Source organism: Amblyomma maculatum, chromosome 1, assembly GCF_055883805.1.
Source record: "Amblyomma maculatum isolate TAMU_Amacu chromosome 1, ASM5588380v1, whole genome shotgun sequence".
Taxonomy (NCBI): Eukaryota; Metazoa; Arthropoda; class Arachnida; order Ixodida; family Ixodidae; genus Amblyomma; species Amblyomma maculatum.
This window is the reverse complement of record NC_139344.1, coordinates 58254934-58327022: the sequence shown is the minus strand read 5'-3', so window position 1 is coordinate 58327022 and position 72089 is coordinate 58254934. Positions and strand designations below refer to the sequence as shown.

The window sequence follows — 72089 nt, the reverse complement described above, 5'->3', positions numbered from 1 at the left end:
AGGAAGGAAGGAAGGAAGGAAGGAAGGAAGGAAGGAACTTAACAGGGTGAGGGTCCGGGCTATGGGTGTGCGTTATGTTCCATAGCGTAGCTAAAACACAAGCTGTCTCTTGCGTTTTAGCTGCGCTATGGAACAAGAAAGAAAGAAAGAAAGAAAGAAAGGAAGAAAGAAAGAAAGAAAGAAAGAAAGAAAGAAAGAAAGGAAAGAAAGAAAGAAAGAAAGAAAGAAAGAAAGAAAGAAAGAAAGAAAGAAAGAAAGAAAGAAAGAAAGAAAGAAAGAAAGAAACGTTACGAATCTGGCAGGAGAATGTTTATAGTGACAATATGTAAGAAAGAAAGAAAGAAGGAAAGAAAGAAATGTTACGTATCTGGCAGGCAGGAGAATTTTTATAGTGACAACGTGTGCCCTCGATACAAAGAAGCTGTACGACGGCGAAAGCACTTGCTTATTTCAGTAGAAAGCATCAGAATAGTCGTAGCCTTGTGTAGCGCTTTATTTAAACTTTATTTATTGTAAGATGGTGCCCACCTGACACTTTCCGCAAGATTTCTGAGAAAGAGAGCTGTAAACAAGCAATCGGTTCTCGTTTAATGACTATTTTATTGTCGACACAGCCACCAACAAACCTTCGGCTGATTTCCAGGCCCCTTGGTTTGCGGGCGGCGCAGATGACGAATCGAAGGTCACTGCGCGTTCCAGCATTTGCAGAGGCTTGCACGAGAAGAGCCCCGGGGTTGTTTGGGAAAGCTCGACTGATTCTCGACAGATGCAGGCTTCGTGCACGCCCACTGAGCTCAGGTTGGGGTATTCCTGCGGACGTCCTCCGCTGGCAAAGCTGGAACGGTTAAGCGGGTAGAGGGAATCGTTGAAGGAAGCGAGATGCCGTGGCGAACGCTAAAACGTGCCTACGCAGCTGTGCGAGATCTCGATGCGAGGTGGTGGGTGGCCCCCGCTGCTGGAGATTCCCGCTGCCCGGTTTGCTTCCGGGACGGGCGCGCCAGGCCCGGCATCCCCTCCGAATCATCGAGGAAGCTTACAGTTTCTGGGAAAGGGCAAGCGCTTGCCGACATACAGCTCCTTCAAGGATACACGGTGGTGCCATCTGAAGGAACTCTATGGCTTCGCTTCTTCAGCGCTCCTCCGCTTGGAGAGGCCAAGTTTCGGAACATGTCGGTTACCCTGTACTTTTGCTGTCCATCGCAATTTTCGAAGCCCCGCCTGTCAGGCAAGTCTATAGGCCAATGCCACGCGGCGCAGAACAATTGTGAGAAGCCGCAAAAAAAGAGACGGAGTTGGAGAAAACGGGAAGGTTTCAATGTAGGGGAAGGCTGCTTACATAGCAGGAAGTTTCTTGTGAATACAGTTCGCTCTTGCTGGCATCGCTGTCTGCTGCTTACTCCATGGTAAAACGGCGCACATACAAACGAAGACACGCAGAAGAGAATAACACGGACAGGCACACACAAAATAGAACAACACGGACAAGGCGCTCCTGTCCGTATTGTTCTCTTCTGTGTGTGTTCGTTTGTATGTGCTCCGTTTTAACATGGAGCATTACCCACTTGCTCAGCTTTCTATTTTGCTATTTTGCTGCTGCTTGCTCTACGGGTTGCTTCGCCTTCAGCGGAAAATGACGTCAGTAGGCAGTTCATGGACAGCGCGCGATAAACTGCAGTTTGCGTAACTATTCTGTGTAATCGCGTATCCTCAACAACTTTTTGAATAAACGATTCAGTAGCATTGTTTGTGTGTCTGACTTTTAGTGTCAAAGCGCGCACAGCCAGGAAGCCTAGCGAAGCAAATGCATACTGCTTGCACGAGGAAACGCGCGTCGCGTGCACGTGGACTACTCGCCACGCCGCATTCACGATTCGGCTGGAAGCGCAAGACCGCCGGCAAACATTTGAGATCGAAGACGCAAGCATACTCAGCCAAAGTAATGAGCCCTGCCTATTTAGATAAAACATGCAATAGTATTATCGCTAGTACGGAATATTTAGTTATAGACGATGCTGTACACATGGGGCACTTTGGGCTCAAAAATATCCTGCTTGAGAGTTAGACTTGCTCCGTGGCGTTAGATGAACGGTCCGAGAGTCTTGCCTGTATCCACATAATTTTTTTTTTTTTGTCTGTCACCAACTTCCCCGAAGTGCTGACGCCAAAGCTAAGGCGGCAGACTTACCGTCTATTCCGCGTTGCCACATTGAGCAAAGACTCGCTTTATTGAGGTTACACTGGCGGCTATAGCAGCAACACCGCTTGCACTAAAAACGAAATAATCAATTTATCGATTTATCCAGATATATGCAGCTTCATCGCCTTAAAGTTAGCTGAGCTGATAACAGCGCAAGAACAAATAATAATCCGCATCTTATCAGGCAAAGCCGGAGGTTAGTACAATCATCGTTTATTGCACTAATTCATTCTCGTATTGATACGCCAAGTTTTCCCGTCTACGTCCGCTCTGGAGATAATTATCTCGGATAAAAATACAAATTCAAGTCCATCTGCCTTCAGGCTATAAATATGCGCTCACTGTAAATATGGCCATGCCCAGTCGTGGAGGTAGGAGAAAGAGTTATCCATTCATGCCATATATTCAGATGAGTATGGCAGAAAATGAAGAGGAACAAGAGGAAGACGAAGCAGAGCAGTAGAAAAAGAAGAAAATATCGACAGAATACAGGAGCTTCTGTTGGCAAACTCCACCAAGTCGTTTTTGTTTCCTTTGACGTCCACCTACCTTCGCTCTCGCCTCCTTTGAATTAGGCAGCTGCTGTGTCTTCCTGACTGCTTTCGCGGCGTACCCACCATCCTTCGCTGCTTTAAGTGCGCCGTGTTCAGCTGCTTTTCTTTTCGTATGTGCGCAAGCATCGCATTCAGCATCCTTCAATATATCCGCTGTCTGACATGTCAGAGCCCTCACCGTTATTTTTGTTTTCTTCGCTTAGCGACTCTTCGGCCTCCTTCTAACATTTATGTGCCATTACACAATAGAGGCCTCACTGACGTAATGAGGTCCCAATCCGCTCCGGCGTGAAACCCACGTTGCGTGCCCTACCTAGAAGACTATTATTACCTCTTGGCTAATCTGGCTCCATTATATAGCGGAGAACTAGTGCCGCTGGTTAACCGTAAGTGGAGAGAGCTAACGGATAAACGATGATGATGGTGTCGCCAATGACGAGGTTGCAGCGGAGCACAAAATAAGCGGCATCGCTTTGAGACGCCGGTGGGGGCTACGGGCGCTTGTTGTTTCCCTTTCATATATTTCCAAACAAGTTTTTGTATGTGACGTGTTGTATGATGCATGATTAGCATGACCGGAACGCATTTCTGTAAATATTGCAGTCTATGTTTCTACACATTACGCAGGATCGTTTTGTACCTCCAGATGAGGACCTAAGTATCAATTTCTATAGCAGAGCCTTCTATAGCCTTAACAATTCTATAGCCTTAACAGCTGCCATTTACATAATTAACAGTAAGGCGCGGACACGTGGGCCGTCGGCTGCTTAACCAGAGCGGAAAACGATAATTGAATACGACGGCGTCGTACTTTTTTGATGACTGTGCCATTACTTGGTCGTACCTGTCAATGAAATAGTAACCTTTTATGAAAAGTAGCTCCGCGGACGATTTTGTCTTCACTTGTCACCTGTGAGCACGGCCCTAAGCAGGTGTTTAAAATGCGGGCTATTTAAAGAGCGCTGTGGGACATATGTTCGCAGTGAATAAGTCAAGGTTTCATTTTATTCTTGAAAAAAAAAGAAAACCCTTCTCAATCAAAGTTATTCGAAAAAAATAATACGGTGTGGCGACTAAGCCCATTCCCGCGGTCCCACAGAATCTTGGAAAGCAACTGTGAAACCTACCTCAAAGTGAATTTTTGGGAGTAGATTTCTACGTTAATTTCATTGCCGAAAGTATATATTTAACAAGTTTCAATGAGCTAATTAAAGACAAAATATTGCACTAAATTGTCAGTTGAAAGCGGACATACGTTTCCGTTAAGGTCTCCAATTTTGATTACCAGTGATGAAGGAGTAAATAATCAACGGTGTAAAGTTCCCAATGTTTCTTATTCATTATCCTGAAGGAGAGCTCGGAAAAGAATTTCACAACTATTCCTCTGCCCGCGCTATTTCGCAACAGGGTCGAGTCATCGAGTAAGGAGGATTTGCATTGTTGCTGGGTTTTTTTTTTTTTTTTTTTCTAAAGAAGATGAAGAATGTCTCTTTCAGGAGTTGTTTTTTTTTTTCCCTACTTCGCTCAATGCTGCATTTATGTGGCAAATCTGCATTTCTAAACACCATGCAGCGCTGTCGAAGCTATAGGACTGTAGAAACCAGAAGGAAATAGCTTAGCTAGTATATTGTAAATAGAATTGCTATTACTTTCCATCGCCCAAGCGCTGGCCCCGGCTGACACATCTGCTGTAGGCGATAACTAAGCAGTTTTACTTTTCTGCTTTTGTGTTTCGAAAGATCGCTTGTTGACTGGTTTCTGGTTTCCTTCAGAATGAACGTTCCAGGTTGTTGTTGTTTTTTTTATTGAATACTTCTTGTTACTTATAAATTTCCGTTGTTTTTTTTCTGCCGAACTATATATTCATGTGAGGTCAAATATAGTCTGTAAACTATTTCTTGTCGTTTTTTTAAAGCAGGAGCTGCCTATGAACATAATTAAAATAACACAAGAAACAATTCCCATGTTTAACGATCAGCCGTAAACCAACAACATACAAGGAAGATTACTTCTGAAAGTTCGATTGTCATGCTGCTGAAGTTTAGTTCGAAAATCGACTGTTATTATCTCCTTACAAGCTGCGCTGAAAGGACGATATGAGCGCGTATAATATGGTCCGCGCGCTGACCGTTTCGAGGCAACTGCTTCTTAAGAATTTTGAAGCAAAAACGTGACACTTCAGTGGCGCTCATAAATGGCTTCGCGTTTACAATTGCTTGTTGCGGTTCCAAAAATGGCCAGTGTCCTAACATGCGGCAAGTAAAAAAAAAAAAAAAAAATAGAGGGTCTCTTAGATGTCTCTGAAGAGGAGAGCGCTAAAAGCCTAAACTCGAGTCGTTGTTTGACAGATTGGTCGTTTTTAGTCATGATGAACCATGTCTAGTCATTGTAAACATTATCACCCATCGCTAAGCATTTTTACTCGTTTCCAATCATTTGCTGTCATTCAAGTCGTCATTTTACATTGGTCTTTTCATAATCACGCTGAGCCATGCTTAGTCATGCCTAGTCATTGTTGTGATTGCCACTTATAGCTAAGCATATTTACTCATTTCCAGTCAGTTGCGGCCATTACAAATCGTCATTTGACAAACTGGTCGTTTCGTAGTCATGTTCAGTTATGCTGAGTCATGCCTAGTCATTTTAGTCATTACCACTCATAGTTAAGCATGTTTACTCATTTACAGCCTGTTACAGCCATTACAAGACGTCGTTTTACATATTGGTCATTCCGTAGTCATGCTGAGTCATGCCTAGTCCTTGCAGTCATTACCACTCATAGCTAAGCATATTTACTCATTTCCAGTCAATTGCGGCCATTACAGATCGTTGTTTGAAATGCTGGTCGTTCCGTAGTCATGATCAGTCATGCTGAGTGATGCCTAGTCATTGTAGTCATTATTTCGCCATTACAACTCGCTAGTCATATTGAGTCATTCCTGGTCATTACCACTCATACATAAACATATTTACTAATGTCCAGTCAGTTTCGGCTATTACAAGTGGTCGTTTGATATACTTGTCGTTCCGTAGTCATCTTCAGTCATTTTATGACGTTATTAGTCATTATCATTATTCATTAACTGTATCAATATCTATCGCATAACTTTTATTCACTACCAATCACCATCAATCATTTTCATTCCTAATTTCCCTCTTGATACATCCGTTATTACCAAGTGACACGTCAGCGCACAGATCCGATGCACAGATCACATGCACAGATCCGATGCACACATCCCGCGCACAACTACCGAGCACAGCTTTAGCGCACAGATCCAGCACTTGGTTAATTTTCATTCATGACCTACTGCAACTGGCAGTGGGTAGCTATCTACAGTAGGGGCATGCATGCCGCAACACTGACTTTATTCATTTATAACAGAATTAAAAAGAAAAAAAAAATTAATTTCGCACTTTTATCAGTGTGCCAAACATCAATAAGCCAGCAGCTAGTAAATGTTGTTCGGCGTCCCATCAGCAAAATCTTTGTTTAGCTTTAGGCTCCAGATTGTTTATAATAAAAACAAATTCAATTTCATTGTTATATGTGAACGGCTTTGGTGAATGCGGCCCCAAGTGATGAGAGCTTGCACAATGGTACGCGGTCTTAGTCGGCAGAAAAGAACTACAGTCGCGAACTATCGCATAGGGAACGGGACAGTGAAAGCGGCCTTGAACCGGCTGCCATCGGAATACAGAAACAAACAAAAAAAAAACTGTGAAAATAAGAACGGCTATACGCTGTTACGCTAAAAAAGCTGCTGACAACCACGTTTATATACACGATGTGAGTCAATTCAAAAAGCCCATGAAACTCCCGCGACTCTCATTCTCGATATTTAATTAATGCTGCATTACTGGGACGGGCAGCATTTCGACATCGGTGCCTGAAGGAGGCGGAGAAGGATAAAGGGGCGCTAACGGTTCAGAAGTTAGTTCCCTTTCGTTTGACCGGCCTAACCTTACCGGCATTGCGGCTGCATTCGTCGCTAGCCCATCCTGCGTGCCGAGCAAAAGCGCCCGGGGCAAGAAGCGATACGTGATGCTGGCCGCCGACGCGTACGCGCCGTGTTTCACGTTCGCAAGACGACCAGACTCGCGTGGGAGAGTCGTTGCGTATGTTCGCTTTAGCGAGGGGTTGTAGGGAAAAGGAAACCTGTGAGGAGGCCTTATGTGCGGCCTTGGCGACCGGGCGATGCACCCTCGCAGCGGCCGCGTTTCCCACTGCTTGCAGCCTCTCTCGCTCTCCGTGCTTATTCTCATAATCGAACGGGTTTCGACACAGCAGCCGTAACGCAGGTAGCCCTGCAGCAGAGGAACCGATGAAATCTACGGGGTGGCTTCAAGACCCGGTTATGCAGATCTCGTGTTAAGGCAGGACAATGAGCAAAACGATGAGTGAATTAATGAACAGACTAATATACGAATGGAACAACTACCTAAGGAATGAACAAAGCGAAGAATGAATGAATGAATGAATGAATGAATGAATGAGATGTAAATTTTTAATAAACGGTCGGAAAGCGGCACGACGATTGAAAGCAATAAATCCGAAAGTAAGCTGTACCAAAAAGCTTGTATGGACGCCCTTCTAAATACATGATTATTTTTGCGTAGTTTATTTACTTCAAATACTTTATATCCCATCAGGTTTTTTACAGAATGAGCATATGAATTGAGGGCACAAATTATACCAAGAAAATGGCTAAATTTCTGGTGCAATGCTGGTTACGGTTACGTGACAATGGAGGAGCAAATATGGCGCAAAGTTATAAACGTTATTGTGATAAGTACCTAAAGGCTAAACTAAACTTTTCGACGGGAAAGTGTGGGATTGTATGATGATATCTGTGTGCATGCAGGCGAGATTTTTATTGATATTTTGTTTGCTTTCCACTCATTAAAGGGCATTTAATGAGTCGTTTGAGTCGTAAGGTATGAAGTGTATTGTGCCACTCACTCTTGATGCAGCTTTAAATGCATTATTATCACCATTACCAACTTCGCAAAATGTGACCAATGAATATTTTAAAGCCTGGTGTGGATTTGGAAAGGATCAAGACCACTTCATAACGCACGACCACGAGGGCGCTTGAACGTGCAAGCTCGAGTTCGAACGCGGGGTCTGTATGAAGCGTCAAGGTAAAAGTAGACAGAGGAATCCCAAAAGATGCAAATAAAAGAAAAGATGCATTGTGGCTGTCTCACTTCGCGGTGGATATACCTTGCTCGCTCGGTCCAGATGAGAAAAATGGAGTATAGGGACACTAGTACAGTTATGGGCAAAACTATGCGTCATAGTCTTTGTGTTGAATGATCAATGGCAGCTTCAACCTGCGCTTACAGGCAAGCAACAGCTGATGGATCCTGCTCATTGGGGCCTGGCACGTTCTTGTGAGTGATTTATGCAAGGACCATTGAAATGATTTACCGCTGAGCTCGCATGGAGTTAGATTTTTAACTAGAGCTAGTTAAAATGGTTGACCTCTTTATTTAGTTATGCTCGTCGGCCTCCATCGTATATGGCGCTCCGGAATGGCTGGCTATCACTGTGATATGGGCGCGCGGCCCGAGGCAATGTATTTTTGCGAAAGCATCAATAAGCTTATTGAGGGGCTGAAATCACAAGCATGTGCCCCTGACTGGGTGCCAAGGGTAGTACTTCGAGAAGTTTAGCGGGACAAGGAAGGCCCTTCTCGTTTCTGTTGTCGACTTTACGATGTTTATCTGCAACGTTTTTGAAATTCTGTCGAAGCCTGATAATTTAAAAAAGCCCTTTGTCGCCTTTTGCGTGCCTGCCTGTCATACAGAGCGCCTGAGTTCAAGCGCTAGTGACGGCAAATTTATTTTACTGACCTTCGTATTTTTTCCGACGCGTTTTTCTCGATTCTTGGTTATGGCGACGCGCTTTCGGCTGACCGATAGGTAACGCTACCATGTAGACGTAATTAACACAAATTTTGCCATAAATATATAACCTACCGCGGCAGTTTTAATGCACGGCAATCCTTTAGGGCAACAAAGTTTCTAGCGTGCTGAAATTTACAGCGCCTGGCCAACACTGAATTCGGCACCAAAGATTGCACAACGCTCGTACATAATCCGTAGTGTAGCATATGCATGTGCACGTGCAGGGTTTGTCAGTAGTCCCAAGAACGGCATGCGGGTGCCTTTCGACAGTATAGGTATTCGCGCACTTGAGGCGCAGCAGCTTCCAATGTCCTCAGGGAAGAGGACCTGATTTGTCCTCACAGTGAGAGGCTTCGCAAAGCGAAATATCCAGCAACTTGATATTCTGAGAAAGAGATTAGGTTACGAGGAATCCCTTGACCCAATAGGTAATCCGACACTCAGGGCGAAACACCATGAGAACAAAAAGCCCAACCATGGCTGCCATCAGTGCGCCCAAGCGTTGCAGGAATGTCAGAGGCCCACGAATTGTTCCGGTCGGTTTCATGTATCATCTTTATACCTTGCTTCATCCATGTGCCCGCAGTGCGACGCGCTGTCCACCAGTAAACCACGTCATGCCACTTTTAGTGACGACAGTGAATACGAATGTGCGCCGAGTTTACCCGAACACCAACCACGTGGGGCGGTGAACAGCGTTGGTAAACTTCAACATTAGCAAGCTTGTGCGGGGCGCGTGCACGTCTTTAGCAACAGCTCCCACTCCTCTGTCGCCAATTTTCCGCATCTCTGAGCACGCAGCTCGTGCCAGACTTGCGAATACATTGTGCGAGCTTCGCTAGGGTCTGTAGCTACCGCCCGTGATTCGCTCGCGGCTAAATATAGGCAGTGCACCGCTACAGCGAGGCATCGGCGCGCAGCCGTCCGGAGACAGTTAGTGCGTCGCAAAGCTCGGAATAGATGCCGGCCTCCGATGCGCGCGAAGGTCGTGATGAGCTGTCCGTTTCCGCCTGCTCGCAAAATGACCTAGAATAAACCCATTGTACGAAAGGGAAACAGTACAGCTCCGAGAAATTAATCGATGCGGAAAGAGCCAGGCTCCCGCTGATATTTTTCAGCTAATGACTATGCAGCGCTGTTATGACGGGGACAGATGAGTGAGGTTTGGGGCGGCTCTCTTGAAGCGGGTATTTACCAGGGCCTATTGTGACGCTCTTCAAGGAGAGATGGTGAAACATAGGTACGTTATAGCCGAAATGTAAATGCAGAACGTCTTGCGTGGGCGATTGAACGGACGTCTGTTTCTGAGCAAGTTTAGGGTGTCTTGGTTCGGAGCCTTATCTGTAGTTGATTGTGCACCCTCAGAATGATGGCGGCATCTCGTCGCTGCCATTCCACGAAACGCAGTCGCAGACAGCTTAACGGCGATATGGGACGTGCCTGCCAATGATGAGAGTTACAAAGATAGTTATGTTCGTAATTTTCATACATAAATTACCCAGTCAGTGCATAAATTTCATCCATAAATTCCATCCATTTCCATCAATTTCATCTATTTCCATCCATTCTTTTATTCACCTCCCCCCCCCCCCAACTTATGTGCGGTAGCAGGACCAGGAATTAAATTCCTACAAGCAACAGCCGACATTATTGCATTTACCATTGTTATACATATGGAGTGAATTGTTTTGATAATTAAGAACTTCGTAACCTCGGATAAAACCAGAAGTTAGAACGCAAGCGCACCTCAAAAAGGGCACAGTGACGTAATCCTGAAGTTATTACTGTTAAATGAGTCTTCTCGCTTTGCGGGTGAACAGCACGTACCGAGATCGAAAGCAGTCTGCTAGCCCCAGCAGCGACTGAAGCTGCCACCCGTCAACGCGTGGGCAGCCTTTGCACAAACCGGTTCCCTATTCCTTTGGGAACGTGAGTACGAAGAGAGTGTCTTAATTTTGAGGCCGCGCTCCAGATTAGCGCCAACTCAACCCTCTCTCCTTCTCACTCCCCTACTTTCGTCGTTACTATTGCTTTTCTTAACCGTTTTAGTTTCTTTTTTCTGCCATATAAAATTCTAGCTTAAAGCTGCCCCTTTTCTCATATTATACTTCGTTTAGGCACATCAGTATGAAGTAGCATGGATATGGCTGCTTAATTTTCGATTATCTTTGATAAATTCAACCATAGCCAAATTAAACGCTTCACCCAGCCGTGGTTGTGGGCTGCCGACTGAAAACCGTCAGTACTGCACGGCAGTAGTTGCTGGGTACGAAAGGCTCGATGATTAAACTTCAATCAGTTAAAAAGCGGAGGAGATAAAAAATTAACAGACTCCGTTCTCACCGGACTAGGATACACTACGAAAGCTAATGCGATATATAAGAACTGGTTTGAGATGTACAGGTACGTTTTAGCTCATATGTTCTTTTTGCAACATAAAATTCGCGAAGTCAGTATAGAGTTTCCCGCTAACTACAAACCGAGACTTCCTCTCCAGCTTTCTGAGAGCATCCTACATATATTTATAATCTTGCCGTTCAATGCACTAGCCGGTAAAACCTTCAACAGACTTCACAGGGCCGTCCACGGTAACGGTTGTTTCGTTGCACCTGTTCCGGTCTCTTCGTGCACCCAGTTCGTGTTCATGCCACTACCATTTCTTACGCGATTCGACACGCGGCTTTGAAATTAGCTTGCGAAGTAGCGACGTACATAGTTACATACAAGCTAAAGATATTGTGATTGTTAACATGTTTCTCCACGTCGGCTGCAAGAAGAAAACTGCAAAGGTACGACTAGGGTTCGGTTTTATTTTTAGGGATTAACGCCCGAAGTGACTCTGGCTATGAGGAACGCCGTAGAAGAGGGCTTCGAAAATTTCGTCCACCTGGGGTTGTTTTACATGAACTGACATCCCACAGCTCACGGGCACATCGGTGCTTTTTGCCTCCATCGGAATCCCGGCCGTCGCTGCCGGGATTCCATTCAACTTTTTTTGGGTTCAGTAGTCGGGTACCGTAGCCACTAAGACACCGCGTTGGGGCTTGGTTCATTATCCTTGAACTAGCGTAAGCCATCGAACGCCACCCCACACAGCTATAGAAGCAGACGCAGCACAGTAGGCATCAACAGCACTTCAAATTGGTTTACAGTAAAGAAAATACACAGTATCTGTAACAATTCTCCGCGGACACCTTACCGAGCCGTAAAGAAAAGGAGTAATGTGGGAGGGAAAAAAGAGAAAGAGAGGTGCAGTAGTGGAGGGCTTCAGACCACTGCAACAGATGCTTTCGCCTCATCGTACTTTAGCAGCCCAAAGTGCCCCTTAGAATTTTATAAACGCCATTTACTGCTCCAAGGAATGAAGGGACAGTAGTTTCCTCATCGAACGCTGCCTCCTTTTGTCATGCCGCCTTGTGGATTCGCCCTACACCATAGGCTCGCCAACCTTGCCCGCACTCGCCCAGATGGCGCAGTGCATGGCTTATTTACCTAGTTCAACCTTGTTAAATGAAAAAGCGTAGCTGATGAAAAGTCATGAAGGCGACGATGTTTGCTCCACAGATCGAGACTGTGTTGCAAGTTTACACGAGGGGTGATTGGCTGTGGTGATAGCATGTGAGCTTTCAGATAAGATCTATTGTTAAACAAGAATGTCCGCTATCTTGTCTATAGTGCCTCACTTATAGCCCCACTGTGCTCTTCTATAGAACACAACGAAGCTCTATTCCAGGGACGATTAGACAGGCATATGGAAAGTGCCGTGAAAAATGTTTTACTCGAGCGCCGCAGTAAAAAAGATGGAGGGGAAAAATTTTTCTTATTTCGTCCAACAAAGCTGGTATACATAGTGAATGCTATTCCAGCTGTTACTCATTGTGCCTCTGATTGTGCTGCCCCATTTACGAATCAAGGACTTTGAAGTTGGGCTCAAATGACGGGTTGCAAACGGAGCAGCTCAGCTAGGTGCTCCCCCTCAAGGGTGAGACATATAGGACAAGGGTGGGGTTCAAATGCCAGATAGTCGCAAGCCGCAGTTCTAGTCGTGCTTTGTATGGTATCGCTTTTGTCACCTATACTATTAATTAATGGTGTCTTCGACTGATCGCTCTGATTCTATGGCTTAGGGCCCACATATCTGGGCGAGCTCCTAAGACGACCCAGGGGAGAAGCCGTATATCCGAATATGCGATGCGCTCTGTGAGCTGTCACGGGACGAAGAAAATGTGATAGCTTTTCGCTTGTGTCTGACTAATACCAACGTTTGGGTGATTTTCTTTATTCCGCACAGTACCTTTCCGTTTGAGCACATTTATGTTTTATCCTCACAGTGCTCACTGAAAAAGAGGTATACACGATGTGCTCCGCAACATTGGTTTCGGGCTTGGTCAGCGCCGTCATCAAAATCGGTCTACCAGCGGACAATAAAAACATGGCGCTTTCGCTGTACACGCATATTTAAAGCACTGTACACACCAGTGTGACTGCATCTGCAGTCGCACTGGCTCCATTATTATGACTGCATTTGCAGTCGCAATAATGGAGCCATAAGATGTGCCCTGAAAAATGCAGGCGCAAAGACGCCACAGGAGGCCCATTGCGACAATCCTTTTCCCCACTTGCAAACGCCGCTGGGACCGTCGCCGACGCACGCGGTGTTCGAAGCTGCTACACACAACGAATATACGTTCCGAGACACCGGTTCATACTGATTGACTTCGTTGGTAAGAACCTTGAGTAGAAATCGGCTGCAAGGACATCAAAAGGCTCTCGGCAGCCGCTTCGCTACCCACCGCGGCCGATCTCGCTAGACCACGACGCCGCGCCTGTCCACGTGGCGGTGGTGCCAGCGCTATGCTAGAATTGTGGGAGCAGCCTTGTTACTCCTCTCAGAAAAGAAGTCGGAGCGCCTGGAAACGCTCTGAGGGAGATGCGAGCGCTCGTAAAGAACTAGCCTAATATAGAGGCAAAGCGTTCGATTTAGACCAGCCGAATGTGCGGTCGCCCGTCAGTTCGCTTGCGACCATTCGAAGAGTGTCTACAAACGTTTTCTGCTTTGAGGAACGGGGCACGTGTGAACGGCCTCGGGCCAAACCGCTTCCACTCTGCGCTTCAGCGACAAGCGCTGACGATTTTGGATCCCTTCCAAGTTAACCGAAGCTTTGCCTTCCTCTCACATATTTCGCGTTTAGTCTTTTCCTCTGGCGCTGACACAGCCATATGGAGATCCGTACACAAATTACACCACCCTTATTCATAGCCTTCCTTGTTTAGAACGCACAAAGACGGAAAGTATGCATATCGTCCATCGTCGATTGATACTGTGCTCTTTTTCTCGCCTCTCACAATGGATCCCACTACACCCGGTTTTTCATGTCATGGAAGAAAGACCTCATTGCGAGAGCACTTTACGTGCTCGAAAATTTATCCCACGGTACAGCTTCTGGATGACGTGACTGCCCTTGTATCGATATGCCTTTTCTTTGATTGTTTCAAACGCTTTGTTGTTCATTTTCTTTGGCAATTTTACCCATTAAGATTGCGCCTGCGCAGTTCTTGCTTCTGCACTTAGTTTTCGATCTTTGGTTTTTGACAAGTTGCTTGCTTGAAGCATCTTTGCGTTCTTTTTTTAAATTTTAACACGCTCTAGAGCCCATCGATTTGAGTGTAAGCAAAGTTGTTCGACAAAATTAAAGGAATTAGCAAGTTCAAACTTTATATTAGTATAATCTCATTATTCTGTATAGTTCTGAGTCTGAATCAAGTTCCTACATAGATAAGATATGATAGTCATCGCCTTGGGCATGTCATATTAAAGTACTAATGGTAACATTGCCAAAACCTGGTTACGGCTTTTTGGCTGGCTTGAATGGCTGAGGATATGTGATGCCTAGTTGGAGCACACCAGCTTAGCCCGTAGCTAGGTTCGCCCACCCTGAAAACGAGCACGTAAACCGCATCATGGGGGAAAGACCTCGTAATATATATCGTAATTTTGTTATTGTAATTGTTATTATTCAGGTGAAAGCCTCACTTTCCTCATGGATGTCGTAAGCAAAAAGTGTTAGCAGGAATTGATATAAAAAAGGGCTCCTGATTTCATTTTCAAATTCCAATGCAGCCGTCCTTTGTGCAGCCATCAGAGTGATGTACCGTTTCGCTACCCAATCAAGTTGGAAGCTTGTTTGCGAAAGGGGTTAAAACCGACAACATAAGTGCAGTCTTTGTCGAACGAGCCCAGGGGTTCTACTTCTAAGCCACGCCGTGGATCTCCTTTGGCGCTCTCCCGTTGGAGAAGGCAGGACAAAACAATTCATACCTTCAGGCGATCTGGAACGTTGAGAATTACGAGGCATACGATGTGGCTTAGAAGTAAATCCCCGGCTCTAAACTTTTGACAAAGCCTGCCCCTCTAGATGTGTACCGTTAATTGTAAGAGGTGTCCACCTAGAAGTGACAGACAATGCGCCTTTCGTTTCGTCAAGGCCAATCAATCTTCATTTTAGTGAAAGCACGCTTTTCCAAACTTTGTGCCAATATTTCAATGCTAAACCGCTAAGCGAACTCATGCTAAACCATGCGAAACCTTGTTTTCACACGTCTTAATTGATTACAGGAGTATAGACACGTACATTTTCTGTTCCGGTATTTTTGCTTTAATCGGTCCACAGTGGTCCAAAACAGAGGGACTGCGACCAAAAAGCCCCAGCACAGATCAATGAATTTGTTATCAGTGCATTTATCAGGGCCAGTTTCGGTTTCGATCTCTCCGGACACGAGCGCGAGATGACGTCAAAGATACGAGAACGCCACACGAGCGCCCCCTACTGGCAAAGTTGGTGATCGCGTAAACACAAAATCTGATGACGCATTCGGGTCGCGTTTTTCGTCTGCTTGCTGTCGCACGTGCACGAAAATATCGTAGTCGAGCAGCGCTTCAGCGTAGCATAATTAGTACTGCGACGTTGTTTCGCCCAATAGCGTGGATGTTGCTAACATTGCCGGGCACTTTAATCCCGACCCGCTCACCTGCGACTCAAGCGACGAAGCAGGAATCAGCAGCAGCCACGAAAGCTTGGTGGGTTGACACGCAGGAAATGTCAACTGGTAGGAATGTTGAACAAAGGAACCGTAAAGATGCTGCTTTATCAGTCCGGTTGGCCAACGCTGTGAGCCAAGCTGTTCTAAAAAAAATGTTTTAGTAATGACGCGATCAGCCACCGTAACCCGTAAGCTCTCCCGATGGCTCCCGTGCTCACGCCTGTTCACGCGCTGATTGGTCCCGACGCGGCAGGCCTGCGTGCCGCCGTCCAAGCCTGTGGCGCCATCTGGCGCAGTCAAGGCAATCATCTGGGTGCGTAAAGCCGTGGCCGCCGCGATCGACTCTCAAGTCATAGCTGCCTCAGCATCCGCTATCGGCAATCTAGCTATCGCAGATCGCTGTTCATTCGCTTACATAGCTATTTGTACAAAGGACTATCAGTCACGATTAAATCACGAGGATTATTCGGCCAATACGGAGGTCCTGTAGAAATAACTATAGTGATACAAACGAACTTTTTTTTTTTTTTCCGACAGCTGCTGCCCGGCGCCACGCACCTGATGTCAGCTAGCTCCGCTGCTGAAGGCGTCGCGCAAAGCAAGAAATTATTTTAAGAGATGGGCTTGCCTGTAAAGCGGCGCTAAACTCCGACGTTTTTTACAGCGTTAGCTCGTTCTGAAGCGCCTTTCGCTGGCGCTTCGATGTGAAACCAGTTAGGGCTAGCGACGTCTAGCGTAGGCGGGGAGCGGCGCAGTATGTTCCCGGCGCGCCATCGACAGGCACCGTTGCCGTAGCCCTACACTTGTGCAGGCATGCTATTGGGGCCTGAGTTTAGCAGGCAGTCTCCATACGTATACACCGCTGAGGTAATTGTAACATGCACCAACGAAGAAGCCATCGAGTAAAGCGAGCATAAGCGGATTTCTTTCTCAGGGCACGGCCGGAAGCGGTGGCGGCGCTGTTCGAGTCCGGCCATGTGTCGTCCCTGCTCTTTGCTTTGCCGACTCCACGTCAGAGTTGTTTGATGACGTCATGTTGTTTACCTATGCACACGTTTCGTCACAGAGATGTCGATGCCAATGGGTTTTGAAAAACGGAGTACTTGCTTGCTTGTTTGTAAAATCAAAATAAAATATCTTCGCGGAAACGTGCGAGGTTGGGATTGCTTGGGGAGCATCTCTGTATAACCAGGAAAGCAATCGTATTCCTTCCGACGCTTCAAAAAATGGTGTCTATACTCCTTTAAGGCGAAATGAGACCCCGGCAAAAAAAAAAATGTGGTACACTTTCAAGTCCTCACGGTTGCAACTTCTGAAGTTAAAATTAATTAATTGATTGATTAATTGATTGACCATTTTTTATATTTGTTGCCAAATTTTAGCAATAATCGGGATCGTCGAAACTGGCAAGCCTCAGCGGCTCGCTCTGATAGTGTAAGTGCTGCCTTGCCATTCTTCCATCATGTGCTCTGGTTCTACTTCGCAAAAGCTGTCTGTGCACACACATTTTTCCTCTCAGCTGAAGTCCCCGTGACATTCCGGGGGACCCAAGCCCGGCACGGCCTGGCTGTAGCCAGAAGGGGAAAGTGTACTCTCGCTGAGCCGAAAGTGACACAAGCGCCAGTATATGCTGAGGTCCTAGTTCGTCTGGTAGACACTCCACGTTGCGGAAGCCTTGGTGACGATGACGAGAAAGTGGCAGCTGAAGGTTGTAGTAGCCGTTGGTGCACGGAAATGCGCTGAATGAACGACGCCGCAAAACGTGTGTTGCAATGAGTAGGTGCTGTGTCCGAAGTCCACTGTAGGCCTACATTAGGAGCACATGGAGTTCGAAGCGTATAAACAAGCTCTCGGTCCTTTATTAGAGAATAAACTAACCGTGGTACCTGGCTGCAGAATGCGTCCACAGTCTCTAAGAATACGATTGGGTTTAGAGCATAGCGAGGAAGAGTGTTTCCCATTCTTGGCTCGGCACAAATAACCGTCCAATGCACGATAAAGCATGCAGTGCTGCCTCTGCGGTTAATAGAGGAAACTGGTTGGAGCCTTTTGGGAACAGGCTTCTTTTGAGCGCTACGAATCCGTGATGAAGAAATGAACCAGTTTCTCTCGACACTAGAATTTGAGATTTTCGCCGGGCTTCCAGATGCATTTAAAGAAGACGTCAAAGTTACAGGGAGTTCCCGTTCACATTTAGTTCGAAGATGGAGCACTGGTTTAATTATATAAGGCCCGTCTAGATCATTTTGCTCGGCGAGGCACCTTACTAAGGGATGTCGCTTGTCTGGAGTGTAAAAAATTCCTCGAACCAATGCAGCCATCTGAGTGTGGAACACTTCTGTGCCCGTGACAAAGTGCCCAAGCTGAATTGTCGGTATATTAGGGCGATAGCCTTAAAGAAAAAAGTCGACAAAAGGTTGTCAGTAGAAGATTGTCAACAGAGGTGTCAAGTTTCCGAGAGCGAGTGAAATAAATTAATAACTTTCTCTCCTCCGAGAATCGAGCCTCTATACCTTGGATCCCCAGCCCAGCGCTTTACCAACTGCGCTACGCACCGGATCGTGGAACGCGCTCTTCATAATTCCCCTTGTCTACCGTGAATATGATAGCGGGATTCCGCGCGTGACAGATACTGCGTCTTCCCTTTCCTGTAAACTAATTATAGAACGCCGGCGAACTTTGATGCGTTCACTGAAATGCTGGTTGTGTTCGACAAGGTGCGCGCGATGTACCGTCACGACAGGTCATGACGTCACCAGGCGATTCAGGCATGTATGAAGCTGAGCGCGCCTTTTATTTTACCGCTTCCTCGAACGCCGCACCACACAGCAAACAGAAGCAGACCCAGATGTCTAGGAGGCGTTAGTACAGAAGGCATCAGCGACATTACAAACTGATTTACAAGATAGAAAAGGCACAGTATCTGTCGCAATTCTCCGCGGACACATGTATCACGCCGTAAAGGAAGGGAGGAAGGTGTGAGTGAAATAGGTAGGGCGATAGAGATGCCGTAGTGGAGGGCTACGATCCACCACCCTATATATAATGGCTTTCGCCTTGTGGTCCAAAGTGCCCTTCAGATTTTTTATTCGTAGGACCGCTTTCAACGCATCCAGTGACGTCTGGCAGTTTTTCATTCTCTAATCTGCATGCCACCTAGGCACGTCGCTCATGTATATACGCAACCAATATTTACTAATATTACTACTGAATTTCAATCGATGCGTTTCGATTGTCCAAATAATTCGGATTTTCATGCAACCTGCTCAAATGTTTCGTCTGTAGACTTTTACATCATTCCTGTACTGAGTTTTACATAATAATTATTCCACTAGGCTTGATATATTTATCTGGTAACTTCAATATATTTTAGCGTCAGACCTTAATGCGGCTTCACGTTTTGGTCATTATTATGCGGAAGTGTGTCAGCACCAATACCAACGGGTGGACCTTGTCACATGGAGCACACGATTGATTGATTGACTCACTGACTGACTTTCTATTATAGCAATGGACGAGCATTGAGACTTTTTGCTAGGGCACTTTTCGTTTAGTACTTATGCTAAAAATATAATTTGTACTTTGTGTTGACAACTCAATCTCTTTCAGACATAAGAGGCACATATATGCCTGATGCACCATTTTCTTCTTATCACAGGCTTTGAACGATAGATGCAAAAAAAAATTTCTCGAGGGTCTGATTTTCGCTGATGCAAGAATATGGCAAGACGAGTGCAAGCTAGGACTTCATTGCATTGTTTTAAACAAGCAGCAGCCTCCAAAAAGAGGTCCGACCACGGCTCTCTTTCTGTGTGTGTGTGTGCGTGCGTGTGTGTGTGCGTATGTGTATGTGTGTGTGTGTGTGCGTGCGTGCGTGTGTGCGTGTGTGTGTGTACGTGTGTGTATGTGTGTGTGTGTGTGTGTGCGTGTGTGTGTGCGTGTGTGTGCGTGTGTGTGTGTGCGTGCGTGTGTGTGTGTGTGTGTGCGTGCGTGTGTGTGTGTGTGTGTGTGCGTGTGTGTGTGTGTGTGCGTGTGTGTGTGTGTGTGCGTGCGTGTGTGTGTGCGTGTGTGTGTGTGTGCGTGTGTGTGTGTGTGTGCGTGCGTGTGTGTGTGTGTGCGTGTGTGTGTGCGTGTATGCGTGTGTGTGTATGTGTGTGTGTATGTGTGCGTGTGTGTATGTGTGTGTGTGTGCGTGTGTGTGCGTGTGTGTGTGCGTGTGTGTGCGTGCGTGTGTGTGTGTGTGCGTGTGTGTGTGTGTGCTTCTGTGTGTGTGCCGTGTGTGCGTGTGTGTGCGTGTGTGTGTGCGTGTGTGTGTGTGCGTGTGTGTGCGTGTGTGTGCGCGCGCGCGCGTGTGTGTGTGTGTGTGTGTGTGTGTGTGTGTGTGTGTGTGTGTGTGTGTGTGTGTGTGTGTGTGTGTGTGTGTGTGTGTGTGTGTGTGTGTGTGTGTGTGTGTGTGTGTGTGTGTGTGTGTGTGTGTGTGTGTGTGTGTGTGTGTGTGTGCATGCGCGCGCGCGCGTGGTGTTACTGCCAGTGGTTACGGCACTCGGCTGCTGTACCCAAGGACGTGGGATCAAGTCTCGGCCAGGTGGCCACGTTTCGATGGAGGCGAAAGGCATGGCTTCTGTATACTGTGCGATGCCAGTGCACATTAAAGAACCCTAGAGGATCGAAATTTCCGGAACCCTACACTTCGGCGTTCCTTATAGCCTCAGCCGCTTTTCGACGTTAAAACCTATCAACCGAACAAAACCTATCCTTCGACTGCAGCTCATTCAGTACTAATCAGTTAGGCTAAAGCCACCATCATAGTCAAGAAATTACCCTATCATGATGGCAACAGTGAACGCGTAATGAGAGCGGAAAAACTTGCCTGCCAAACAAATAACTGCTCTTGGTTCTTTAATATTTACGAAATTCAATTACGCTGCTAAGTGTTAGAGTAAGGGGCACGTAAGGATTTCAACAGTACCGCTGTAGAAGCCGCATAACACAGCTACTGTGGCCATTGATTGGAACACCCCAAGGTAAACAGCGTAACCTAGTTTTTTATTCTTCCTTTCGCTGCGTTGCACCTGAAGCGAGCAGAAAGGGAGTGTAAGAACATTGATTCTTATTTTTTTTTATATTGTTACTGAAATAACGCACTCTAATTTATATCCGAACTCTACTTACTTTCCGATGAGATTAGCTTACGTTCCGTGGGGGTGACAAAAATAAAGCTTTGACTTCAATGCTTTTGTATCGTTCTTGTACGTTTTTACAGGCGAGGGTTTATAAATGCAAATAACCAAAACATGTATCAGGGAAATTTGTTATGTAACATTACGTGGTATGCTGAGCAAGGGTGTTTTTCCTTTTTTTTTTTCCTTCGGTTGGTGCAAGCTGATCAGACCGCATCAAAAAGCACCCGGGTAAACTTAAAACTGTTCATGGTTCTATCGTCTTCGCAAGCTCGGTGCACGGTAAACTGAGCGTCGTGATATCAAGCCTGACGGCTTATCATAATCATGATAAATGAACTGATAACTGGACGTTATTTTTGAAGGCGGGTGAAGTCTGTGTATTTACCCAATAAACTACTACGAGTTAGAGTTTAACTGCGTCACCCTGTCTATTGTTTGATCGACTTTCATACGTGCTATATTATGCCTCATGAATATTTTCGAACTCCTGTACTTGACACAGACAGTTGTACGGTCTGCATTTTTGGGATTTATCGTCGGGGTTGTCCACGCCAGACAGCAGCGCATGGTCGGCTATACGTAAATAACCATTGTAGAGGGGGTTGACGAAAAGGAGAAGGCAGGTTGCGCCCCACGGGTATTTTACGCCAGCAGAGATCGCAGCTCTCCCAAGTGATCGCCTCGCAAACTACCAAACGAGAAAAGGCTCTGGGCTTCCTGTGACGGTAACACCATCCTGCTGCGTTAAGCGCACTCCATTTGGAGCACAATGTCCTGATTGGGCGAGTGAAAGCTGAATACCAAAATCGCTCAAATTATTTATTTTTTTCCAGAAATGTGAATTACGAGGCGTCTCCACTTTCATAAATCATTCGCTCAATGGAAATTCTAATGCCTCGCGGAGAAACCAAAGCTGATTTAGACAAACCGAGTAATTACGCCAATCCTTAGGGGAAAACAAAAACGCATTATCCATTTCTAGTATTCATCCCTTTGCAGTGTTGCGGTTATTGTGTGTTTGGCATGTATCGTCTTTGCCAAATGTAACCAGGCTGAGCGGTTTGCTCTTTAGCCCTGTATTGCGTCGTTTATGGAACATCTCAAATTCTCAATCCCATGTACGGGAAGAAAACCACTCCCGCTTATCTGTGAAGACCATTTTTGCCTTTGGGATAGATCAAGGGCTCTAAACACACCTGAGAAACAAACCTTGCAGCCTGGTTACTGATATAAAATAAGGGCTGATATAAAATATGGCTCCAATAAGAAAAGAATGTTTATGCTGATATAAAATATGCAAAGGCTCCTTGCCTTTTCTTACTGAGCTCTTGCTTAGTTATCGCTTAGTTTGCTGATATGACAGCCGAGGCTTGAATGGGTTTATTTTCATCTTTTTATTTGTGAATTTGACCATGTGATGTCGGAACAGTTGTATATACTGATGCTTCACACTAGCTTCCGTCACCTATACAGGTCGCCTGCGAGCACTGCGTTCCCAATGGATGATGTGAAGAAGCCAGTGCAAAATACGGACGAAGGACGATAGGGAGGACATGTTCACGAGCGCTCGTGAATGTGCCTTATGTCCTCCTTCTTGTCCTTCGCCCGTATTTTGCGCTGGCTTCTTGACATCATGCAACAAGAACTAACCCTGTAGAAAGCTCTCCTGTATCCCAGTCGAACTGCTCTTGAGTTTAACCGGCGTTGAAATGCGGCTGCTGCGGCCAGCGTTGAGCCAGCGACGAAGTGTTTGGTAACAGGAGGCCAGCTAGGACCACTCAGTGAAAACGTAGGCTTTTCAGTGAGTTCACTTCTGCCTACCGTAGACAAAAACGACGCTAAAAGACACGCACAGAAGGTTAGGGGCACACAGCATGAGCGACGCATACTGTTTATCCTCCTTCGTATGTCTGCGCCGTTAATTCCGCGCTCGTTTTTCGTAATGAACTCATACCAAAGCGCCCAATCTACCATTGCGCGGATCTTAGTTTAGCGGAATAAAATAAAGAGACAGACCACAAGGTCACATAGAAATTCATTTAATGACATGAAAATCTTGAATAGCAGGTATGTATTATTTCATGATACCAACACATACAATACAATATTTACAACATACACAAACGTCTAAGTGACCAGGACGAATACTAGGAAGAACATCCTAGCTGGAGGTGTCCGGAGAACATCAGAATCTGAACGGTAGGAATAGGTGGGGACCCCACAATGCAGATATCCGCACTGGGCAAACAAGAAAAGAGAACCCCGGATTCAGGAAGCTTTTCGCAGATGAGAACGGTCTGTGATTCGACCTCTTCCCTTTCCTTTCGGCGGTAATTAATACACGCATGCACGTTTGACCATCAATCACGGACCAAATGCAAATGCGAACAGCTTCATGAACAGAGTGCTATTGTGCTGTTGACGCCTTTAATAAATGCTTCTTGCGTTTTGCGTTTGTACTCGTGGGGAAGAAAAGGTGGCGTGTACCGCGCGTGCGACGAGGCTGTATGCAAAATGATGTCCGGTTGAAAGGCCGTATTCGTCAAAGCTCGACCAATAGGCGTGTGACGATTAAGTAATGAAGTTTCGCGCCAGATATTTTCGCCTAAAGATCCGAAATAATGCGCAGAAGTGGCCTAATGACACCACGGGCAGCGCACTCAGCCCATCCTTTAACGTGCGCAGCAGAAGTAACGTAGTAACGTAATGATGTCACTGTGCAAGTATGTTAAAGCGCTGCTCGAACACAAAACATTGGCAAGAGAAAAATATGCGACTACTACTCTGCTCACCAAAGATGTGAGGACCCTAAGTGAGTTATAAATTTATACAGTAGTACGTTCTCTTAATTTAATTCTGGGTCACAAATAAATAGATCGGAAACAGGCAATGAGTGTATAAAAAGGGGGGGGGGGGGGGGGAGGGAGAGCGAGATCACCGCATATGTAATGAAATAACCGCGTATTTGTTCGTGAAGTAAGAGAACTATCAGCCTCGGCACTCGTCTCAGACAAATTTGCAACTATATAATTTATAACGTTAAGCATATCAGACCGACTAAAAAATAAAGCTGCTGTTTCATAATGAGATTTGCAAACTTCGTAGAATATGTATTTCGATACAGGGATCGAACTGGCCATAAACCTGAAATGTCTGCAAGATGCACTGTGAAAAGTAAACATCCTCTTGGCTATAGATGAAAAAATTCCTCTAATTCTTAACAATTTTCAGCTCAGCTACGCATTCATTAAAACTCCTTGCTTCTATGTCCCAGCTCCCGCCCCACCTCCCCCACCCTACCTCTTTACCATTGTCTATCCTTTTCTTTGCACAAAATGAAGGTGAAACTGTGCAAAGTGCAACAAGTAATGGCATTTGAGATCTGGTGAAACGTTTGCGATTTGAGTACTTCTATGAAATAACTTGCACAGCGCTATATTGCCACCTAGTATTGCCAGGGTACCACAATTTTAATGCACGTAACGAAGGACTTCCCGACTGATAGCACAGGACCAATAAGAATGAGAAAGCTCCGTTTTCTTCGACACCGATTCCGCCTTTCTTCATTGTGCGACTAAATAAAGAAAAATAACTAGTTGATGCTAATCTGTGGCGTATGAGCTTTTCTTTAAAGCATATATACATAAATGTCTCGCAGAATAACTTATTGCGTAGATCTTTCACACAGAGTCAACATGGTCCAAGAACCGCACTGGTTTGTGGCTTATGCTCTATACATGGCAGTGCTGAAATGTTTACGGCACTCCGTTATCTCTACGGTATAGATACGACATGACCAGAAATCACGAGGACTTGACCAGATAGTTGGCACAACCGAGCTCCTGTGTATATAACGCTCACTGAGCCGTACGCCGTTGTGGTAAGAGCACAAAAATATATGCTCCGCTTCGCGAGTGCCAGCAGCTTTTAATGTTATCGCTGATGGTGAATGAGAGCTCGAATGGAGTGTGGTCAGTTTAATATGGTGTATTCACGATTGATAAGCGAAAAATATGCATCATATGAGATATGACGAAACAACCAAACCTAGGAGGTAGTGAGTGGCTTTTCTATGTACAAGAAAATGCTAGTTCTGTCTTTTCAATCGACAAAGCCGCATGAAAGGCTTCAGATTCTTCCACAAGCACTCGTATAGCTTGAAGGACAGCTCCGCACCAGTACCGCCAAGCGTCTGCTGCAAGACATTCTTTTGAGCTCGCAATGCTGGTATACCTCCATGTTCCCGTCTATGTTCCTCACGTTCTGCCGACATGAATCTGTTATGCTGACCTGACCTGTGTGCATAGAAACACAACACTGAAAAAAAAAAAAACATAGCATAACATAACATAACCATTCATGGCCTGCGCGAAAAAGCTTGAACTACTGCTCTTTAAAGACATCTTCACCAAGCAGTTTTTACTATGACCCGCGAGAACCTTGCACGGAGCGTTATTTCTCTGTTCAAGTTGGGAAACTCAAATGCAACAACAATGCCATTGACCTCACCATATGCAACTGAAAACCGACTACGTTCTCCCTCCTCTCTTTAACTCACTGTTCATTCATGTTCCTTCACTGTTCTTTTGAAAGTTTGTTTGTAGCGACGTTTACACGGCCGCGACAAAGTGGCTGCTAACAAAATCGCTAAGCCAGACAATGGTGGCTCGAGACATGGCTGTGAATACTAAATTGCATGAAAACGCGAAGACGAGTAGTGGAGAAGCTGTAAAAGAAGCACTTCCGTCGGAAAAAGCGAGACTGTGGTGTTGTCCTCTGGGAGCACTAGCTGGTGAACCCGGCGAAAAAGTGGAAATCACTGAAATCGGAAGGGAATGTGGCCAAGCTGCGGGCTCTTAACTTTCAGCTGAGGCCCAGTGGGGCACCGCCATCGCGAAACCATCGATGCCCTCCACGGTGCCATATCGCAGCTGTGGCTGCACCTACGGGCTGTGACGCACTCACAATGCAGCCAAGTAAATGCCGCCTAATGTTCTGGCAGCTGCCCTCCGTCAAAAAACACAAAACGGAAATTTGCTTCAGGTTCAAAGGCCGGCTGGTAAAGACGTTTCTCCACCCTCGGCGGGAAACGCTCCTTGAACCACGCGCAGCAAACCTACACAAGCTGGGTGACTTTGCACTGTCGTGGCGTGGTAACCAAAGTCCTGAGCAGGTGTTTTTCGTGCTGCCTACAAGGCTACACACATCAACCGGTCACGAGTCTCGCTCGGGAAGGCGGTGGCATCCGCTGTTGCACAAGCCTCGGGCGAAGAGACCAGCGCCGTTGCACGGGACGGCTGTCGCATTTAAAAGTGCTGGCGTGAAGTGGCGACTGTTGCCTTACGAGCACAGTGGATCTAAAGACGACATTTTGACTCGGAGATCACGTGCTGCTGGGCAGAGGCCACCGTGACGCATACTTCTTCCCGGCTTCGCTCGGCCTGCAGGGCGTCAGACGTGGAGTCCTTCTGCGCATCCGCCTGGATGCGGCGAGTCGCTGGAGCCAGAATCAGCTTTTCCAGCGATGCGACGGGTGCCTCGCACACTAGGTACAGCAGGTAGGCCATCAAAAACGACATTGTCAGACAGCCGAAGAAGTCTTTCACCTGCGTTCATTCCAAGGCAGTGAAATGAACAGTCAAACCTTTGTATATGCTGACCAAGCCTGGTCATGCCCAGACGTATAGAGCTCGATCGTAGAGCTTTACGCTAGACTCGAGCACTAATCTTCACTTAGTAAATTAATAATGTAGTCACGGAATAAAAAGAAGTTTATAATTATAGCTGGCGCTTCGTTACGTGCAATATTCTAGAAGACTCTTAGTAAGCATTGCACAGCAGAACGCTAAATCTCATGTTTGCGACTGACACAGCCCTTATTTCAACCTTTATATGCCGCACTGCCGGTGTAGTATACCGGTATCGTCCCGCTCTTATACCACTGTTGCAGGTTCAATGCGCCCGGCCGTTTGATATGCATTTCAACGCAATGACGCGCGAAGTTCTACGTGTAATGAAATTCCAATCACTGCTGATGACAATTAGTCAGCAACTATATAAGTTCAGGTGGTCGTTGTGATTCTACATTCTTTGTATTCATGAGGCTCGCTAACTGCCGTTTGAAACAGCGATTTCAGTTCGTCATTAAAAACCCTGCACATAATAAACGAGAACAGATAACTGAAACATGAAGGACCTTTGCTGAAAACTTGACAAGACCCCTTGGCGGAGCTTTTTTATTTTCATTACCATTTAAAAGACCCATCCAGTGGATAACCTATGAGGGGGTGAATTTCACAGCCGATTATTCTTTCCGTCATGTCCTGAAATATGATGGGTCGAAGCATGACAGTGTTGCTGAAATAATTTTAGTCGGTTTTGGTGCGTACATAAATTGGCGATAGATGTACAGGTGTCCGAGTAGGTGCCACACACCCTTGAATTGGCACGTGTACATGGCGACAACAGCCTCACCAGCTAGTCACGTTCAAGAACATGTTACTATTTTTTGCCGTTGACGAACATTGGCAAGGAACCGAACTATAAAAAGTACCCTAAGCATTATTAGCGAAGCTGTCTCCGAGATTAATTTCCATTGCACCCTCGTAAAAAAAAAAAAAAAAAAATTACGTAACGCTAACCACCGTATCAGTAATTCATCAGCATGGGGCTAGTGTTTCTGACCTTGTCTCCCAATATGCTCCTTCCCGTCATCCAGCCATAAGGAGAATTTACTGAGTTAAGTACGCGCGCAGCTGAAACGATACCTGCAGCATATAACAAGGCTGTTTTAGTTTCTGCCCAAAATAACTGCCCTTTATAACACATGAATTTGTTTGCTTAAATTCCCCTTTTTCACAAGACTGCTCATGCGCGCTTCTTTCCTGGTTGAAAACAAGCCACTAACCCCAGCTGCGCATGCGCAGTTCTTGACCTCCCGATCGGCGCAGCCGTAGCCGATCTCTGAGGCCTTGTGTAGTTAATATTAGTAACAGGCGTATGCGATAGATGGCGGTAGCTGTCAGGAACACACACCATCATTTCGCTGGCGGCTTCATCTCCCAGGGGTGTTTTCAACCAGTAGCAGACGAATTTTCAACCACTCCTAGAGGGCGCCACATTTTGTGAAAAAGGAGGATTATTACACTGCCTTTTGCCACCAATCCCGGAAAGAAGACTTCGTTTTAGTAGTCTTAGCAGAAGGACAAAGTAAGCCCAAAGTAGAAGGAACTATGTTTCAGACGTTATAGATAGGTATTGTTTTGTCACCAAGACAAATATCTTCAGGCTTTGTGAACCGTCAAAAATGGCATTTATAATAATAATAATAATAATAATAATAATAATAATAATAATAATAATAATAATAATAATAATAATAATAATAATAATAATAATAATAATAATATAATAATAACCTTTATTTCCTTTAATATAAAGAAGGGAGCAGCCGCTAAAAAGCTGTTTCGAAGAGCAGCTCGACGGGGCGACTACCCCTGTAATCACGGCAGCAGACAAGTCCCGCTTACATAAATGTATGAAAAGAACAATAACCGGTGTACAAAAGGTCAAGGTAATGCAAAAAAATACATTTAAATTATGCATAGACGCGCCAGAAGACAGTACAGTTTGCTTAAAGATATGCATTCATATCAACATTTCACGGATTAGTTTAAAGGAAGTAACAAAACCTTACCGCTATTAGGTGAGTATTTATTTAACATGGTAGGAAGACTTCTCACGATATAATAATCTCATTGGAATGTTGCATTCTACCAGGCTATGACTCGCTTAAGTCATGCAGTTTTTCGGAAACTGGATGTGGTACCAACTGAACACGTGCAGGATTCACAAAACACATAGTAGGCGTAGGTAACTGGACAGCACAGATGATTCAGCTTTGTTCTTCATGCACGTGACTGCCCTGTCACTGTTGCGAGCAATTCTTATTCCACTGATAAGCATCGGGCCTCAGTCCTCTAAGCTGTGTGCGCAATGAAGTCAAATTTACCGATGCAAGAGTCAGAGACTTCGAAAAAAAAAAAGGGGGGGGGGGGGGGAACAATAAAGAAAGCGTTCCGAATAGGCGTTGCCAACGAGGGCGGCAAAATTAAAGTGTCGGAAATGGCTGCCGCTCGGCAGGGCAGGTCACATAATTTTACAAGGTTCTGAAAATCATCTTCGGAGACTAAAATGAAATAAATGAGCTCCTGAATGATATAAAAGCAAAAATACTTGGCTTGCAGCACGTACCAGGTTGAAGTGTTGCAAAGACATTCGCTCTCTCATAATGCCGGCGCGAATGAGGTAGAGCGGGGAATGGATGAGGTAGGCACCATACGAGAGCCTGCTGAGTGGAATCAGCGGCTTCCACGACAGAAATCTGTTGGCGACGCCTGTGGGCCAAGATACAAAAGCAGAATAAGCCAACCTCATGCGCTCTGGCTACTTGTGTCAACCGTAGTCATTTCCCTCTTAATCGTTGGTATAAGCAATGCATTGTGAAGGTTTAGCTATTATTTTTCCAACTGCCCTAAGTATTTGATATATTATTTTCTTTACGTCGACCTTAAATATCTACTTTGTTATGACTGGTATCAAGTGAAAAAAAAAATTAATTGATGGAGAAACCACTATAAAAAATCGTCAGTAAAAACATTAGCTTATGCGTTCAGCTCAATGCGCAAAGAAATCAAGCTGGAGTAGAAGGCGAAGAGCGTAGCGTAGCTTTAGGCTGTTCCTTATTTTATGGAGGAAGCAAATTATATGGAAAACAAAAGCAAGAAGCAAGCAAAGTCAAAATGTCACAAAACAGACACAATCACGTAATCTAATTATTAAGACGTAGATAATCAGTTCTCTTTAGCGACAGAGCACTCGATGGCACATTCACACTTCTCCCCTCAGCCAATAGATATATGACACTCATACCATTTCACGTAGGATTAGCGACTGGAAGAAGGGAGCCACGAGAGATCTTTTTTTTTTTTTTGCTTCGAAATCAAGAAAGAGCGCAATTACATCTGCGATAGTCTGCTGGAAAGCGTCCAGCATGCAGCTGGCACACATTGCCAATAGTACCCATGACAGTGGTCAGTCAAACGTCGTCCGCTCTAGGCAACAACATATACCATGCGCTAAACAAAGGTATACATCGTAGTAAACAATGGCTTCTAACACTCGCTTAACCTGCTATGCTGTAAGCTACTGATAAGTTCAGTTTTCAACCCGCCTACATTGACACGCTGCTTAGTATCGAGCTATTTTGATATCGAAACAATCAGCAAGAAGCCCATGAAGATCATTGCTCAACATTTAGACACCTGGAGGAGAAAAATACCAAATAGTAAACGAAGAAATCAGAAGTGATATTCTAATAAAAGTTGTCCATATCGCATCTAGAAACGACGTTCTCACCTCCACGGCCGGAGGCGCAAGCGAAGACGACCCAGGAGAGGGACAGTGCCCATGCCAGCTTGCTGAATCCGGCGTAGGCCACGGCGTCGCCGCCCCTCCACGAATCCCCGCGCAGCCACTTGAACGGCCCGAAGACGACGAGCAGCGCCAGCATTGTGGACAAGGCCCAAAGCGAGGCGCGCGCCCAGCGCGGCAGCTGCAGTCCGGCATTAGCGCTGACCACGTAGCCCAGCATTATGCCCACGGCGTAAGAGGTGACGTGCACGTACGGCCGATAGTAGATGAACTTCATCATATCCAGTGTCTTGCTGTGCGCGCCAAGCAGAAGAGGAGTTTGGTCATTTAAAACAGCACGTCTTTATCCACAGCGCAGCGCTAGACAAGAGGTGACACTCTTTGCTACAGCCGCTGAGCGGTACGCCAAGAGAGAAGGTCATTTACGTGCAGTTACAATGGCTCAATTAAGGGTGCAATCAGGGAAAATTTCGCGCTGTCCTCGCCCCATGTTAAATCATGAATGGGCCAAACAGTCGAGCATGTTGTGGCTCATCCCTCAACACCTTACAAGTATCTTAGAATTTTGGAAACTGCTCCACTCTGATTTCCTTCAAAAAAAAAACATAGAGGTTAAAATATCCCCCTTGAGTTGCTCTGTGTTCCCCATTAACGACTGAAGGATGGCTCCGGTAGCTGGCATCCAGGAAAGCTGGACATGCGGATACCTCGCTTTCCAATTGTTATTTATAGGGAATATTTTAGAAACGCGGTCATTATAAACTGAGAACAGTGCGGTGACTACACGCTTTGAGATATCTTCAAAAGATATTTTTTTTTTTTTGGTGAGTCGATAAGCACCAAGCCAAACAGTATTTGCTTTGAAGGACGAGAAGATGGAAGTCAGCGGACAAACGAAGCCGGGGGTTCCTCAAACCAAGGTGCCAGCCCTCATTTAATCGTGCAAAATCAATAGGTGGGGGAGCTGGCAAGGCACTTTAAAAAATGATGTGCCAAACAAGGATACACTGCGAGCGAAAGCTGGACACAGCGCTCCTTGTCCTGTCCTTCCTACCTTCCATGTATTCTGCTTCTGACTTTTTTATATAGTTGAAACTGATAATAGTGTTTCAGGGCAACACTGAATTCAGGGCAACTGTTTGTCTCTTCTCCCATGGGAAAAAAAATAATTAAATAGGGGCGGAGCTCTCTCGACGCAGGAACAAGACAAACACAGGCTCCCCTCTTTACAATTTCTTTTTTGTGCATCTCGCAGCTGAGGAAGAACGGATTAACGTAAAGATATTATTTTTATTTTTATTTTTATGTGAATTTTATCATTCAAATTGCCGCAGCACACCGTAACTGCAACGCGTCATCTCTCCAGGGAAAGTCCACCCAAAGCGAACTGCGTCCATTATCAAAATGAACCTGACAAAAAAGCGCTGCATTAATTCCTTTCTGCGCACTTATGATAATTAGGTGAACACAAATACCCGCCACCATTACAACCACTATGTCTGCTACCAAACCCAGCTTGCACAGCTCGCCGTTTTAGGCCTTAAAAGAAGCACCCAATGCGCTCCCTTCCAAACCGACATGCGCTTACTCGATCTCAGGCTGGCCGTACAACGGCAGGGGTTGGTAGGAGTACAAGTAAGCGTTGACGGTGACGGCGGCTGACGTCCCGATTGCCAGGGCACCCGCGCAGAGCAGGCCGAATCTTGGGCGGCTGGAATGTAAACACATGTCATCGATCTCCACTCCGTCATGAGAGCCCGCCGCACTCGGGTGGGAAGCTCTGTTTACCTCAGCATGACGACGGGAATGATCCAGATGAACATGTAGATTTGCCAGTCGACGCTTACGTACCAACTGTGCTGGAGGCACTGCACAACGGAATTACAAGACTTAACCCTCGGCAAGTCTTTTTCCCACTATACACCTTGGCATTCATTTTCAGTACAAAAGTGAGGTTAATGTTAGGACACTGGTTGTCATGGGGCGCCGATTATACGCACTTAATGTCTTCAAGTATAGCGGCAGTGATAAGAAGAAGAAAAAAAAAACACTTCCATTGAGTTTGAGGAACTTCTTACCTCGCAACTGCTGACAGTGAAACATGTGATTGGAAGCCGTTTCTTCGATGAAAACTTCAATGGCCGTGCAGAAACTTTCCTGTAAACTTAATAGTATTCGTGCTCCAACACATCTTCAATTCAGCTACTTTAGAGATTAATTTTAAGGCACCATCGCAGATATCCTCGCATCGTGTTACAAACATTGCCTCGTCATTTGATGCACAGATCCAGAGGTGCATGACTGTCATCAATAAAAAATACTGCTCTAGGATATTCTTCCACAACCACACCGAACTTATTTACTGCACGTGACGCATTCGCGAACAGGATTTTCATTCAAATATATACCGCAACAAACAACAGCTCAGTTTTGTTTTATTTACCCCGTAATAAAGTTGATAAGCGGGCGCCAACTGTTTTGGAAAATTTTAGAAAATAATTTGTAAGCTTGTTCCATGTTTCGATGTTTCATGAAAACAAGAAGAGAGAATAAAGGCTTACGCTGCCAAAAACAAGAAAATAAATCAAGAGTACTTTGCCATGCTTTTCCTATGAACGTAGTACGTTCAGAGTGCTTTTTGAGTGGAAATTCAGGAATTGCAGAACCCATGGATGAAACATGGATTGCACATATATTATTATCAAAGCTGATTGCTGGAACCTAAGGAAGAGTACAAGGACGGGGAAGTTGGCGTAGGTTAAATAGTGACAGCTCGACATAGCGTGTGACTTCGCCCGTTCAATGCCTGCATTAAATCTATGTCTCGTTCAGGGTTGCCTTTTCACAGCCAGCGCCGTGCCACGCAATGCGTTGCGTGTGTATCCCCTGAAAGCAAAGGGCTGTTTTGGGGCCCACAGAGCATGGAGTCGTGCTTGCCATGTCCAGCAGGTCGCTCCAGTTGTTGATATGGATGAGCGCCCTCCACCAGTTGCGCGTGCAAGTGGCGAAGATGGACGGGTGGTGCTCTTTGGCCAGCGGTCCGTCCACAACCAGCGGCACGAGCAGCCATACGCCGATCACGAACATAAGCGGGGCTGTCAACCTGCGAAATAATTGGGCGCCAACCTCGACGCTTCATTGCCGACCCTCTGCAGCGATTGAGTCAGAAGTTGGGAAAGTATCGTCATTTTGCTTTGAGGCTCGGAGTCTGCTAAAAATGGCGCAGTCAACTTGACTCACGGCAGTAGAAAATATAAACTTATTTCCATTAGTGTGGCGTATTTGAGTCCGCATTCACTAGTAACTTAATGTAAGAGCGCCGTGCGACTGACTGTCAGGAGAGTGCTTATCAGTTAGGATAACGCACGGAAAGGTTTCACAATCAATTCGGTCAATTACACCATCTCAAGAAATTAGACATGCTACTTCCTACATGTAAGGCTTCTGGTGCTGTAGAAAAGTGCCGAAAAAAAAAAAAAAACTAGTGGATAATTCAAAGAAGCGAAGTAAAGATGGAGTACAAAAAAACATATCCAATAATTTCACAGTACTATAGGATATCAAGTAGTCAATCAGGACATGGCAGCTGCATACTAGGCACTGCCGAATAAAAACCAGTAAAAAAGGAAGTGAAGCATGCCTATTATTAACAGTGCGAACTCATCGGGAGAAAGCTAACCGGATTTCTGTCATAATACCAAGACACCACACACTCGCGAATTACGATTGTTCCTTCTTCTTAGCAGCCTGTTCTTAAAACTAAAAGCGGAAGGGTAGCGCGGTAATCAATGCGTCGTTGGCAGCCGCTAATCACAGCCACGTCACAGCCACATGCTAAACAAGAATGCATGCCACGATGGGGCTGGACCTCCTCCGGCAGTAGTTCTCTCTCTTTTCTGTTCTTTGAGTCATGTCTGCTTCATTAAGTGCCGGTGCCAAAATCCGCGGGAACACGGCTCATCACCGGCTGCCGATATACACCACTATCGTGCTCTTGAGGCCGAACAGTTAAATCTCATCCCACACACCCCTGGAGTATAAAATAGGCGCAGCCCGCGGCTGGGGGCACTTGGTCGGGATTTTACATCACTTATTTACCCCTGCGGTCAGAGAACACCTAGTAACTCCTACTAATAATAAGCCGCCAGTCGGTATCAGTACGGAGATTGCCAGCAAAATGCAGCAACTGGGTTCTACTCCCGATGCATTTTGAAACAAGCAGCAAGTGAGTCATAATATTTACCTTATGTATCTTCTCAATAGGAGCAAGGTAACCGGCAGCCAGAGGCTTCCTTTTCTTTTCTTCAAGTGCCTGGCGATGTTGAAGCTGAGCAAGAATCCGCTGGAAGCATTCCAAGGCAAATGAAAAAGAAGCCAAAATGGGAATTACCATGCGTGCGGGCTTTTGCCGGGGCAGCACACATGCAACTTTCGTTATCAAGCATAGCTTCTATGAAATCTCTCGATCGAGAAAACGTGAAATATTTAGCGGCTCGCACGTATGCTTTAATGGGAAGTCATATTAGGACGAGCAGTTGATATAGCCTGGAAAATTATAAACTGTTAAGTAAAGTCCGTTCATGGTTGTTACCACCGGGAAATGCGCGGCTTCACCGCCTCCTTCTGAAAGAACGATTGGTTTGCTACAAGGGCATTGTCACTGCAGTCTACATTTGTACTTTGACGCGCAGGTCATGTTGGCGACCAACGACTTTGGCTCCCAAAGGACCTCAGTCGAATGGTCGAGCAGCGCATTTTATGTGCTCTTGAGGGCCAACAAAAAGCTAACAGGAAAATTTGAATGCATGCAAGAAATTACCAAAGCAATAAATGAAGAAAAAAATCAAACGGCGTTTGTCACCACATTGAAAAAAAGCGGCCGTTGCACTTTGAAAGCAATAATAAACCGCTCGAGTATTTAACCTCCATTAACTATAACTCTCTCTTTTCCTCTTCGCGTTTCTACCATTCAAAAAAGCACTGGCTATTCTTATTATCGACAGCATGCATTTGGGGCCACCTGGACTAAGGTTCGCGTGGCGCTCTTAGCAATTTGCGTTCCTCATACGGGCTCTATCGTCGCATTGGAACACATATACGCACTGCTTCGGATTGGCAGCGCCTGATATTGATCGCAAGATGCTCTAAAAAAAATTGTAACCCAGCAAGAGGGTGCCTCGCCACTATTCGCATGACAACAAATTACCACAGAGTAACGCGCGCTGCTCTCTAACAAAATAGAATAAGAAAAATGAGTTCTACACAGAGGCGTAATAGACCTCATCACTGCATCTAAAAAAGCCGAATAATAATGAAACTCTGAAAAAGTGACATAAACAATAGGACGCATGGGGCACAGCCCTGAAATATTCAGTATCGACGTGCCAACCATCGTGTTAACAAGAAATTCTGCAAGAATTCACGGAAAAATGTCATTCACTAAACGTATGTTCGCTGCAGCTTTAGAAACATTGGAAATTTCAAATTCCGCAGCCATTACGAGCACAGATACCTTCATTGAAGAGTGACACTCAATAATGGTTAGCATTTCCACTGTCGCTTTAGCGTGTAAACGATACGCAGTGGCTCTTATGGCAGCCGCGATGTGTGAATAGCACTACCTCATAAAGAGGAACGTCTGGACGGAAGGGTAGGCATTTCCGACGAGGCACCAAATGAAGTTCTTCCCGAAGCGCACAATGCGCAGTAGCTCGCCCACGGCAGTTGGTTCGACGGTCAGGTAGCTGTGACCCAGAATCACCCAACTGGCGCTGAGGAACCGCAGGCCGTGCAGAAACCGCAGCCGCCAAGCGTCACTGCCACGCTCGGCACGCACGTTCAGCAGCTTCTCCGTGTTGGCCACCGCGCTGAACGACAGCACCACTTTGAAGAAAGTGCCTGCGTGCCCATGCCGGTGTCATAAGGTCAACTATTCGATGCTGGAGCCTCACAGCAGGTCGCCGAAGCGTTTAGCGTAATCGTCATCGAGGCGCCCTTAGTTCCGCTCCAGATAACGCTCCGATCGTAATGCGCAAGGTAAGCACGGTGCTCACAACTGAGTACTTATACTAGATAGTGAGTTACAAATGCCCCATAATCGGCGTAAAACCTACTCTCTTCTTCAGTTGACTCGTTCCTGAGGCCTAACTCACAAATGCTTGCCGTCCTTAAGTTTAAACCATGGTTGACGGATGCATCGGCGGTAGTTTCGTTTGATATCTTTACTGATCCTTGAATGAGAACCGACACGTCACAATGAGATACTAGCGCTTCCTATCGATGTCAAATCCAATGGAAACGGACCAAATGAAGCGCTGTACTCCTCTCAATGTGTGATCACTGGATTTCATGACGTCACACCGATCGCCAGCCACTTGTAAACCCTGCCGTATGTGTGGCTTTCCAACTTAAATAATGTGAGATGCCAAGGCGAATGTACCCTACATACGAAAAAGAGTGCTGCAGGTTTCAGGCAGCTAGTAATTCAACTTAGAAGGTAGTTTCCCCCTCTTGAAGTTACATTTCATGGACATACATCGCTAAGAAGCGACAGCATGGCCGCAGAAAAGCAACGAGAGGTGACAAGCTGTAACAAAAACGGCAAAATTTAAACTTGAACAACATATATAGATTAACGTCGGAACATTTCGGCCTGGCCAAACTCTTGGCCAGCACAGCATGCTATAAAAGACCGAATATTGCACCGCTTACTTTTTGACGCGGTCCTTCCCTCAATGACGGAACGCAAATTTTCAACCGCCTGCCGCGGTGGCTCTGTGTTTAGGGAGCTCAGCTACTGAGGCGGGAAACCAAGATTCGATACAGGCGGCGGCAGCCGCGTTTTGATTGGGGCGAGAAGCAAGGCGCTGACGCGTACTGCGCTGCGTCATTGCACTTTAAAAAATAACTGAGGTGGTCGAAATTATCCGGAGCCTGCCTATACAACTTCTCTCATATCGTGCACGAGTTATTTGGGGAAATTAGACCCCATAAACCATAGCAATTCAAATTTGCTTCTGGAGCTGAACGCGCGGCTGAGAATGATTTTAGCGCTCACTTAGAACAAACTGCTATCCAGAATCAGCAGAAAGGGAAACCTGCATTCAGCGTCTGCCTTAGCCAACAAAACATCAGGCCAGATTACACTCTCGTGTATGACTGATGACACAGCAGTGCTGTTTGCGTTTGGTTCGAGTAATTCGTAATGGTACTTCGAGACTCATCATTCCTATCTGTTTCAAGATTAGAATGCAGCTATTAAACGACGCTGTTCTTATATCCATTCTCCAACTTCATAGGGTAGGAAATTGGCATAGCTTTTCTTAACTTGTATAAGGCCTACCTACGACAGACCACAGTATCACTACCACCAGATTAGCTCTGGCGTGCGTGCGTGCGTGTGTGTGTGTTCGGAGGGGGGGGGGGGATATTAGTGAGTGTATGTGCGTGCGTGCGTGCGTGTGTGTGTGCGTGTGTATAAACTATACATCTATGTACCCTTTTGTTTATTTCAAGCGTTAGTTGTGAGTAGAACGTCATGCAGCAATTTTGGCGTGCATAGCGCCTCAAGCTTTTTCATAGTGGCGACGTATCATGAGACCTAATTAACAACTTATTAACACCACAAGATGAGCGTGAGCGATTGCGTTGCTCCTGCGTTGTGACAGAGGAAGCGACTGGATGATGGACAGCACTTTACGAAGTGCAGTCGGCGTTGCAAAAGCAGTGAGGCTGAAAGGCGAACAAGAAACTACACGGAATAGCAGTGTATGTACCTCAGTGACCGCGAAGCATTGAGTGCTGCAACCAGCATACCTATCAGAATGAATTCTACCCTCCCTAGCAAGTATCCTTATCTCCTTATCTACTTGCCGGCTGAGCATAGCCCATGAATGTCATGAAGCATCCCCAATATTCACTTTGAAATCATTCGCAACAGTACACATTACTCTATTCGTGATCACTTCGGAGACTCCATCGCCATCTCCGTCGCCCTGTGGGGTGCCCTCATCGACTACCCCAGTCAAACGAATTGAAAATATCATGATATCCTAGCTGTTTTTCGACAGAAACTGCCGAACACCCATAGCCCTTTTGTCAGTGATGAAATTTGTGTGGCCCTCCTGCCCACCTGAAGTTTTTTCTTCGCGCATTGGTATGCAAAGTACACCAGAACAGTTTACACAGTTCTTCAAAATAATGAAGATACCACGGGCCTCGAGCAGCGCTGCAAGGAGCGACTACTTTTAACTTTATCCCATCAGATATCAGACTCCGGACATCCGAAGACTTTGACCCCCCCCCCCCCCCCCACATTATATAACCCCCCCCCCCTCCCTTCACTCCCATTGCTCTATTTAACTAATCCCTTCTTCTTCGGAGCTATCATGCTAGGCCTAGAGGCACCCGCTTATTTTAACGCTTAATAAGACGTTTCACCAAGGAAGCAAGAGTCATTTGATCATCGGCAGCCGATAAGTCTATGTGAAGGAAAAAGGAAAAGACAGAAGATGTAGAGAACAAAAGGCTTACTCCTGGGCTTCATAAAATCAGCCAACCTTTTTTCAGTTCATTTAATCATTTCCTCATTCATCTCATACGCTACTGATGCTCGGAGGCAACAAATATCCTTCAAAAAAAAAAGCTACAAATATGGCTGCTGAAGAAGCTGGTAGAGAATGGCTTCCATCTTATCCGTCCCCATTAGTGACGTAAGTAAATGAAACCGAAATGCATGGGGGACAATGCTTAACAGGTGAGTAAAAATTGAAGAAATACAGAATAACAGTTTGCTGTCGAATTGGCTATCAAACAGTAATTAGGTATGCGATATTATATACAAAATATATTACAGGAGCATATCATGTGAAAAAAAAAAAAAAGCATGTAAGAAGCAGGCTTTATACAAGCCGCTGTTGTAATTTATTTATATGGAAGGTAGGTCAGAACCAGTAATGTTCAAATATCGCATCCAAAGAATAACACCAAGAGATAAGTACACTTCCGAAGCCGTTCGAAAACTCTTCCGTGAAAGAGAAATGCTTTCCTTGCAGCACAACATAAGACAATGCTCATTTTACAGGTCGTATACTTAGCGTATTTGCTTTCCTTTCTGTTTGTTAATGGGCGACTCCAGAAAGCCGATATGAGCACTCACCAATGTTGTTGAGGTCATGTCCGGCTTCCTTGCCGTATTTCCGCAGGTAGATATCCGTGAGCGAGCCGACGATTACGAAGGATATACACGAGGCCATGAAATACCTGCGCGCGCAAGAGGGAAGAGTGAGACGATGGATGACCGCCGCTCTGCATCGTTCAAGCCTCTCACTCGTTGCGGAGGCTGTGCGAGGCTTACATGAGGGCTTTCTCCGTAGTGTTCAGCGGCGTCTTTTCCTTAATCACGCATCCTTTGACGGTGGCGTCAAAGCCGTGTTGGTTAACCACTGCGGAGAGAGCATGGAATGTAGAAAAACTTCCGTTAATAGCAGGAAAGGTGAAGCCTGCTATGTGAATACGTATACTGAGTCGTGCTTGGTTTATCGTTCTTGCCCACTCAACGCATGCTACAGGAGTGGTTCCCTACTAGCACGAGGAATATTTGAGATGCAGCTAGTCTTATTTTCTTGAGGACTGAGCAAAAGTTCTGTTTGCCAGCGCTTATGAATATAAATATCCAAAGTCGGAACATTTATTTATTTATTTATTTATTTATTTATTTATTTATTTATTTATTTATTTATTTATTTATTTATTTATTTATTTATTTATTTATTTATTTATTTATTTATTTATTTATTTATTTATTTATTTATTTATTTATTTATTTATTTATTCTATACAACCTTCCTCCATGCTCCATTTGAGGGCTTTTGTGCTGTCATAAGTATACAGCAGATTCAAGTTACGCATACTTGATAGTTATACATAAACGGCACAAAACATGTTTAGACCAAATATTAAAATACCATTATCCGAAAGCTCGAGAAGCTTCGTAGATTGTCGCTTGTTAGGTAATTTAGCAAAGAGCAGATATTTGATTTAAAGAACAAGAAAAAAATACTGGAAAGTTGCACACAGCGCCCTGGTTGTGTCACAATTATTAGCAGTGTGGCTACTTCGGAGGACAACGAGCATTCTCTGAATTTCAACGACACTCAAGCTGAAGAACAAATGCGCCTGCATTTTCAAAGCGCTGCGAAAGACAGATGAGCGTATAATGTTACCGCATTCTGATGAGTACAGTATGTATTAGGACCTCCGAGCGTAACTTCCTTCTTCCTGTTGATATAAAAGGTAGCCTTTGTCGCAGATAACAATTATGAGCGCCTACTTTCAACACATAATGAAAAGTAGCGGCAAAAACACACAAAAATAATAGTGCAAACAGAAGTCGTTAACAGGCAATGCATGCAGCGAGCTCCAGTGGCTGTTAAAAATTATGCATTTTGCCTTCCATGCATCCTTATAGCTAAAGATAAATTAATAAATAGACAAAAAATAACCATGCTAATCAAGGTACACGTACTCTCATGCTATATAAACTTAAAAGATAACCTACTCCTAGTCACCTAACTTCACCGCTCTTTTATTTTAACGCAAAAACATTACTGCCTCCTTTTGCGGATTCCGCCGAAATGGCTACTAAGCCTACTTCGACCAACCACTCGCAAAGTAACTCCTCTCCGGTGTGATTCCAACCCAAGCAAAGGCAAAGACATCAGCTTCGCTGGCCACTTTGTTAGACCACTGCGCCACCTCGGTTTTTCTTTGTTTCCTACTCGCAATGAAGACTACAGTGGGGTAAAAGTCTCCTAATACAATACCATGATGAGCGCCAGCGAAAAGTAAGGCTGTACTGTGTTTAAAAAACTATCCAGCTCAATCCAAACTGGCATTCATTCAAGTAGACATTATGCTTGCTTTCAGGGGAGTCATATTTTCAATAAAATACTCCCTCGCTGACCGAGCATTCACGTCAGCGTCTCTCACAGCCATTCTCGGTTTCCACACACTGTGGAAGCAAAGATTAGTAAGTCGCATGGCGCACCCCCTTGATTGTAGACAAAGAGCCACCGTATACCATATGCGTAATTAGCAGGTCATTTCTTAAAGTCCTCTTCAAGATATCCCACAGAAATACTGCATCTCAGCGGTCAAGAAAAATACGGTATTTGGTTTCCGGTTTATGGAAGACTACACAGTCCATCAACCATGGACAAAAAAGCATTTTTCCCTCAAACATGATTTGACCGGTTATGAGCCACTATGTAAAAGAAAGAGGAAACGTTTTGTGAGGATCGTACTGGAATCTTTTCAGCTCATTTTGAAATATCCTTGCCTTCTCCTCCACAGTGTAAAGATACAAAGGCACTAGCAACATGACATCAAGCAATACTTTGTACAGGTGCTTTTGGGTTAGAGTACTCAGGTATTGGAATCACAATCTCACTTTTAAAATGTTGCAAGGAGCCATAATCTCGCACAACAAAACACTCAGACTTCTGCGTTTATTGTTGCAGACGACGCCGAAAATTCGGGTAAGTAATGACACAGTTGAACTTTACTTGGAAAACCGCGTAGGCCGAAAAGAATAGCTTTAAATTGCACAAGGGTATAATCCAGGAGGCTATTTGTCGTAAAAATAAATGGGCCAAACCAAGTCCTCTATTTTTCAATGAGCGAGACAAATTTGTACGACCTGTTATCTGCTAAAACAAGTCCCAGACTGAATTCTCAGCTCACTAATCCTTGGCATGGATAGTGCTTGCATGATAGAACCAGACATTCACTACAATGAACGAACTGCATACAGCTGAACCTCGTTAGTGCAGCCTCGGTAGCCTGTGTCTTCAGGTTCTAAGCTGCCAGCCTTTCACGCAGTGCTTTAAATACCGTCGTCCTCAACGTCTTCATCTTCTCTCATAAAGTTGCACTAAAAACCTTAAAGGGAAAGAACACTGACCAAAATATGTCATGAAATTATGGTGGAGATGAAAAGACCTTAATTGTATCATATAGTACACATGTAGCACTACAATATCAAAGAAAAGAGGCTTTACAATTTTGATTTGCCATTGAAAATCACATAAAAACAACAGTGGCGCTATCTAGCGGAGAAATCCTGGTATTTTCGGTGTAGTACCCCACGTGATTATATGTCAGCAAAATTTCGCTGATTTTTGCAAATGCACGCTGTTCTTTTTTTTTTTCTGGGGGGGGGGGGGGGAGTTCTTGTCATAATTAATTATATTTTCCGCTTTCTCCACTGCGTCCTCAAATAAAAACGACCCCTCCTTTCGCACCGCAATAGGCATGCTTTCAGGTTTTGCCGTTAGATGGCGCCGCAGCCTTTGGAATTCCATAAATGAATCGATGATAGTACCGAGTTAAACTTTAGTCGACAAGGCGTGCGTTATTATGCAGTAACAGCCTTGAGAGTGAAACTGGAAAGGACGTTACTCTAAGCAAAAAAATGTTGAATTACTGCCTTGCGAGTGAAATTTATATTTGTTTTCGGTACGTCTTTTTTGTCGACCACCAGTCATCATCGCGGCCGGTGCTCATGGTTTCCAGCATCGGACTACATAAAAACGGGCGCATGCACTGATTGAAAAATTGTCGGTAAACATTTTCTATTGTGTTTCTACCAAAACCATTATTGAATCGAACATTTTAGACATCAATCTTTCCATTGCGCCGAAAAAAATTTGAGACCTAAATTCCAGTGTTCTGTCCCTTTAATTAGGCCTCCTTCCTCCTGATGAAGTCTAAAGCGCTCGTTAAATACTTGGAAAGACCTGGCAAAGCAAAGCTAAGCGAAGCGAATAGAGCGAGCTTCGGTAGCCCGCCTCGACAGTCGCTTCGTCGTCGCTGTGCTGCCACTACTACTGGTAGTTGGGGAGACGGCGGTGCTTAACTATACCACACCTTAATTTTTATTAATTTTGTTCCAAAAAGAGTGATTTAAATGCATAAATTCATCTGACCTCTGTTTTCCTCTACCTTAACCCATTATTAACGTGATTAACGTGCAGTATCGCGAACTAGTGACAAACTGTTTGCACGCCATTTGTACATGAAGCCGGCATAGAAAGCTTTATGTCAGCTTGTTCTCAATAGCCGTCGCTTTCCAGTGATAATCTTCTGCGTCACTGTCAACAAGCTTTGTGAAGAAAAGGAGGCGCGAATGTGCGACTTCCCTGCCTACAACGATGCATTGTAGATAACTTTTGACAACTTTTACGGAAAGGACAGCGACGCTCTACTTTAATAATTTCGTACTGCCACTGCTGCCTTTGAATTCAATTGAGGTTTTCGATTTGATATTTGGCACAAATCGTAGTGCGAAACTGCCCAACTAATAGTGACAAAGCAACTGTTGCAATTTTAATGGCGGTAACAAAACATTGATATTCGGTTTTGAATGTGAGTACGATACCTACTATAATTTAAGATTAGCAAGTTTTCCCTTCATTCTTTCATAATTCAGGAATTACAGGATTAAAACACTAGCTTTAATGCAGGGTGAGGATATATTTACTGGCCTCGTTAACCAAAAACGAATTAAACAGTTTGTTTCTGTGCCTGCAAGCAATAACATAATCGGATGGATCACGTGAAAAAATCAATTAGTACCGCGAACTTTGACTTTCTTTTTTTTTATGTATTACTCCATCATTCCTTCCACCAGAGACGAATTCGCATGAAGCATAGGCCGGAAACAAAGGAGTCAGTTCATAACTGGAACTGAAAACAAGAGTGTAATCTGTTCTCGATAGTCTCAGTTCCCTATACCACAAAGGGATGTATGCTGATTTCTTACCGACCTCAGGGACCTTTTAAAAGCGCCGGAATCTAATCCATTGGCACGAGAGTTGCTGTTAATTGTATCGAGTTTAAATTCCTATTCACACATCCCATGCAGCCAGCTTAGATTCAGCTACTTGTTTAACTGTGTGGCAGCTCATTCCGTTAAACAACAACAAATGACCTCATCATGTAAATATTCTCCTGTGTTTTTGTTATGACTTACTCTTCAGTGTCTAGTATCTTGTTTTCTGTGTTTGTTTTTGTTCACCTGAACTGCCCACTCCTGCCAAAGGACTGATAACAAGGTTGGCAGTACCTGTAAAATAAATAAATAAATAATACACGTAGCATTGGGAATACAAGACAGCAAAGCCGAACTTGTTTTCATTACTTCTGTTACGTAGCTTCCAACACCTGATGATGAAGTGCGAGTCATGCTGACTGTCTCTAGAAGTCAAGAGATAACCCAACCGTTTGCGATCTATCGTCTTTCATGGGCAGAAAGGCGAAGTAAGATCGACTTTGTTCTTGTCACTTTGTCAACCTTACATCCGAGTATTGACTAAAGTACAAGGCTATTTTTTGGACTATTAACCTTTCTTATTCTATTGATTATTACATTTTGAAAATATAATTATCAACTAATATTTATTTTCTATATTTAGAAACGGAACAATACTAGGAGATATTATTTATTTCCTTGTACTTCGCACCGAATATTTAACCGTTTCCGTTCTTTTCAAAGCTCCTCATTCGTGGGCACTTATTCGTACAGTGTTGATCAAAAGTCCTACAGCCAAAGGATTTTCTTCACGGTGACAAAATGAAGCTGCCACGCCGCTGTTAAAAGCAATGGGTCGTAAAATGTTAGGGACAGTTTCTTGCCGTGGTAAGAAATCATTTCGTAGCATATTAAATGGCCTTTGACATTAGACCTTTAGTGATGGCATGACGGCTGAAAATTCATTGGCTTTAGGGCTTTTTGACCAAGACTGTACATATTTCAGACTGATAAAGACCAACTTTCTTCTTTAAATGATTCCTGGAACAATTCCCTCAAATTAAATCCATGATTGCATATTTCTGGTTGTGTTAGCGTCCGACAATAAGAGGCGCATTTATTACTGAGGAAATTAAATTTGCAATTCTTCCCACCACTCATTCAAGCTCGTGACGTCGAGGTGGAAAAGGACAAAATTCTTCCAATCCTTTAATCAAGCTCGTGACCGTCAAGACAGGAAAGGACCAAATTCTTCCCAACACTCCCTTCAAGCTCATGACGTCAAGGCGGAAGAGGACCCCCCGATTATTTGAGGTGAATGGCGCGTAAACCTAGCTTGAGATAGAGCACACAAAAAAAAAAAGAAAAAAGAAAATAGGGGACACTGAAAGTCCGCATTTAAGGGTATGGCACCACAGCATTAATTGCTATGGTCAGCGGTTGTAATTGTCCACGCAGACGGACACTGTTCCGTCTTTCACAGTCAGACACATTGTGCGAAAGACTGCGTGACTCTTACTGGGCGGGAGACTTCCATAGAGCGGAGCGGAGCGGCTCTGGTTTTGGACCCGTGTCAACGGAGAGATTGTCACGTGCTCACACAGCTGACCAGAGCTGCCGACTGCCGCCTCGCCCACTGCAGAGCCGCAGAGTCGCCGCGAGACTCTACAAATCACATGGCGTGTAACGTCACAACCAGCGCCGCCCACTAAGCGGTTCGGTCACGAATGGCGCCGCCTACGCCCACGACTCCGGGTTTCCTGCGAAACGGGGCTCTTACGCTATCGCTTAAAATGATCTCAGTGCATCACACTATGCTGGCAAAAACAGCCGGTGGGCGGTGAGTTTTGTATACGATACAAGTAGCTGACATTTTCTAACTTATACAAGATAGGTTTATAAATTAGGTATCCCATTGGTCATTATATCACCGTAATTTATCGACAATGCTCAAGTTCAGTTTATCATCTTCACCGCTCCATAAGTAAAGCCGTGTTCAGACTACAGTCGCGTCCACCATAAGTGTCGTATTTATCGCATTTTCCAAAGGTTCTGAAACTCTCCTTTTCGTAGCTTACAACCGCCTATATTCACACTGTCCGTTCGGTAAAACACATTCTTTATGACCGGCCACTCAACGCTCTGGCCCAACTGGTTCTCGCATATCTCAACATGGCGCCGGTTAGCAAGCCGCTGCTAGCTGAGGTCGAGGCTACAGTGTGCTAGAATAGACAGTCGAGGCTCTTCAAGCTCAAAACGAACTTATAATCGTCTGTGCGCCCAACCTGCGCAGACGGAAGCGTAATAGAAGGATTTGGATTCTTGAAATCTTCGAAAGCGCCTGCCTGCCCGCAGCAGGCAGTGTGACAGTGGTCTTGCACGCCAGCTTCCGTCCCAGTATCTTCTTTTCTTTTTTTTTTTTTCGAAAACCCCAGCTCGCACGTAGTTCAGGCGTGGGGTCCTCCTGCATCCCTGCTTGCGATGTCCTGTTTACCAGTGCCCCGGAGGGAGCTCGGAGATGATTCGGGACGGTAACTCAAACGGTCGTGCTACTGGCTCCAAACAATGAGCCGGAGCCCGCGACAGACACGGAAGCGTCCACGGAACGCGTCTCATTAACTCGCCCCCGTTCGGAAGAGGTTATTTTCTTTTTCTATTTTACGGTGGGCTTCTTTCAAACATCGATGGGTCCACGCCAGTTCCGTTCTGCGGCCTGACGGCAATCACGGCAAGTATCAGCCTTTCGATGCGGGCCAAGTGTTCCCTCATTTGTTAACGAAGCCGATGGACTGCAAGAATTCACTGGCACGAAACGGGCAGTGCACCACCGTCAACATTATCACGCTCCCCCACCGTCATAACCTGACTTTTCTAAACTAGGGGAAGCATTTGATTGTTGAGAGTTTGCCCGCACATGAAAAAAGCCCTTACTGCTTTGACTCAACGCACTGGCAACTTGCAGCCAGGCGTTGTATTGCACTGTTCTCGGTGCGATTTTGCCACTGGTCGTAGAGAACCGGCCTCTGCCGACTTTCTTTTATGAAAGCCTGATAATTACACAGCGCAGAAGATTCCGCACTGCACACGATCAAGCTGCGGCAGCACACAATCACTGACACAAACACCAATAACAATAACACCGGCACCGGCGAGCGAAGACACTACAGCAGTGTAGGAGCGTCGGATGATGTCGCCTGCTAGCTGGTTTGCGCGCACAATCTGGGAGAAGCGGTGACAGGAAAAGGAAAACTGAAACGGCTATTACGGCTGTTACGCAGGCGTTACTTCCGCTGCTTTGGTAAACAGTGCATCAGAGAACATATTATTTCTTTCTATTAAATGCGTACGTACCGGGCGCGCACAAAATTAAAAGGAGCACGAAATTGTGTTCTAAAATTTTCCACGCGCTGCATAATTGAAACTGGCAGTCGTGTACATGCGAACCTGCAGTACACGCCTTTGTCCTTTCACTTGGACAAACATTCTTTTCGTATCTTCAGTGCAGGAGGCGTGGTTTTAATTTGAACGGAAAAGCGCGTGCTCCGTTTACTTTTGTCCTCACCTGTACATTCCTATTTCGGATAAAGAAAAAAAAACGAAGACATTGCGTGCTGTGTGAATTGTTCCTATGCTAATTTCTCTGCTACGTTTATAACAGAAAATGCTGCCAGCGCTTTCCAGAGAAAGTTGAAAGCTGATTTAGCAGAAGAAAGATCCTTAACGCGAACTAACAGAGCTCGCGCACAGAATGCACATTAAACTGCAATGACCGGTGCCTAATAGCACCATATGCGACCCAGAGTCTCAAATACCCACATGCAAACTCAATCCGCGGATATTAATAACGCGATGTAACACAGTAAGTCGACATTGGAGTTGCCAAATGGTCATGTTGAGCAAACTAGCTCGGGCTTTGCTGCTTTGAGGCCTAGCGAGATGCAGAAAGTGGCACCAGCTAATTATATATATTATTAACATTAGTTATGGTTCTGAAACGCAAATCATCGGGAGTCGAGCGATACGCTCAGGTATGTATTAATAACGTACCAGTAAGGGCAGAATACGTTAATTACACCTAAAGGCGCGTCTTCTTTAAAGAGAGCACTTTGATTATAGAGCTGCCCAATAGACGGTCTCGTTCACTGCGCTTTAGAATGTCTATCGAACCATCTATGACCAAGCGTGCTGGCCCAAATGCAGCAACGCACACAGGAAGCAAGTGTCTTGGCCCCTGTGTGAGTTACGTCTGCCGCTGAAAGCGGTACTAGACAAGTGCCCAAGCAAGCGCATGAGCTCAAGCTAGCCGATTAAACCCATGCCAGAACCAGTGTGACGCATCTCTTAGCACCTTATTTAACAGCTTATTTAAATGAAGGCGCCACGAATGGAAAGCATGGTTCTATGGCGTGCCTTCCTAATCTTAGAATATTTTGTCCTTAGCAAACGTAACTAAAAAAAAAAAAAAATCAGCTTTATGAGATTAATGCTAGTTGCAGCTTTTAAAATACACTCCACAAACGCAAAACGACCATGCATGTATATATACTTACGCGATCCGACGAGGAATTGAAACTCCCGCGCCGAGCAAGCTGAAGGAAAACAGACCCCAAGACGGAGTCCGTGTGCCATGTCGTTGTACATGAATCTGAAGAAGTCGAGCTTTGCCTGTGAACAAAATTTGGTGTAATGCATAATTTTACATGATTACATCAATCAAGAAGATGCATTTAATAAAAAAAGCAGCGGAACAGAAATTTATGCAACGGTCTGGGAGATATCTCTAGGATGATTACGTACGCCCCAGAGGACTGCTTCATATAACCACTGTAGTAAAATGCGAACCATCCTACAGTCAGTGTAAAATTCGTAAACTTAAGGGCAGTTTCATTTTTACAGCTTAGTCCGCAACTTCCATTCTGATGCGTGTAGGATAACAAAGATTGATATTTCAAACCATACGCTGTATTCAATGATGGGCCAATATCTCGGGCACATACTACTGTCAATACAATTCCACAAATATAAGCTCTAAGCTGTTCAATGTAAGAACTATAGTTGGGTGTTTTCAGCTGACGTACTGGCGTATTAGGAGAAATTATTCGTACATTGAATGTTTGCCTTGATAAAAATAAATTAAAGATATTAAACTGCGTGCAGGCTACAAACTTTCAGCGGGAACCCGTGCGGTGAAAATATGCGTTTTCTTGTATATAAGGAAGCAACGATAAAAACAAACAACACAGAAAGCACAAAGTAAGATGTAGAGTTCAAACAAAGCAAAGGAGGAAAGTAGCAAAGCGACGGAGAAACTGAGATACGCAGCAAAGCATGAGCGTTACACGGAAAACATAGCGCAGTACCAAGACAGGACAAGGACGAGGCAAGACAAGCATTAACTTTCACCAAAGCTTTCCTTGCGGATCTTGAGCACCTGTCTACCCATCTGAACCAGCAAAAGAAAAGAACGTACTAAAAAAAACAACAACTAAGAAGTGAAAACTACTGCGCGCCGAAAACTATTTCTTGGCGGAAACGGCCCTAGCAGTCTACATTGTTTTCTGTACGTCCTTCTTTCCTGTTGCAGGTTCTGGTTTATGGTTCACGCGGTCATGCCAAAGCGACTAGGGCTTTGAGAAATGCCGTTTCGAAGAGATCAGGAAATTTCCACCACCTGGTGTTCTTTAACCTGCAGTGGTATCGCACAACACATGGGTGCCTCGCTTTTCGCTTCCATCGAAAAGCGGCCACCGCAGCCGGGTTCGGCAGGTTCTAATGTGCATATATGTTATGGATTTGCGATACACGCTAGGCTGAAAGCGCTGGTCCTCCCTCGTCCTTATCCTTTCTTGTTACTGCGCCATGTTTGGCGTTGTAATGATGCATTAACAACTTGAACTTCTAAAAACACAACCATCGTTCGTGCAATGCCAGGCCTTTCTTCTGCCAATTACATTGCTACTCTGAAGACTGCTATAAAATGCTTATTTTAGGTGAAAGACACGTTGCGCTGGAAGTAAGGGGTCCCTTCTTGGGCGTTTGCATTCCTTTTACTAAAACGCAAAGACATTACACCTTTCCGCTTTTTTTTTTTTTTTAGCTAGCAGCGTTTGGAGTACTTTATTCGCCTTTCTTTGCTGAAATATTTTTAACCTACTTAAAACTTACAGCTCGTTTTCCTATGCCTTCCCAACTCGTGAGCATGTTTTTGACCTGCTCGTCTAAACTTTTTTACAAAATACATAAGTCTAACTTCTTTGAAATCACCATACCGCAGTGGATAAAGTATCGTAAAATAAATGCAGTTTCACGACGTTCATTGGTCTACTATTCCTTCGTACGCTTCTGCCAAGTATTATTCCTCATAAAAGAACGCATCTACCTACGGCTGTACACTACGCTCGATGTTGCACTATGAAAGTGGCACGTCATTCAATTCTGTATACGCAGTCGCTCCAGCACGGCGACGTGAAAAACATATAGGCACTGTACTATGCGGCACTTCACCTTAAGAGCCCGAAGCCAGACTCCCGAGCAAGATGCACTCCTTCAAAAAAGAAAATGTTAACTAGCACATTGTTTCTCCTTCAGCCAATGTGTACCTGTAATAGAGAGCTCATGCTATGTGACGAAATCCTCCTCTCATTGATGCCTCCCCTTATTCTGCGCATCATTTAAACAGAATCCCTTCGTTAGTATACAACTGCACATATTTAGGGCAGAGGTCTTGGGCACTCAACCGCGTTCCGGCAAAACACATTAAATTTCACTTCCTGCTCTATTTCTCGCCTCTAAATTTAGCTACTCAAAAAGGAAACGGCTTTCCTTTAGTAATGATTCACTGTGCCGAAACTGAATTCTTGAATCTGGTTTTTCGACACAAGACACTGCCTACTGCAGCAAAGTTGTTGTAACTGTATGTCATTAATATTTTTTCGACTTTTACCTAAGGATCGCGGTGCATTCACGCATCGATTACCATAGCAGTCTGCCAGCCGGTTCGATAAAGAACTAAAAGAGAAAAACAATTGTTTTCTTTGACCAGTCCTGTTGGAAGGAACGTACAATGACCGCTAGCTAACAGTTGCGACACGTGGCTTCATTAGGTAGAAGCGCTTTCAAGAGTACTCACACCGTCGTAGACCTCGTCGTGGAGCCGGCGCACAATTTTCTCAAAGAAGGGCAACCGGCGTGGCTGCAGGTACAGCGTGCAATACTGGCCCGAGAAGTGGACGCCACCGTCGGCATCGCGTGCCGCCGTGGACAGGCACTGGTCGTAGGTGCCCAAGTCGTTGAACGTGCCCGAAATGAGGCCCCCCGGAGGACGAGAGTTGGCGTCCAGCACTGCGCAAAAAGGAACGGTCCTTTCGGTCTGCGGCCTGCATACTGCGCGTTCCGTGCCTTGCAATAGTTTCTGTGTTGCATGTACTCTGAAATAATTGCTGTTCTTAGCAGCGTGAGCTGAGGTGTATGTTGTTACATATGTAGAAACTACCTCGACTTGCTTAATTGGAAACTGCTCCAAGGAAGACGCAAAACACGCGAAGAGACGAGCAAACTGAAGCCAACACGACCTCAGAAAGACGTGATGTTGGGCTAGTCGGTTCATGGTTATACCAAAACAGAACTGCGCGAAGGAAACGGGACAAGTAGGCGCGAATACACACACAGTATTCGTGCCTTCTTGTTCCGTTTCCTTCGCGCAGTTCTGTTTTGTTATAACGACCTCAGATTGAATGCAATGGCCGCGACGACTGGTCACTGAATGAGGACCTGGGTTAAAGGCACTTCTAGCACGTAGTTATATGTCATTACTAGAAATTCAATCGCGCTGTGCGAAACCAAGTGGGAGTCGAATGGTTTGAATAGCTGAGGCAAATGGAACAGGGCCATAATCATATTCATAAGCATGTAAAATTGAAAAAAAAAAAAAAAGATCTTAGCACTGGTAGCAATTACTGTTATACCTCTGGGTTACGTCGCTTTTTCGGTGCTGTTTAACGCAGCTCTCAGTTACCAGCTAATTTTAGTCTCTTTTGAAACGTTGACGAATTAGTTCTACTTGCACTTCGGGTTTCAATTCAGTTATTGGTTTCTGTTAGAGGTTCAGTTTCAAGGTCAACCATGCTCCCCACAGAGATCAGCGACATCGGTAAATTGTTAACTTGACAATAGCACACTGTAAATGTTTCAGGAATCCACCGCGCAAGGATGAAAGTGGATGAAAATGACGACATGCCAAGCATAGCATGAGATACTTGCCGTTGAACACGTGGGATGCTTGGCTTTCGTTTTCCTGCTTTAATACCGTCTTGGCAGCACAAACAAACACAGAATACCTTTACACGACAATAAAAGCAACCATCACTTTCTGGCTACTGCACGATGATAGAATGGATTAAATGATTTTAGTTTGTCGAGGACTGGCAGCCACTCAGGTTGAGGATCTTGCTGGCCGAACACTTCCTATGTGTAGATGATGCTTTCAATGAAATACTGATAAGCATGATGAACAATATTACGTTCATCGCGACGATGGCGTACAGCAGCTTAACGCAGCAGCCGACGAAACTAATATTTACGTGCCGCAAAACAACTCGCGGCCAAAAGGTTTTTGTTTTATTTTATTTTAACCCCACTACTCCCTGCCAACTAAAGCCAAGGATCGGACAAACATCGCGGCGAAGATGGCGAATGCGGACTGTAGAGCTAGACTCGCAGTGTTCCTCAAAGCGGGGTGCGAGGACCACAAGGTGTCCGGAAACCGACACCCACAGACCCAAAAGGGAATGGTCGCGCGATAGCTCCGGCCTGGCTAGACACAGTATTGCAGGGTTAAAAACGCAGATGTTCAAAGCGACTTTAGTTCCTCGAAGCAAAAGAAACGCGAGAGAAGCGTGGAAACTGAAATCGCGCACGAGATAGAGATAGCGACTACGGCGTTTCGGGGAAGCTCCAGTTCTGGCTGCATTGTTGAACGGGTCTGCAATGGAGGTCGCAATGGTAACAAATGTGGCATCGACTAAAGGTCGTTTTATCTTTGCCTGGCGACCATTTGAAATGGTAGCATTGCCATATTCTCCATACAAAGCTTGCAAGAACCCTGTAACGGTAACAATGTAAAGCACTGCTTCTGTTTTCATTGTTTTGACGGCAAAGATCACATACATCCGGTCAGGTGCCTCACCTCAAGCATTAATTTTCTCCAAGTCCATAGGGCGAAATAAAATTTCCATCTCTAATCGTCATTAAAGGCTTCCAATGGAACAGTATACGAAAATCTGGGTGTTCATCTGCATCCCTAAGATCCCACTCTTACACAAATATTCCTTCATTTGTTATGTGGTAAGCACAACAAGCCTTGTCACATGATGTTTCGTACTATCTCTGTTCTGCGCTGCCCCATGAACTACCGACAGTTGCGCCCAGCGCCGCTGAATTCTGACACGTAATAATTTGTCAGACCAGAGTGGAACTAAACTTAATCTGACGCTTAGTTTCGTGCCAGCAAACCACGATAGCCGGCGAATCCTTCTGCCCACAAGAACAGGGCAGAGGCATGTACCGTATTCTTGCGGGGTACGCTCTGAGGCACAGGCTGAAAAAGGGCGACACCCTCAAAGAGCTAAACAGACTAAAGCCTCGCTATCTCTTGACTTCCCTCCGCTCAAGCATTTCCACCCTTTTTCGCTCCCCCCCCCCCCCCCTCGCTCTTTGCACTACACCTGCACCTTGTGGGCACCTGGCCACTCATACAGTTCTCGCTGCCAAGCGCAGCCTGTCTATGGCCAAGCACTTTCTTTCTAGCCCATATTGCGCTTTATATTCTCCACCATTTGACGCGATAACGTTAAAGAATCTGTTCTTTAGACAATCAGGCCAATCACGGGCATATGTCCTTGGCAAGTGACGTGGCCGGCACTGATTGGTCGACGGATTGTGTAACGTCACGAGACTGTACATGACATGAGCGAATAGTCAGGCGGGCAGCTCTTTTGAGGTGCGAGGGTGAGATGGAAATGGTAACCACCTTGGATCTCGACTCAGATACGCGACCAGGCCATGCAGGTACTTTCGAACGGCTTGATCAAATAGGGGTTTTATATCTCTGTCGGGTGGAGCGAGGTTCCGGCGTTATGCGTCTTTGTCGCGTCCAAGCCCCCGGAAGAAGAAACGAAGCTCCTTCAGTGCTTTCTTTTCCTCCGAACAATAGCAGATAATGGGGGCGAGGCACAGTCGCTACCGAGCCGGGTTCGGGTAGCTGGAGAGTGGATGATTCCGAGAATACTAAAAGGATCTGAGGACAACGAGCAGAAGGCAATGAGCATTGGCCATCGTATTGGACGCGTAGCAAGAACACTTTGTCTTGCGAGCCGGTTGCCTTATACCTGTGTGACGATTACGATAAAGCAAATTATCTATCATCAGTAAGCGCAAGCGTGAGTTCGGATATACATTGAAGCTGTGTTGTTTATGCTCTTCAATGTCAGTATCATGTGCATCGCGAGGTTGCGCTGTCTTCGGGATGGAAATTCGAGTCCTTCCCATATCAGTGCTCCTCTTGGACGTGCTCGAACAGAACTCTTTGCATACATTTGCATCTATTTATAGACCACAACATCATCCATGATAGCCCTCATTCTTGCTGTCTCCCCCTTTCCAGTTCAGGGTAACATGACAGATAATGACAGCTTCTCTGTGCTCTAAATAAACTCTCTCTCTGTCAGGCTTATTTACACAGTTTTAGCTTTTTCCAGGTGCTGCGGTATTTGACCCAAGTTATAGTTTGGCCAGTGCGCTCTCTTACATCGTATTGTTTTGCTTAATTTTGGCTTAATTATTATACGTAGTAAGGTCACAAAGATGTGCCAAGCGTGGTGAGGCGTGGTACTAACGGTTATTCTCTTTCCTTATGTCACATTTGTGGGCACGTACTGACAGCAGTAGTAACATTTTAAAAGCAGTCATAGCAGGAATTTAAGAGCTTCAGTAGGATCTTTAAATTGATATTACACGGAACGACATTTCTTGTAACTCAGCAAAAATTATAGGTATTCTCGTATCGCCGTTCGTCAGTTTAGTGTCGTGACACTTGCAGCGTGCAGAGGGCAACATACAGTTTGGATTGGATGTATTCTCTCTTGTCAATGGCACAGAGGAAAACAATCTACCGAGATACTTAATTAACCAGTGATTAAATATTTCATGCAGTTCGTAAATCTGTGATCTGTAGCCCGGCTGTACGTGGCGATATTGCGGCATCATATACAAACGAGTGGCTGAGGGGATGAATTAAATGCTGCTAAACCGATTGGTGAGGCTCAGCATCAACTGCTACAGAATCAAAAGTTTCCTGGAGCGCTCCATTGAATGCATGCAATGAAAAGATGAAACATGCCAAAGTTAGTAAACACAACAGCATGAGGTGCTGATAGTTCATTCATTATGAATAACTTTAGTGAATTTTCACTGATTTGAATTATGGAAATTAGTAGTTGGCATTCGGGGTTAGGGGTTTCGGGTTTCGAGTTTAAAGTCCTAAACAGGTATCGAGTATGAGGGATGCCGTGGTGGAGAGCTCTGGTAAAACCTACCAACTCGTGCTCTTTAACGTGCACCTAAATCCCACATACTGTACACGGGCGTCTTGGTTGCGGCCACCACTGCCGGTATGGAACCCGAATCTTCTCGTGAGATAAATAAAAGTGTCTTAGATATCACTGAAGCAAATGCTCCAATTACATTCCTGCCAAACGGCAGCTATTTGCAGCTTCTAAAATAAGTTTGCGCCCGTTTCTTTTATGCTCTATCCAGTCAGTCTTGCAGTAAAGCTAACTCAGCGAGGAGTCTAATGTCGAAAATGGAGCTCGGAAAAACATGAAAACATAAACATTTCAACCACGGGGTAACGATTTGTTCAATAAAGCTAAATTGTTCAACTGATGCGTATTGATCACTCGGATGTTATATGAAGTAAAACAGGATTTCTAAAGTCTATAAAGCCCGCATGGACCAAAGAACCTCTCTGTACTTCTATGTCATCCTTGTGCAGCTTTCATTAAGCGAGCGTTGCTGCTTAGCGCCGATTTCGCTACGTCCGGTCACTCATGAACGAGTGAAATTGCCGAGGTTAAGCAGTGAGTGCTAGGGTTTCGAAACGGTGAAGATCGTGGCAAAGAAAACTTTCGGGATGATCTAATATGAGTTCACGATTGTTGAACGGCCCTGCTATGGACGTATTGGTAACTGATTAATTAGTTCACTGGGGCCGGTATATCACGCTCTGAACTTATGCACTGATCTCTATGCGAAATCCACAACGATTCTTGAACAGGACTTTCACCACCATTCAACGAATTTGTGTATCTTATAACGGCGCCAAGGAAATTATAGGCGTAATTCTGAGCTCCGAACTGATATACCATTCTAGTGAACTGTGCCATAACAGAATAAACTGAGAATTTCAAGCGACAGTTGTTATAGCCGGTCTTTTTTCTCTCTGGTTCCGATTTCTCAGACACATACATAGCAGCCACTTTTTCCTCCAATTAGGCAATACTCTCGAGCTCACCGAAGCTAATAAACGAACTTAAGTAGCGTACTCTGTGATAAAGCAAGCGAACTGCCACTCCCGTGGCAAATTACCTGCGAGCGGCCAACATGCCGGTACCACTATAGCGATTCGAAAACGCCGCGACGTCAGCGGGCATTCATTCCGCCATCGCTCCGTGGCCAAGCGCAATTTGATTTGCTCTGGGCCGAAGACAAATCTCTCCCCGCTCTTCCTGCTACGTGCTCGGACGCTTTTTAGCAGTCTGCGACTCGTTACAATCCGGCGTTGAGCCGCCGCGGCAACAGCAACGGTCGCGGGCGGCGGCGGGTAGCCGTCATTCCAGCGCGTTTCCTCAAAAGCACTCCGCGGGTTTCGCTTTCTGGCGTTTGTCAAGTTAATTTTAGCGGGGAGGAAGTTCTGCAGGGCTCAGAGACCAGTCTCGGCGCCGGCTCACACCGGATGCAGATTACGGAAGTTATGTGGGCTCCTGTAAAGCGCGGAAGTCTGGACGGGCCGCGAGGGAAAATGAAAAAAAGAAAAAGAAAAGGTAGGCTCAGAATCGAGAGAAAACTTCGGGGGGCGAGAAACAACGCTTCGGGTAGGTTACGAGGAAGCCTGCGCAAACGACAGCTAAGCTGAGATAGCGATATTTGCCTGTTTGTTCTGGCTCTGGCTTTACTTACGTAAGCTTGCGTGTTTGCCGTCCTGCTTTGGCGGTCAAGAGGAACTTGGACGGAATCTGTTTGCGCAACAGTCAGCGTTCGGGAACGGAATTTCGTCTCCGACTCGTGCTGAGGTAACTATATGCGGGTACAGCCGGTGTAAACGGAAAATGAGTAGGAGGAGGACGACCATTCTGAGGGGACCAAAGATCTTTTCTCTACAGGGTAAGTAAAGAGCATTAACTGCCAATGCGCATAGACGCGCTGTCCTTAAAAAACGACCGAATTTCTTTGGCCAAATACACTGTTACATGCACGACCCAGCGTCGTTCTGCTATATCTCTAAAAGAATGGATGAGAACACGTTCCTAATACAGCTAAGTAAAAAAATGCTCGCCAGAGTTTGGTTAGGGTATAGGCCTACTTCTGGCGCGGCTACGGCATAATTATTTACAATTTCTCGGAAACCTGAGGACCGGCGTCATATTTATACTTATTAAGCGAACGCAGTTAGAATGAATGATAGAGAAGAGTGACGGCGCTTCGTTGCAGCAGTGAAATTAGTAAAATTTGTCATCCGTAGTCCCTTCACATTCGAAGTGGGATATTCTACGGAGTGACTTGAAAGACGCGGCCGGCCAAGTATCAAGCGTGTAAATTATTTATGTATCATACAAACGTGAACTAGCAGAAGAAGAAAACCTCCGAAGTGTCTTGCCATTCGCCTCTGGGCTTTTTTTGTTACTGCTACTACAGACGATACCATAGGTTTAAAGAACGTTCTCCGTGAGACCCATTCACAAGACAGCGAATCAGGAAAGCATGTAAGATTAGTCGTACAACTTATTATCAAAGATTTTCCGTTGTGGTATAAGGTTCAATAAAGAAATAGGGAAAAAAATGGAGGTATAGGGAAGGGGGTGGACGGGACATTAAAGCTCTGCTTTTAATAGTATCACATGACCGCGTTAATGTATCCGTCTGCAGATATCATCTTGCGAATCATCGTTCGCGCCCAAGCACTTTCCTACTCTCTTCATCACTAATCTTTTCATTTTTGTCTTTTTTATAGCTTTAGAGCGCAATACTTCTTACCTCACAGTCGCAAGCTGCCACGTTACGTGAAAAACTACCCGACGTAGATACAAAGTGCCGCCTCGGCTAAAGTCTTACGGGTGGGTCCATGTGGCCCGGGGGCACTGGGTCTGACGCGGGATCCCAGGAGTACCTGAGGGCTTGATTCCCATCTAACAAGAGCTACCCGGGTTGTTACCTCCTGTCAAGTTGCTCATGCCATATGATCTCGTGATATCGCACAACCCACCGACTAATCAGTTCCCGATCACGGCATCTGTCAGCTGTCCCCTACCCGAGTCATGTGCTCGTGATTTTCGTTCACAGCGCAGACGCCGATACCGACACCGCGAGCTCCTTGGGCCGACCCACTGATGGCGCCGCCTTCCTGCTAGAGCACACACTCTGCAGAAGACCCGTGCAGCGGAGGAAGCTTTCGGGACGAACGACAAAGCGCACGCGGCACTGGCTGTTTCCGGGGGCACTGCGCACGTAGAAAGCCTGTGGCTCGCGGGCCGCTAGAACACGCCCGACGTCCTTCAGACACCACGCTTGGGTAATCCGTTGTCGAAGAGGGCTCACAGAGGTCGCCTGGGCCTCCATGCGTAACGGCGCGACGCAGCGGAAGAGGTCTCCGTCGTGGCCACCGTGCGCTGCCATGCCACGCTGCGTTGCATCAGCTATCGCGCAGACCAGGCAGTTTATGCACTGCCTTCTTCTTCTACCCTTGCTCCGTCTCAGCGTGACATCCTTTTCACCTTTTTTTCGAGCCGCACAACCGTAAAGAACGATCACGTTGAGCAAATGAACCCAGCGAGCCGCATAAAACACTTGTGTAGAGCCGCTGCAGGGATGGCCGCGCAATCTCCGCCGTCGGGGCGTAAGCGGGGGCCTGTCGGCTGTTTTCCGTCTCGGAAGAACGGAAGGACTCGATACGCCACTGCGATGTCGATAAAGTATATAGCCTTGCGTCTGAGGTTATTTTGGAACTTCCTCCACGGCCATGTGCTCCTCGAGCCAGAGATAGAGCGCGTCGGTAACAAGTACTTCTGAGCTGCTGCTATCGATTGCGAGCGGCGCGCGTAGCCGATCAGCGTCGACCGCGGTGTCCATGCGCCCGTGTCCCCATGTGGATGCCTGTTGCCTTCGTACATCCGAACACAGCGCCTTCAGCAGTCCCGTTGTGAGCAGAGGAGCTCGTGCTCGTTGTGAGGAGTTCTGGAACGTGCGGCAGTACTTGCGCAAATGACGAGCTCAAATTCCGAAAGCGGCGGCCGAGATTCTCTATTCGATGGCATTTGCCTGTATCTAACAAAAAAGCGAGTAACTACCCCCTACGGTAGTTCCAGACCACCTCGGAATACGTGCGAGAGCTTTGAGTGTTATGCATTCGAGGTGCTTCAAGTGCTGGCCTGTGACTCGGCGAGTTTTGTGCCGATAATTGCACAATCGTGCCTTATCTTTTTTTTTTTTTTTCATTTAAACTAAATTCCTATTCGGGTATTGCTTGTCCACCACCCCTATCAAGCCACGCAGTTTTGCCGAATATGAGTGTCCTATAATGGGGAACAGAAGCTGTCGCCGGAGATGCCAAGAGGAAATCTGACTCGTTTACACTTGATGCCTTCCATAATTCGTTCTTTTAATTTCCGTTCAAGCTTTCGAGTGCAGCCTACACGAGATTTAACTGCGCCGATTAGAACTACCATTCGCACAGCTAGGGATGAGGATCTCAACCCTTCGCGACAGCTAAGCTTACCGCAGATATCAAAATTGGCGCCTGCATTCTTCAATAAACATCCAGCTTCGATCAACCGATTGCAATTTTACATTTGATAAATGTTAAAGGAGGGCTTGGCGACCGCTTTTCGATGAAGGCGAAAAGCAAGGAGCCCGTGTACTGTGCGAGCCAGTGCACGTTAAAGAACCTCAAGTGGTCGAAATTGCCGGAGCCCTCCACTACGGCGTCTCTCATCACCTGAGTCGCTTTGGGAAGTTAAACCCCATAAACTAACCAACCATCAAGAAAATTCAGAGAAAATTTCTAGAGCAACGCAAAAACTGCTCTTATAGAAAACAACAAATGAAGTACTTTACACCCACTATGCCGTTGACACAAATGAGGAATTGGCTGCTGAACTTGACCAACAGCGTGAAGGCGTGTATTTACAGTGATTGCAAACTGAGGAACCAACATCTAAACCCCGGCCACAGCGCGGTCAGCGACGCCTAAATACGTGTTATGTCACCGTTCACTTCATCGTGGCCATGAATGAAGCATTGTTAGTTGCAGCGGGCTTCTGTGCATTGTTCAATGGCGAAACGAATTACGCACCACACCCGGAAGACAGGGTCCCCAGCCTATAGCGCACAACGCGCAATAGATGAAGCAATTTGTATACACTGACCCCTTTCTTCCACGCACAAGATCACCGGATAACGGGGCCTTGAACCGTGGGCGCACTCTTTTCCTCGCGGCTCGCAGACCACTACAGCTGGCGCGCTTAGCGCACTGGTCTGGTTTTGGCACCATTTTATCCTGGCGTCCGAGAGAGGACTGCGCCATTGAGGAAAGTGTATCCGTGCGCGTGTCCGCGCGATACCGGCTTTAACCGCTGGCGACGTGCACATCGTTGGTCTCGGAACGGGAAGCTTCGCGCTTAACAGTGCCTAGGCTGGCGCAATCGATGTTGCATAACAGATCGCGCATATCCTTCAGGACGCAAAGGATGGATGCAAAGCTCGCCGCAGTATCAGGAAAAACACCTTGCCAGCCGCCGTCGTTCTGGTACGCACGGCCGTAGTAGCGCCTTCGGCGAGCGCTCACTTGCGCCCTTGCTTTCCGCGCTCATTGCAGTGCCATGTCGGAAAAGCGATTCCTATATTTCACAACTCTCCAAGATGCTATCGTAATCACTGACTTCTCGGTAACTATATGATGGTTGACTCTTGATATGACCACCGGAGTTTAAAAACTTTATTTAAATTGCAAAGAGAAAGAAAATAAACTTACATGGAAGCTTTATTGTAATATTTCGTTACTGCCACTTCCACCTAGCAGCTTTATCGTGAGTTTCTGGTTATAAACCGGACTTACCGCTTGTTTATAGGAACGGCAAACTTCGAGTTCCGTTCGCGACAAGAATCACTTAATTTGTCAGCAAGAGAGTGCGAACACTGAGGAGTAATACATTTCCACACGGGCGATTGCATAGTCCAGACGCTCACAGCAATCAGCTCTCTTTGCAAGAAAGAAAACTGAATGAATACATGTTTGCCTGTTATTACGACCACCTAGCTGCCAAACAATTTAGCGACAGCTTTCGCACAAGTCCGTTCGGAGAGCAGTTATCACTCCTGTAACTTTTTTTTTTTTTTTATCCTACCCTAAACGCTCAAGGCAGGCAGCATGGGCTGACCTGATCCGCAATGATGAGCAAGCATATCACGAAACTGGAGTAGTACGATAATATAAGGCGGCAACACACAAACTTGAGTTCCCGTAATGCTCACCACGGACACTGCTGCTGTCACGAGGCAGATGCAGTGTGCGTGGTCTCGCAAAGACTGCTCTCGCCCTCGTGCTTTCCGTACGGTCTCTGTACACATGGTATATCACAGAATGGAGCTGTCAGCACTTCAAAAATACATATACGCATGTAGTACAAGGCGAAAAGTGAGACACGAACCGCAGGTCAACCGCACTTACGCCTGAGAGCCCAGGGCTCGAACTTGCGCATTCCCAGGAGCAACCGGAAGAGGGCCGCCGAGCAGTCACCGGTCACATTCGAGCCGGAGCCCAAGGCTGTCATGCGAGGCAGCGACTCGTGAATCAGCCGGTCCATGAGGGAACGCAGGCGGCTCTCCACGTCCGGCACGTCGTCGGACACTGTGGTGGCGCCGGCCAGCGGCGCTTCGTCGTCGGCCACGGCGCGGGACACTTGCGGCGGCGTCGTGGCCGTCGCTGCGGCGGCGAGGCAGAGGCAGGCCGCGAGCGTCGTGCGAGTCCACATTGCGGGTAGCGCCCAAACGGTAGCCACGCAAGCTCGCGATGCTGTGTAGGGACACGCGTTGTTGTTCTCTGAGGGGCCCTCCGCGAAGAACTGGAACTCCTTTCGCCTGAATGGAGAGCAGGAGGCTCCTTCCTTCATTCCTTTCGCCTTCTTTCGCTCTGTTGTACGTCTCTTCTTATTTCACCCTCTCTGTTTTCCAACTTCCGCCGCCCTTCCTTCCTCCTAGAGGCCTTCTCCTCTTTCCAGTTCCTCGAGGAAGTCCGGCGGAACAACAAAGATCTACCGACCGCCGCTCGCCCACCTTACGAGAGCAGGAAAGCCGGACGGCGTTCACGCGGCGGGCACGGGGGCGGCAGCAGACTGTGGACCCCTGCCTTTTGTGTATGTGTGTACATAAGCCCGATGACGCGAATGTGCATCCTCGCAATGAGTGACCGGGCATCCCCTTCTTCGTGACCGCGGTGCAGCCTCAAGCGCGCATCGCTGGTGTGTTTCCGCTTTCAGCGCGCCGTGATCAAAGGTTGACGTCCGGCGTTTGTGCTCGATACCGGCGCCGTTACGAGTGACAGCCGCCAAAGTAACTGTATCGTTCGGTAAAAGACGTGCGCTTAGAGCCCACTGCTTCCTCGAGCAGCGATGTATACAATTGCGCTGCACAATTAGGAGATTCTTTTCGAAGCCTAGCGCGAGTCGCTTCGCTCTCGAAAGGCCGGTGTGCTCGTGACGGGGATCAATCGGACGCGTCGCCTATTTTCGGAAATGCTTCGGACCCTTTCAAGCAGGTCGGGTATTGCCCCTATACTGCTTCGCTGCGGTTTTTTGCTCTTCCTGTGAGTATACCCAAAATAGTGGCAGATGATGTTTTACCTGTAAATATGCGGATGTTGAACAAAGTGAGCTCCCTGGCTATCTTTTTTCATTTTTTTTCCCTAATACCGGTACTTCCTGCAAGAAACAGTCTTTCCTGTGTCACACTGTATGCCTCGTTTAGCAGTTATTACCATGGTGACCCCTGCTACCCGCCGAGTTAATATGGCGCACGCGACTGATCATTTAGCGTGATGCGATTGGTGCGTTTCCAGCCGCCATTACGGTGTGCACAGACCTTTATTTGTTTTTAAGAACAAGGTTCTGCATGCGTGTATGAACCTTTGTGAAATCTGCACCTCCCAAATAAGCACGGTAAAGACGGCAGCAAATCTAAGTTCCTTCATCCTGTATTATCGTTAGTACAGAGATGACCCTGCTTTGCTCAGTGTTGAAGTTCACAATACTTTCGGGTTTGTGAGACTTATCGAATGTCATTATTTGAGGATGTGTGCATATTCAAAACTTTTTAGTAGCGAATCCAACACCATGCTTTTGGATTCGCACAATGAATCAAACATTATATATTCAATGGTATTCGTAACAAATCGGTAGTGCTGTCGAGTCCTCGAATACTTTAAGATAATTCCCGCGAAAATGAACAACCTCGCCTATATATAGTTTTTTACGATTACTATTGCAAAAACAGGGTGTCGCACAGCACGCTATAGCGATCGGTATGCTCGGTATAAAACTAAGAAGAGTTTAGTTTTCTTCATGAACATAGTAGATAGAGTAAGTATCCAGGACGAGGTTTCGAAGTCAAGGCCTCAATTGGGACCTCCCGTGCATTATTAACGTAAAAATGTTCAAAAAAGGATGCAGTATTGACAAGGGTTTAACAAAAAATACAACAGAATGCAAAGAAATTAGAAACAAATACCTACAATTTCCACAAATGTGTCTGGAGAATAATAAAAACCACTAGAGACGTGGAAAAGCGCACATAAGAATAAGGAAAAAAGAACATATTGTCAGGTATTCAAGGTTCATCGCCGCACAGCCCCAATTCGGGTAGATGCGTTCAAAGTGGTCACACCCAGAGTGGTGCGTAGCGCGTACTCATTGATTACTTGCATTCAGTTATATTTCCCTTTAATTTTGTAATTAATAGAATGCATTTCTCTCCCATATTTCTTCAATTAACCCGGTTCTGTGCTAGCTGCATCCACTTTACTCCTGCAAACTTCTTAACCTCATCCGCCCACCTAACTTTCTGCCGCCCCCTGCTAGGCTTTCCTTCCTTTGGAATTCAGTTTGTTACCCTAATCGACCATCGGTTATCCTCTCTTCGCACTACATGTCCTGTCCCTGCCCATTTCTTCTTCTTGATTTTCACTAGAATGTCAGTAACTTGAGTTATTTCTCTAATACAATCTGCACGCTTCCTATCTCTTAATGTTACCCCTACCTATTTTCGTTCCATAGCCCTCTGCGTGGTCCTCATCTTAAGTAGAACTCTCTTGGTTAGCCTCCACGTTTCAGCCCTATATAGGTGAGTACAGGTAAGATGCAACTGTTGTATACTTTCCTCTTGAGCGATAACGGCAAGCTGTTAGTCATAATCTGCTAGTGCTTGCCAAATGCGCTCCATTCCAATCTTATTCTTCTTGTTATTTCCCTTTCATGGTCCGGATCTGCGGTTACTACCTGTCCTAAGTAGATATATTCGCCTACTACTTCCACTGTTTCGTTACCTAACGTAAACTCCTGTTCCTTCCCGAGGCTGTTGAACATTACCTCCGTCTTCTGCATATTTATTTTGAAGCCTACCTTTCTACTTTTCTTGTCTTGGTCATCAATAATTATTTGCAGTTCATCCCCCGAGTTACTTAGCAAGGCAATGTCATCAGCAAATCGCAGATTACTGAGGTATTCTCCATCTACCCTTATCCCTAACTGCTCCCATTCCAAGTCTCTGAATACTTCCTCTCTAAGCAAGCTGTGAATAGTACCGGGGGGATTTTGTCTCCTTGCCGAACATCTTTCTTTATGGGAATTTTGTTACTTTCTTTATGCAAACCTATGGTTGCTGTGCAGCCACTATATATACCTTCCAGCACTTTCACGTACGGCTCGTCTACCCCCTGATTTCGCAATGCCTGCATCCCGCCGAGGTTTCTGCTGAGTCAAATGCTTTTTCGTAATCAATGAATGCTATGTATAGGGGCTGGTTATATTCCCAGCATTTTTCTATCATCTGGTTGATGGTATGGATATGATCGATAGCAGAGTACCATTTCCGAAAACCTGCTTGATCCTTTGCTTAATCGCAGTCTAAGGTTGTCCTGATTTTATTAGCGATTACCTTAGTGAATACTTTATACGTAACCGACAGTAAGCTGATTGGTCTAATTTTAAGGTCCTTAGCGTCCCCTTTCTTATGTATGAGGATAATGTTTGCATTCTTCCATGGTTTCGGTACCGTCGATGACACCAGGCACTGCGTATACAAGGTGGCCAGTTTTTCAGCACGATATCCCCCCCGTCTTTCAACGAATCTGTATAGTTATCTGATCCTCTCCAGCTGAGTTCCCCCTTTTCATAGTTTCTAATGTTTTCTTGACCTCGTCCTTCGTCGCTGGTGGAACGTCTGACTGTTTTTCCCTGCCGCCAATCTCAATACGGTCCTGACTGCTTTGGCTACTGTAGAGATCTGTATAGAACCCCTCGGCTACTTTGACTTTCTTGTCTTGACTTCCTTGCTAAGGGGCCCGCCTTGCCCCTTAGCGCATACATCCGGCTTTTGCCTATGCCGAATTTATTCTTTACCGCTTTAAGGCTTCACCCCTTGTTTACATCATGCTCAAATTTCTCCATGTTATACTTCCTTATATCGGCCACCTTGCGCTTATTGATTAGATTTGATATCTCGGCCAATTCTATCTGGTCTGTTGGATTGGAAGCTTTCATACACTGGCGTTTCTTAATCAAATCTTTCGTCTCCTTAGACAGCCTACCGGTATCCTCTATAACTCTCCTACCGCCTGCTTCTACAGCGCACTCAGTGATGATATCTCTGAAATTATTGTTCATTGCTTCGAAGGTAATATCGCCATCCTCGGTTAGAGCTGAATATCTATTCTGTAGCGCGATCCAGAGCTCTTCTGCCCTCCCCCTCACCGCTAATTCGTTGATGGGTTTCTTTCTGACTAATCTGTTGCGCTCCTTCTTCTGATTCAGGCTAATTCGGGACCTCACCACCCTGTGGTCACTCCATCGCACTTTTCTGATTACCTCTACATCTTCCATAATGGCGGGGGTTGAACACAGTATGAAGTCAATTTCATTTTTAGTCTCCCCGTTAGGACTTTTCTATGTCCATTTTCGGTTCTTCCGTTTGGTGAAGAAGGCATCCATGATTCATAACTTATTACTCTCTGCAAACTCAACTATAACTCCCCCCTTCTATTCTTAGAACCAATGCCATAGTCACCTACTGCCTGGTCTCCTGCCTGCTTTTTTCCTACCTTGGCATTGAAGTGGTCCATTAGTACAGTATACTACGTCTTTACTTTTCTCATTGCCGATCCAACATCTTCGTAGATGCTTTGAACTGCCTGGTTATCATGACTACATGTAGAGGTGCATAGGCCTGTACAACCTTCATCTTATACCGCTTATTAGGTCTAATTACGATGCCTGTCACCCTCTCATTAATACTATAAAATTCATCTATATTACCCGCTATACACTTATTGACAAGGAAACCTACTCCTAGTTCTCGCCTCTCCGGTAAACCTCGATAACATGGTGATAACATGGTAGATGCCCATCCTTCAGTACAGTATATGCCTCATTCGGCCTCCTAGCCTCACTAATCCCTATGACATCCCATTTAATGTCCTTTAGTTTCTCTAACAGCACTGCTAAACTAGCTTCACTGGCTAGGATTCTGGCGGTAAACGTTGCCAGGGTCAGTTTCCAATGGCGGCCTGTACAGCGGAGCCAGGAATTTTTAGCAGCCCCTGCCGCGTCACAGGTCTGACCGCCGCCGTGGTCAGCTGTTCCGCAGCCGCTGGTGAGTGAGGGCCGGGGTTTATGGAACTAATCATGAGAGGTTGCGGCCAATTGCTGCACCAGGGTGGCCAACTCCTGCTCTGGTGAGGGAGTGCGTTGCGGGAGGTGTTCACCGGCATCAGGTCGCACCCCAAACCTGTTTATGCAATTCCATCGACACGCGGATTTTTTTTTTTTTTTGTTCAATCCGGTGGAGAATTGCGCGGCACCGGGATTTGAGCCCCGGTCCTCTTGCATGCGAGGCGGATATATATATATATATATATATATATATATATATATATATATATATATATATCAAAAAGCCTACATTATTTAGTTGAAATCAGTAGTGCACTACCAGAGGATCTCCTATGCAAGCTGGTGAGCTAGGTGTTTATACTTTATACCTGCGCAGCTATGGCCGAGTGGTTAGGGCACTCGACTATTGAGCCCGAGGAAGCGGGATCGAATATCGGCCGCGCCGGCCACTTTCGATGGAAGCGAAGAGCAAGGCATTTGTTTACTGCTCGATGTCAGTGCGCGTAAAGAACATCAGGTGGTCAAAATTTCGAGAATTCTCCCTTACGGAGTCCTCTGCTACGGCGTCCCTAATAGCCTTCGTCGCTTTAGGACATTAAACCTTACAAACCAAACCGATTTGTACTTGCAATCTTAGCGAAAAATTAGAAAAACAATTTCGTCAGAAAATTCGCAACGTTTAACAGAACATCAAATAATCCGCTCTCATTCATTGTAGTCGGGGTAAATTTGTTTCATTGCAATAAAGGTTTTAAAGAGAGTAAGAAAGTAGTAATTGATTACTTTCCTGTACTTGTTCACGTAGTCTTCAGGAGCTGTGATTAGCCACTGTAATTAGTTACATTCCTCGCGCAGTGACGTCAATACTATCAGTTACTTATTTTATATGCACGAGACTGTTCACAAAAGCATATTCAAGTGCGGGTTTGTCCACCCCTGTCTTGGCGCGAGTTCTCGTCGTCCGTTGTTCATTTGCAACCCACAGCCCTCTCACTTTCCCAAACGTTGAGCGTCTTTATCGGCGGTCGTCATTATCAGCAAGAAAGTAATTTTCTTGCAGCTATCACATGGTGGGCGTACAGCTAATATACTGACTATTGTTTCGTAAACAACAGTGGAAATTAGTGTTGCATAATTTGACCCCTGTGAAGGTACATTTTTTTTAAGGTATAGCAGCACTACTCAGCCGCACCGCTACTAAGGCTTCGCCCTTTCGCACTGTTATTTGTACTCTCACGAATACATTCGATTTTCGCAAAGTACTTGATTAGAAGTGATGCGGTTGTGCCATTTTCGAGCCTTCTTCGACTGAGGCTTAACCTGAATTATTCGTGCTCCATTGTGAAACAGTGCTGCGATATTCTTATTACACTTGTTTTTCGAATGGACTTGGCATACCCCACATAGTAGCAATAAAGAAACATAAAAGGGAATAGACACATTTTTGCGCTTTGCACTTCCTGTATGGCCGAACTCCAAAACAAAATATGGCTCATGCAACACTTCTCGTATGAAACCACACGACTATCTGAAAAGAAATGCTCATAGATGACGTAATGCTCAATGAGTAGAAGAACTAGAGTCTTATACGTTGACAATAACAGACGTAGGTAGGCTTCTCCTGCAGGAGACAACTCTGCTTTGCGAAATCTATGCCGGTACAGCGCCCCGGGAATGTGCACGAACAGAGGAAAACATAACAAAAAGAAAGGGCAAGGAAAAGCGAAATGAAGAAATATTCCTCATCAAAAGTAAAACTGCCCCACCACGGTGGCGAACCCCGTGCGCAGAGGCCGATTTTCGACGGAGGCGAAAAGCAAAACGTCCGTGTGCTGTGCGTCGTCATTGCACGTTGATGGAGGAAATTTCCGGAATCCTCCATTGCGGCCGTCACTTCCTTTGGGGACTGTCGAGTTTCTTTGAGACGCTCAAATTCATAACTAAACAGAACTAAAAGCAAACCTATCTCAATCGAGCCCGTGTACCTTCCCTTACCTCTAAATGTACGGTGATTATGGATGTCATCGAAACCCCCACTCAGACACTCCTCATCTAATTAAAGCATGTAAACAGCATCTACATTTGTGTACGCTTTTAAAATGAAGTCCCACGACCTACACCACACTAGAACGCTTTGTACTGCGACCTACATTACACCAGAAAGCTTCAATTAAAAACTTGTCCAGCTGAAAAAAAAAAAAGAAAAACACGCGTGCTATCAGCACTCGTTGATGAAGCGCCCGCGCAGTGATCAAGAAATTCTGCCTCCTGCGGTGTCTCTGGTAGGCACATTCTTTCGGTGAACTTTGCCTCATATGTGGAAGTACAAACTACGTGCTACATGTTAACTTCGCAGCACGAGTACTAGCTTGAGAGTTCAAAAGAACGTCAACTTAAGATTAGCTGAATAGAGCAGAAATCATCAAGCAGCAGTATTGTTAAGGCTGCGAATCGTCTGCTGCGGTGGAAAATAAACCATTGTAAACCTAATATGACTTTTCGAGGTGATGAAAATAGAGTTTATTAAACAGCGAAATTGCTCCGAAGAGTTTAGGAGTGTGTTTTAATGGTTGATATGACGGTGGCGGCGGCTGATTTGTATCGGGCAGCTTTTCGCCATCAAGCCCCATAACACAAAGTATTTACTTTTCCTTTAAAAAACAGGTAGAGTCGAATTCCCATTTGGCATACAATTCTCACCAGAATAGCCGAGAATGAAGGCATGGGGTAAAGCCTGCACCCAATGTGTAACCGGTGGGGATCCGGCTGCAATGGGGACTATGCGGCTCATATCTCGATCCCCGAGTCGATGAAACAGCTGGGGCTCTTCTGTCGCATGGCGGTGCTGGTCGCCGCCCTCATATCTTCGCCAATCAATGTCACGAGCACTGATCTCCATCAGTAGGTGGCATGGATATCTGTGTATTTCAGAGGAATAAGTCGCGACTTTCTGCCTGTAGTTCGTATCGTTGAGCGTTGTGCTTGTGGAATGTCCGCTTTTATATAAAAGAAACAGGCAAGCTGGAGACAAGAAATGTGAGGGATCATTTGAAAAACCGTGTAAATACAGTGAAATCAAAAAAGACAGGCAGACTGGTTTCACACAAAGTTCTTGTGTGGTTCCAATCTTGCGAGTGTAAAATAGCACTAATAAAATTACAATGAGGCTCAGTTCACCTTAAATCAGAATTTTCGCGTTTTAAACAAATGGCGAGCGAGGGTGAAACTCCGGGCATTCGTCCCTAAGCAACATAAAACGTTGCGCGAATAGTTTCGTGTCAGCTTCATAGCGTTGCCTTAATGCTGCTTATGTCACTTTTTCTGAGCATCACATAACATTACACACTAACATTAGTCGAACATTTCGGCAAATTTGATATAACATTATCCTCTACCTGAGATTATATAACTTGGGCTTAGAGTGGCAGAGCGTACACAGTAAAAACATTTTGTTCAAAAATACAGAAATTTTCTGTCAGCTGTCCTGCTAGAACTTTTCTGTTCTGCTATGTCTTCTGTTTTATTAATTTTTCTGGGATTTTACAGTTTTTCTGTTTACAACAGATAGAAAATTTTTGTAAATTGACAAATATTTTCTGTTATACGGTGTTGTTCTTGGTTTTTATTTCAGTGTTTTTTCTCTCGCAGTGAAAATAATGATGCAAATATAACTTTTTTCTTACTCGTCTTTCATTTCACGTTTTCTTCTTGAAACAATTGCGTTAAGCGCCAATTTCTTCAATGAACACTATTTTAAGGCAAAAGCCTCGATGGCACCCATAAGCTTGGCCTCGCAACAGCCGTTGTCTGGCCACCGAAAAGAGGCAAGTGTAAAAATGCGTAACAGATACCACTGTAGCAAGGAGCCAACCTACAATGGACCTCAATGTGGCGCCACTAGTTATCTTCTCTCGAATCGAAATTGTTACGCAGCCGATCATCGGACAGCGTCTTCGGGGTTATCATACCATTTCGCTTTCTATTCAAATTTTACCTACTATTCAAGCAAAAATCAGTTTGCGGTAGAAAATATAATAGACGGCAAAAATATATCTAATTGTTTGCCTTCCAATCAAAGTTTCGGCTGGAAAACAGAAAATTACTGTTTTTCTCGTGAGCCTATTTCGGTCACTGAAGTAGAACAGATATGGTTGTACTGGTACAGAAATTTTCTTTAAAAATGCCTGTAATTCCACACACATTTTTTACAGTGTATACCACAAATGAAGGCGACATTAGCCCAACGGGACCACGAAGAGCGCAGCAGACGAGGCCCTGTGCGTGCCGTCTGCAGGGTCATCCTGTCGTCTGCTGATGCCGTCCCATTGAAAGGCATAGGGGCCTTTTTCGTGAGACCTCTCTCCTGAGGACTTTGCAGACATCCTCATGCAAGTGATGACAAACCAGTTAGGCTTTGTCGTGGAAAAACACGATGAGAACGAATCGACACACTGCGAAGCGTAAAATGGAAATTGCAACAAACGCCATCTTTTGCACTCCCAAAGGCTGACATCGGAGAGAAGCTCGATTAATTCCGGTGGCTTCATCTTCGCACGCCCAATACGCCATCCAGCCCCCTAATAGCGATCAGTAGGTACAAGTGCCCCGTCACGTTCTCTATCCTATCTAGGTTCGAGCTGCAAGTAGCGGCAAGCACCGCAGCGCAGACGGGGCACAGAAGGTGACGGGATATCTGCGCCATTGATTGACAGCGCTGGAGGCAGTGCATAGAGTGGGGATTTTTTGATAGCG

The 72089-nt window shown here is 45.5% G+C and overlaps 2 protein-coding genes across 2 annotated transcripts; both read right to left on the bottom strand.

The window, feature by feature from the left end:
• Positions 1–24196: 24196 nt before the first annotated feature.
• Positions 24197–32197, bottom strand: LOC146202460 (nose resistant to fluoxetine protein 6-like). The gene is made up of 5 exons (XM_084584695.1): positions 32109–32197; positions 31909–32031; positions 30306–30613; positions 29142–29284; positions 24197–26494 (listed from the first exon to the last, which is right to left on the bottom strand). Exons 1-5 carry the CDS (start codon positions 32141–32143, stop codon positions 26246–26248), a joined length of 858 nt encoding a protein of 285 aa, XP_084440821.1. The 5' UTR covers positions 32144–32197; the 3' UTR covers positions 24197–26245.
• A 940-nt stretch (positions 32198–33137) lies between these two features.
• LOC146202459 (nose resistant to fluoxetine protein 6-like) lies at positions 33138–62567 on the bottom strand. Its single transcript, XM_084601382.1, has 8 exons — positions 62126–62567; positions 51260–51471; positions 48681–48795; positions 39676–39763; positions 39478–39581; positions 35942–36218; positions 34564–34662; positions 33138–33423 (listed from the first exon to the last, which is right to left on the bottom strand). The coding sequence occupies exons 1-8, from the start codon at positions 62565–62567 to the stop codon at positions 33138–33140; spliced, it is 1623 nt and encodes a 540-aa protein (XP_084457508.1).
• Positions 62568–72089: the final 9522 nt, after the last annotated feature.

Bases quoted from the DNA above. Each gene is read 5' to 3' on its own strand.
- LOC146202460 (XM_084584695.1), bottom strand. From the start codon at position 32,143: ATGTTCATCTGGATCATTCCCGTCGTCATGCTGAG. The intron at 32,032-32,108 runs GTAAACAGAGCT...TTTACATTCCAG, and splicing joins ATTCCCGTCGTCATGCTGAG to CCGCCCAAGATTCGGCCTGC. The intron at 26,495-29,141 runs GTACGTGCTGCA...GAATGAACGCAG, and splicing joins CTTTGCAACACTTCAACCTG to GTGAAAGACTTCTTCGGCTG.
- LOC146202459 (XM_084601382.1), bottom strand. From the start codon at position 62,567: ATGAAGGAAGGAGCCTCCTGCTCTCCATTCAGGCGAAAGGAGTTCCAG. The intron at 36,219-39,477 runs GTGAGTGCTCAT...ATGGGCACGCAG, and splicing joins ACATGACCTCAACAACATTG to GCACTTTCTTCAAAGTGGTG. The intron at 34,663-35,941 runs GTAGTGCTATTC...GAATGCTTCCAG, and splicing joins CAGACGTTCCTCTTTATGAG to CGGATTCTTGCTCAGCTTCA.